The 72,089-nt window shown below is 38.9% G+C and overlaps 3 non-coding genes across 3 annotated transcripts; all 3 read right to left on the bottom strand.

Moving 5' to 3' along the window:
* Window positions 1–45,452: 45,452 nt before the first annotated feature.
* On the bottom strand, window positions 45,453–45,559 carry LOC145056098 (small nucleolar RNA R71). The gene has a single exon (XR_013685634.1). It is a non-coding gene; the product is annotated as a small nucleolar RNA R71 (small nucleolar RNA).
* Window positions 45,560–52,996: 7,437 nt separating this feature from the next.
* On the bottom strand, window positions 52,997–53,103 carry LOC145056087 (small nucleolar RNA R71). The gene has a single exon (XR_013685623.1). It is a non-coding gene; the product is annotated as a small nucleolar RNA R71 (small nucleolar RNA).
* A 10,663-nt stretch (window positions 53,104–63,766) lies between these two features.
* LOC145056071 (small nucleolar RNA R71) lies at window positions 63,767–63,873 on the bottom strand. Its single transcript, XR_013685609.1, has one exon. It is a non-coding gene; the product is annotated as a small nucleolar RNA R71 (small nucleolar RNA).
* Window positions 63,874–72,089: the final 8,216 nt, after the last annotated feature.

The raw sequence follows: 72,089 nt of genomic DNA, 5'->3' as shown, positions 1-72,089 counted from the left end.
GATCATTGTTACATACTTGACAAAGCGGTATATGGCCTAAAATAGGCTCCCGGAGCATGGTATGAAACTCTAACTCGATTCTTAAAAATGTCTAAATTCAAACAAGGTTCGGTTGACCCAACCTTCTTTCGCAAAAGAGAAGGTAACCACCTTATGATAGTCCAAATTTATGTTGAAGACATCATCTTTGGCTCCACGAATCCCAACTTAACAACTGAATTCAGGAAGTTGATGGAAACTAAATTTGAGATGAGCTCAATGGGTCCAATTAACTTTTTCCTTGGCTTAAACATTAGACAGGGACCCGAAGGCATTTTTATTAATCAGGAGGCATACACTAGGACACTGTTGGCTAAGTTTGGAATGACGGGAGACTCCAAAGTGAAAGTGTCAATGGCCTTTGGGAAAAAACTTACACCCTCATTGGAGAAACCAACTACTGATATGATGCTCTATTGTCAAATGAGTGGGTCTCTGATGTATCTCACAGCCAGTAGACCTAACATCATTGTTGAGTCTAGTGGATTGCGTCATGGGCTCGGTCCATTGCCTAGTTTAAACGCCGGTATTGGGCCTGTCCAGCCGTGCATTATTTTGTTTTAAGGTTTAGTATATAAGCTGCATGCATGCAGACTTAGAAGATATCGCTTTTACTGTTTTCGTTTTCATTGCTTGTAAACCCTAGCTCGCCTCTACAGCGGAAGTTCTTCATCGAGCTCTGCTGAGGCGTGACTCAGTTTTGAATCATAAGCTCATATTTGATTCTGTTTTGTGTTCTCTCTTATATTTGTTCTTAAACTGTTTGATTTCTTTTATCGTACTTGTGAAAGATCTAAACGATCTAAGAGTTTTGAACTCATCAATTGGTATCAGAGCAGGAGACTGTGTAATCCATACACACCTCTTCTGTCGAAGAAGTTCATAGGGTTTTAGTTCCGCATTGATTGATATTTATTGAGCCGTCACTCTTTATTGACGTATCTCATTAATTGTTAATCTAACCGTAAACGAAAAATTAGAAGTCTGATCTTTTACAGGTTTTCGATCAAAAGTATTCACAATGTCTATGGACTATTCTCAAACCAATCCGATTAATATCTCCAACAACATAGGGTCTACAACAAGAATACCGATCTTGTATACGCAAGACTATGAAGTCTGGACGCATCACTTTGAAGACTACGTGATTGGATCGGAGGACAATGGGTATCTAATCTGGGAAGCAATCACTTCAGGCCCATTCGCTCATTCTTGCACATCAAAGATTGTTAAAACGCAAAAAGAATACAATTAGCTTGTCAATGACATCAAAGACATTCCTCATGATGAAAAAGAGAAGTTTCAGTGCAACATCAAAGCTCTATGGATGATAAGGTTTGCGCTGCAATTGGATACGTTTCGTTTGGTAAGTTCCTGTGCTACAGCTAAGGAAATCTGGGATAGATTGAAGGAATTCTATTCCATAAATGAAGATCTAGAACACTCTATTCAAACGCTTCTGTTATCAGAGTTTGGTGATTTTAAACAAAAGCCTGAAGAAAAACTTATCCAAACTTTCGATCGTTTTAATCATCTTTTGAGTAAGATGATAAAGCATGGGATTGAAAGATAGGTGATTGAACAAAAGGTCACTTTCATGAATGGTCTCAGACCTGAATGGATGGCCGTTGTGTCAACTGTCAAAGCTCATGAACAGTTCAAGTCATACTCTCTGGCAAAACTTGTGGGTATTTTAAAATCTCATGAGAATGCCTTATCGAAGGAAACGAATGTGATTTCGGGTCTGGGTTCTTTAGCCGTTGTCTCCAAAGGAAAGAGTTTGGTTGAAGAAGAAGAGGAATTAGATCTTGCAGACTTTGATCTAACCGGCGAAGAATATGCAATGATGGTGTCGAATCCTAGAAAATTCATCAAGAAGAAATTCCCCGCCAACAAGAACCAAAACTGGCAGGGAAGTTATAGCGCCGAACAGATCAAGGAGGAACCGAAGATGGGGTCAAAGCCCGAAGAGTCAAAGAAGGAAGCTAAAATTGGAGGCAACTCAGGATTTGACTGTCATTACTGTGGAGGCAAAAATCATTTTGCTAAAGACTGCATGCTGAGAAAGAAAGAAGAGAAGACAAGCGAAGATGATGAGGAAGCGAGCCTCCTGAGAAGATTGGAGGAGATAAAGAAAAGAAAGTCTACTGTTAATAACTCTACTATGAATGCTTTAATTGTGCAGGGTTCAAACAACAGTGATGAGTTTGGAGGTGTGGAGGTCTGGTCCACAGATTCGGAGGATGATGAAGTTAGGAAGCCTACTCACGGAAAAGCTATGATGGCAAAAGCTGAGCAGTCAATGGGAAGATGCTTTGCAGTGACCGAGGGTGTTTCCCAAATGAGAGGATACACAACTGATGGGGGAGTTGAAGAATAAAGAGAGCGAGAGGACAAATGTTTTGCTGCCAAGCCTATCAGTGCTCAGATCAACGAATGTGATGAGTTGATAAAAAAGGTACAAGATATTCTAGCTTCTCTAAAATTAGCTGCTAATAATTATGAAAAGGAATTAAATAATTTGAAGTCAAAATTCTCTAGCATAAGTAGCAGTCTCACCCAAACCCGTGTCACGAATTCTAACCTAACTGATCAAACCAGCAGGATTTCATCAAAGAGTGAGGAACGAAGAATGTGGATCGAGCAAAAGGAAAATGAATTAATTAGATCTAAAGACGATTCTATTTATTTGTAGAGAGACAATCTTAAACTTCTCAAATAGAGAAATGTTTTTTGTTTAATTGCTAAGAGATTTTATTTTAACATCACTCAGTTGCATCTTGATTGTGAAATAGGGAAGAAAATTCATCATATGATTTTACCTTTCCTTGAATTAAAGGAGGATGAAATCGATGCAGAAGCATACAACTGTGAAAGCGTTGTATCTTCTGACGAAGTGTCTCCAGCATATAAGATAGGTCTGGACAAAACTGAATCTTACATAAAGTCCAAGGACCACAAGGACATGCTTAAAAATCTACTAGATGAAAATGATAGATTGAAACTGAGAGCCGAAACTATACAAAAATTTGACTCATTGAATGCCAAATTAAGTTCAGAAAACAAAATTGATGTTGAAAATACATCTGAACTTAATGAGGATGATGATATGAGTGAAATTTCTGTAGAAGATTTGGTGGACTGTTCTGAATTAGCCAAAAATGAACCCAAGTCCAATAAGAACCTTATTTCTGAAAACTCTGTTGAGTTTGCTTGTTCCTCTACCGACAAGTCTAAAGTTCTCAAAGCTAAAGCTATTGTGTACCAAAAGGTTCAAACTACCCCAAATCAAGTTTACATTGTGCCAGGAGTGACTCCACAACAAACTGTAGAGTTAACCGCAATGGTAGAAGAAGACAATGCTGGTGGAAGTGATGAATTCTTTTGGTCAGCCCCAATCGAAAACGCAGACGAGACGAAGGGTCTTTCTCAGAGAACCTCATGGAGAGTGAAAGGTAGATATATACCTAAACCACTAAATGAGCCTACAAAGTACGATGTGCCGAGCACAAGTGGAACTAAACCATATGTGGATGAACCGATGCAAACTACGAGTGATACTTCTTTAATAAAGAGTGAATGTTGTGCTCATGCTTCTAAAAGAAAGGCCAACATTCATAGAAATCCAAAACAGGTCGCTGATCGAAAGCATAAACGAAACATAAGATACAAGAAGAATCTCTCCGAAAGAAAATGATTTTGGAACTCTCAGAATCCTGATTTTGTAAGGATTGAAAGGAAGTCTAAATTGGAGGAAAACTCAAGGACCCAGAAGCACAATTACGATAGGAACCGAAAAGAAGGTTTCGGTCCTTCAACAGATTGGAATCAAAAGGGTAGTTTCGGTCCCTCGAATGAATACAACCGAAAGAGCGTTTTTGGTCCATCACCCATCAACAACCGAAAGGGTGGGTTCGGTTCATCTTCCAACTACAACCGAAAGGAGAGTTTCGGTCCCTCATCCTTGAACAACCGAAAGGGCAGTTTCGGTCCCTCATCCAACTCCAGCCGAAAGAGCAGTTTCGGTCCTTCATCCTACAACAACGGAAAGAAGAGTTTCGGTCCCTCATTCCATGGCAAACGAAATAGCAATTTCGGTCCTCAAGCCTACAAGTTTGATCACAAAAACCAAGAATCTAATGTCTCTCCTAATTCCAAATCTCTAAATTCCTATCCTTATGTCAAAAACCCTAGTCCTCCTAAGTCAACAAAAATTAAAGTATTCACCATTAAAAGAAAAGATGAAACCACTTTAATTAAACGCACATATGGTTGATATTTCTCTTACTAGACCATGTCCTGTAAAAGGCTCACAAGGACCCAAGAAACTTTAGGTTCCTATATCTGCTTAATCTTTTGCAGGTTATACGTGACGAGCAGTTTGACGAAGAATGGTACATTGATAGTGGCTGCTCGCGTCACATGACAGGAAGGAAGGAGGAACTAAGGGAGTTTCGCTCTCTCAAATATGGCGGTATCGTAAAGTATGGAAACAACTCTTTTGGAACTATTAAAGGCTACGGAATAATCACTAATGGCGAATTCTCCATAAGAAAGGTTGCATACGTTGAATGGCTCCAACACAATCTCATTAGTGTATCACAGCTGGTGGTTGGTACTAGTTTAAAAGTATCATTCGACGATGAAGGCTCAGAAATTGTCGAGAAGAAGTCAAGCAATGTTCTGTTAAAATCCAAGCAAAAAGGAGAAATGTATCCACTGAACCTCAATCTGATAAGAGTAAAACCAGCAGTCTGTTTACTCACAAAGGCTCACTCCGATGAAAGCTGGTTATGGCACATGAGACTCTCTCATCTGAACTTCAAGGACATCAACAAATTAGTCTTAGGTGATCATGTTCGAGGGCTGCCAGTTCTAAAATTCGATAAAGAACATCTCTGTGCAGCGTGTGAAATGGGCAAGCAGAGTCGGCAGAGTCATCCTTCAATTATGAACACTAAGGTAATTGAACCGTTGGAGTTGCTGCATATTGATCTGTGTGGTCCATCATCCATCGAAAGCATTGGAGGAAACAAATATATTCTAGTTATAGTAGACGATTTCTCAAGGTTCACATGGACCTTCTTTCTCAAGCAAAAGTCTGAAGCTACACCAAATCTCAAGCTCTTCATTAAACAGATAGAAACGCAACTCAGAAAGGTTGTTCGTAATATAAGGAGAGATAATGGCCTTGATATCAGAAACAAAGATTTTGAATGTTTTCTTGCTAAAAAGGGGACGACTCACAATTTCTCAGCCCCCTATACTCCACAATAAAACGACATTGTTGAAAGGAGAAATCGATCCCTGTGTGAAGCTGCTCGCACCATGTTATGCTTCGCATCCTTGCCATTATACTTCTAGGCTGGTGTAATTACGACTGCATGTTATACTCAGAATCGATCTTACTTGAATAAACAGTTCTCCATTACTCCTTACGAGATCCTGAACAATCGAAAACAAAACGTGAAATTCTTTCATGTGTTCGGTTCTAGATGTTTTATTTTCATCTCCACAGAGAATCGAAACAAGTTCGATGCTAAGGCGGACACAAAAATTTTCTTAGGCTACTCCCTGAACTCCACGGCATATAGAGTCCTCAATAAACGCTCGAAGAAAATTAAAGAAACATACTATGTCACTTTTGACGATAGTTATGTTAAGAAGTTAAGAGCAACCGAAGATGCATCACAAGACATATTTCCAAAGAATGGTCAGGTTACTATCTCCATCTCGAATCTTTTCGACCAATTCATGCTCTTGTTTGATGAGCCTTAGAAAGCAATTGACTCAGAATCAACTGCAAAAGACAACAAAGTTGACAATATGAAACAAGTTATAGATGATGCTGCTAGAAAAATGGCTGATGATCAATCTAAAGGAACCGAAAGTGCAGACGGAAGTGAACCTTCTGGTGACCATCCTACTGTCGAGGGGGAGGGTTCTTCTCCTCATCATGATCAATGTTCTTCTTTCCAGGGGGAGAACTCATTGCCAAATACAACAAACTCCATTGAAATTCCAACCAATGAAGGAGGTACAAATGGTGGTCTTGAACAGGAATCATTCTTCGAGGGGAGAAAACAGTTAGTGAAGATGACAATTTGTCTGAACTCGAAGAAGAAATCAATGTTGAATTGGATCCTATCTATGATCCAAAGTTTCCTCCACTTGTGAAATGGACCAAAGATCATCCGCAGACTCAAATCATTGGGGAATCCTCTGAAAAGGTGTTGATTCGCTCTCAAATCAAAGCGAAACAGGCTGCTCTATTTTCAAAAGTCGAGTTTTGTATGTTCAATTCATTCGTGTCCAAAATTGAGCCAAAGACTGTTAATTCAGCTCTTGATCATTTAGACTGGGTTCAAGCCATGCAGGATGAGCTAAATGAGTTTGAAAGAAACAAGGTATGACGTCTTATTCCAACACCAAAGGATGCTTCGGTTGTCGGTCTCAAATGGGTATTCAGAAACAAGATGGACAAAGAAGGAAATGTCATTCGTAATAAAGCTAGGCTGGTGGTCAAAGGATATTGTCAGTAAGAGGGAATTGATTATGAAGAAACCTTTGCTCCAGTGGCTAGATTAGAATATGTTCATATCTTTCTAGCGTACGCTGCTCAGAAGAACTTTGAAGTGTATCAGATGGACGTCAAATGTGCCTTCCTCAACGGTGAACTTGAAGAAATCGTATATGTTGAGCAACCGCCATGATTTGTGAACGAGAAGTATCCTGATCATTGCTATATCCTCGACAAAGCTGTCTATGGCCTGAAACAAGCTCCCAGAGCATGGTATGAAACTCTCACTCGTTTCTTAAAAATGTCTAAATTCAAACAAGGTTCGGTTGACCCAACCTTCTTTCGTAAGCGAGAAGGTAACCACCTTATGATAGTCCAAATTTACGTTGATAACATCATCTTTGGCTCCACGAATCCTAGCTTAACAGCTGAATTCTGAAAGTTGATGGAAACTAAGTTTGAGATGAGCTCAATGGGTCCAATTAATTTCTTTCTTGGATTGAACATTAGACAGGGACCCGAAGGCATTTTTATTAATCAGGAAGCATATACCAAGACTTTGCTCACCAAGTTTGTAATGACGGGAGACTCCAAAGTAAAAGTGCCGATGGCTTTTGGAATGAAACTCACACCATCATTGGAGAAAACAGCTGCTGATACAACGCTTTATCGACAGATGATCGGTTCTCTGATGTATCTTACAACCAGTAGACCTGATATCATGTTCTCTGTCTGTTATTGTGCTAGATTTCAAGCCAACCCACGAGAACCTCATCTTCAAGCAGTGAAGAACATCTTTCGCTATGTGAAGCGAACTTCCTCTCTCGGTCTATGGTATCCAGCCAACTTCGGATTCTTCGTGCAAGCATTTTCAGATGCCGATCTGGGTGGCTGTGGATTGGATCGTAAAAGCACCACAGGAGGATGTCAATTTCTGGATGGAAAATTAGTTAGTTGGCAATCAAAGAAACAAACTTGTGTTTCGTTATCCACTGCAGAAGCCGAATACATTGCTGCAGCATCCTGTACATCTCAAGTCGTTTGGATACAAAGTCAACTCCAGGATTATGGCTTAAACATGAAGAAAATCCCATTATACTGTGACTCTGAAAGCGCAATCAGAATTTGTCACAACCCAGTGCAACACTCAAAGACTAAGCATATCGCACTGAGGTACCATTTCATCAAGGATCACGTCGAAGATGGCAACGTCGAAATTCACTTCTTCAGAACGACTGATCAACTGGCAGACATATTCACAAAGGCCTTACCTGAAGCAAGCTTCAATAAGATTTTACAAGGCCTAGGAATGATGCAAGCCGAGTCAGTACCGAAATTGCCTTCGCTCCCATAAAGGTAACAAGTGAAATAGAGCGAACCTATATGAACCGAAATGAACCGACCGTTCGGTCTATTTCGGGTTCGGTCCTTTTCGGGTTCGGTCTTTTTCGGGTGAAGTTGGTATATGAACCGAACGTTCGGTCTATTTCAGGTTCGGTCTTTCTGAACTTGCTTATTTTTTTTAAGGCGTTTCAAATGTATTCTTTTGTATATTTTTTTCATTACTTCTTTTCTACTAATAAAATCCCAAAAATATTTTTTTTCTTTTTTTGTTCAATTGGTCAATTCTCACAAACATCCAAAAATATTTTCTTAATTTTTTTTAAAATATTTCCATATTTCTAACGTTTTTATGTTTGTCTGAGTGTGATTCTCGATGGCACATCTACGGCAGGTAAAAGTTTTTTTTCGTTAGTTAGGCGTCCCTAGAAGCATGTTGCTGTATGTAGACTGAAGCCTCAACTGATTCTGAGTGAAGCCTTAATAACATGATCAACACCAATCATGTTTTCCCAATCCAGGCTATCAAGTTCACTCTAATCATGAGCTACCTTACTCTACTCAAACTGAGTTTAAAGTTGTCTGCTTGGACCCTTTTTGCTTTAATAAGCATAGGTACATTCGCTTCTTATACCATCTCCATCATCTTTCTCCATTATATTTCGTTTCATCAATATAACCCCTAAGACTCTTAGTTTTAACCATTGAGGTTTATGGTTATACAAAATCTGCGTTCATGATCTTAGTTTCATGTCACTATGTACTAAGTGAAACCCAAAATTCAACACCACTAATGAATTGACGGTGAATTCAAAAATTCAAGATATTACTTGTTACCCAATGAAATCTCTTTTTCTTTTTGAGTGATCTTTATGAGATTGCCTTTCACCAAGGTTTCTCTAACCCTAAAAGATTCAGTTTATTTTTTTTTGAGATTTCTGAAATTCTCTCGTCACTATAAAGCATTTCTCACCTACCTGTTCAACAGATCACAATGATCTCACAAGTACTTCATTCACTTTTGGTCTTATGTTAAGTATCGAAATTATGAATTGAAGCGAAAGCCATCCACTTTAACCTTTAAAAGAAGCCTTTCAAAACTTGTCAACAAGTTATTGATCGTTATTTCATGGGAAACCAAGCAAGCACTTAAATGTCTCTCTTGACTTTGAAGGAAGTGATTTTTGCCCAGAATCAATTGTTTTATGTCTAAATACGACATCACAAATAATCCCAAAAATACTCGTTTTATTTCTTTATCTTTTACACCATTTGCACGAAAATTTTAATATTTTCCAAATTCTAAGTTTCTCACAGATTAATGATTCAAATGCTCAAGGCACAAACTCTCAAGCGTCATAAGGGGAAACGATTGGGATAAAAAGGTTGCTGACTCAGCAGAAATTCAAACGATTTGGCGATTTGAAAAGGGTGATTTTTATGAAAAGGCGTAAAAAAGGGGAAACGTTTTTCTCTCTCCTGCGTCATCTTCGGCACACCAACTATTCACACATCAACTCAGGCACTATTTTTGAGATAATCCAAGATTTCAGCCGGATTCTTCTCTCTCTTCCTTGTACGTATAAAAGGAATTGGAACGGTACTCTCTCAACCTTTATCACTTCCACAAACCTCTCAAAGAAACCCGACTATTTTCTGCAACTGTTCATCGTCATTCTCAAGATCCTACAATGGTAGAATCTTCATCTGTTCATGATACCTCAGTTCGTCAACCTCTACCACCAATACAAAACCTACGTTTGCTATTCCCAAACCACCTGTAACTGAACCTACTTTTACAACCGAACCTCCTCTAACAACCGAACCTCCAGTAACAACCGAACCTCCAATTTCTTCAAAACACTAATCTACTTCACCTTCTACAAAAACAACCCCGATTTTGGGCGGTGAGGACTTGGAATTCGACTCCACCTATTTCAGTCCTTATCGAGTACAAAGTGAGGATGATGACGACGAGCCTATCACCAAACGTCATCTCAAAGCGGTAAACGACAAGATTGATCAATTGCTTTCCTCATCTTCCTCAGGAGCTTATTCAGACGCAACATTAAAGGCCATGTTCTCTTCAGTTGTTGCTAAACATTCAGCCTCATTATCTGCTGCAGCCAAGGCTATTGAAGCCTCCACTTCCCAATGTCAACAGGCCTCTCGTGCTGTTGATGTCTCTACTAAGGAGTGCAAGGAAGCGACCACAAAAGTCGATAAACTAGTTTCCCAGGATCACCTATTTCTAGATTCTTTGCAGGCTGCTGTTGCCAAGAATGCTGACACTGTCAACACTTCCATAGAGACTCTTCATCAGACTCTTCATTCTGAGTGCTCGAAGGTTAAAGCGGCTCGCCTTACTATTGAAGAGGCCAATGCAACGTTTCATGCTAATGTCAACGAACGCTTGACTCAACTGCAATAGGACTTAGCTATGGAAAATGGAATTATGGATGAGCTTGCTAGACGCACAAATCAGCTCAAATTGCAATCACACAAGCTGCGAACTGCTCATACTGAGATTGATGACCTCAAGTCAGAAAGGGAGGACATACGGAGTTCTGCTGCCGATGTTCACTGCATCCTCCTTCACCTTATTGAGGCGAGTGATCCTCTTATCACTATAACTGTCAGACGACATTTGGCAGACAAGCTCAGACCGGAACTGGACATTCTCAGTCATATCAAGGGTGTTCCGGTGACTGGGGTCCAACCGCAACAAGGGGGAGAGAAAGATTTAAAGCAAGAGACGAAGCAACCTCCTCCATCTAGCTCCAAGCTAGCTGCTGAACCGAAGGGTAATGCAGCTTCGAGCAGTAACAAGGATAAGAAAAAGAAGAAGATTGGTGAAGACGATACAAACAACAAAGATGATGTATATGTTGAAATTCCCAGGAAGCCTGTTCCAAAGGTTAACTCTTCTGAAAAACAAACTGAAGAAATTTCCATGAAGCAGCGAGCTGAGCTAGAACAGAAATGAAAGGAGGCGGGGCTCCTAGAGAAGAAAAAGGCCATGTTCCCTGTATGGACAAAGGATTCGCTTCAGAGGTGTGCAATTGACGAGCCATCTGTTCTCTGGCTTGAGCCAATTATGTCCTTTGGCCTTGATAACTCCAAAGATGCACAGTTCGACATGCCAATCACTCGGAAGGCATTCATCTTCCACTATTTCAACTCGACTGTTGCTATTCCATCTCCAGGCCCGAAGGTAGATAGGGATCTGTTAGATTTTTACTTGGAGTTTGCTCAACCCCAATACATGACCTGGAGCTCAAAGAAGATAACCACCATCAAGGTGATGAAGCCCTATTTAGCAGGGAAATTTATTAATGTCAAATTCAGGGTCACTAGAGGAACCGAAGGCTCAGTTCACCATTTTTCCCTTGCTGATCTACCAAACCTCAACCCCCATGACTGGATACTCCTCAACAACATTCTTTTGTCAAATCCTCAGGAGTATCAGCCAATAATCGATCATGTCAAGCGTATGCTTGTTTGCTACATACATGAGGTAGCGAAGATGGACTAGGAAATTTCCTCTGCCATACACAAACGATCAACGATCAAACCCATGGGCAGAGCTGGCAATGTTAATTCCATGATCAAGGGGAAGATAGATTCGAAGTATCACACGGTCATGTTTCTCAAGGGTGAAGGTTAAAAATGTATGTTCGCTCTTGTTGACAAACACCTTTCTCGACGACTTGTCTCGAGCATATCTTGGAGATCATACAGAGGTGCGACCAGAATAGTGCTGCTGATAAAAAGCTGTTCGTCGACATGCTGAGGTGGTACATTCTGTTCCGACATACTCTTCTTGCCATTATTCCTAAACTGTTTAAAGTTATAAAGACGGTGAGACCTGCTCAGAAGAAATAATCTCTCGCCTCATTTGACGCAAAGGGGGAGATTGTTGAGTCTAGTGGATTGAGTCATGGGCTCGGTCCATTGCCTAGTTTAAACACCGGTACTGGGCCTGTCCAGCCGTGCATTATTTTGGTTTAGGGTTTAGTATATAAGCTGCATGCATGCAGACTTAGAAGATATCACTTTTACTGTTTTCGTTTTCATTGCTTGTAAACCCTAGCTCACCTCTACAGCGGAAGTTCTTCATCAAGCTCTGCTGAGGCGTGACTCAGTTTTGAATCATAAGCTCATATTTGATTCTGTTCTGTGTTCTCTCTTATATTTGTTCTTAAACTGTTTGATTTCTTTTATCGTACTTGTGAAAGATCTAAATGATCTAAGAGTTTTGAACTCATCAATCATGTTTTTAGTCTGTTACTGTGCAAGATTCCAAGATAACCCCCGCGAACCTCATCTGCAAGCCATGAAAAACATCTTTCGCTATCTGAAGCGAACCTCCTCTCTCGGTTTGTGGTATCCAGCCAACTCAGGATTCTTTGTTCAAGCATTCTCAAATGCTGACTCAGGTGTCTGTGGATTACATCGTAAAAGCACCACTGGAGGATGCCAATTTCTAGACGGTAAATTGGTTAGTTGGCAATCGAAGAAATAAACTTGTGTCTCTATCTCCATTACAGAAGCCGAATACATTGCTGCAGCATCTTGCACATCTCAAGTGGTATGGATACAAACTTAGCTTAGGGATTACGGGCTAAACATGAAGAACATCCCACTATATTGCGACTCTGAAAGCGCAATTAGGATTTGTCACAACCCAGTGCAACACTCAAAGACTAAACATATAGTACTAAGGTATCACTTTATCAAAGATCGCGTCGAAGATGGAAACGTGGAAATCCATTTCGCCAGGACAACTGATCACGAGCTTCAATAAGAGTTTACAAGGCCTAGGAATGATGGAAGCAGAAGCAGAATCAGTACCAAAATTGCCTTCGCTTCAATAAAGGTAACAAGAAAAATAGAGCGAACCAAAATGAACCGAACGTTCGGTCTATTTTGGGTTTGGTCTATTTTGGGTGAAGTTCGACCAAGAACCGAAATGAACCGAACGTTCGGTCTATTTCAGGTTCGGTCCTTCTGAACTCGTTTGCTTCTTTTTCTTCTCAAGGCATTTTGAGGGTGTTACTATGTACATTCTTTTTAATACTTCTTTTTATATTTATAAAACTCAAAAATATTTTCCTTTTTGTTCAACTAGTTTTTTTTCACAAAATACAAAAATATTTTTCGTTTTAATTTTTTTTAAGTGTTATTCTCATTACTGAAAATCCACAAGGTATGATTTCTCTTCAACACCCTATCCACACGTCCCTAGAAGCATGCTGCTGTATGTTGACTAAAGCCTCAAAAGATTTTGAGTTGGCCTGGCAATGGAGCGGGTTTTGACCCTGATCTGACCCAAACCCTTAACAATTATATGGGTTTGGAGCATAATTTTTGATCTGTTTACCCGTTAACGACACATACCCGCTAACCCTTTTATTAAAAGGGTTGGGTATGGATCATCAATGATCCGCTCCGTTTATAACCTGTCCCATATAAATTTTAGAATCATACATTTATATTTTATACTGCCTAAAGTTTACTTTAAATTTCAATCGAAAGTCCAAAGGGAAAAGGCTAAAGACTAAAATATTTTTACATAGGACTCGATGACTTAACTTCTAGACTTTCAGTCTTCTCCTAAGAATCTGGATGTCATTTCATTTATATTTCATAAAGTAATCACCAATTTCATTTATAAATCAATAAATTCATTTATCAATCGGAAGAGAGTTAGCAATTGCTATTCTCTATCAATGCAATTGACGGTAAAAAATCAATTGAAAGTTACTACAATAATGATTTCAATTCTAATCGAAAGTCCTCGAATACATAATCTGTTTTCTAAATCAACATTTGTTTTATTTAATAAATTTTATTTTATTATTTAAGTAAAATATGTTTTATTATTGGAAAAACCTAATGGTTATGGGGCGCGTTTGGATATCAGTTGATTCGGTGGATCAGGGTATGGGTTTGATTATTCAAAACCATGCGGGTTATGGAGTGGGTTTGGATCAGACTTTGAAATTTGTTAAAAGGGTTTGGATCAAGGTCGATTCGCTCCAAACCCGCCCCATTGCTAGGTCTAATTTTGAGTGAAGCCCTAATAACATGATATATACAAGTCATGTTTTCCCAAACCAGGCTGCAATATTCACTCTAATCATGAGCTACCTTACTCTACTCACATTGAGTTTAGAGTTTTCTGCTTGGTCCTTCTATTTCATAGCAGAGGTACATTCGCTTCTTAAACCATCTCCATCATTTTTCTCCATTATACTTCGTTTCATCAATATAACCCTTGAGACTCTCAGTAATTACCACTAAGGTTTATACAAAATCTATGTTAATGATCTTAGTTTCGTGCCACTATGTACTAAGTGAAACCCACAATTCAACACCAATAATGAACTGATGATGAATTATCATATTCAAGATCTTACTTGTTACCTAATGAAATCTCTTTTTATTTTTGAGTGATCTTTTATGAATTTGTCTAAAACCAAGGCTTTTCTTCACCTAAAGATCCAATTTATTTTTGTTTTTGAGATTTCTACACTTTCTTTTGTCATTATAACATACATCCTACCTACTTGTTCAACAGATCACATTGATCTCACAAGTACTTATGTCAAGTATCGAAATTATGAATTGAAGCGAAAGCCACCCTTTATAATCTTTAAAAAGATGCCTTTCAATACTTCTTAACAAGTTATTTATCGTTATTTAATGGGAAACCAAACTAGCACTTTAATGTCTCTCTTGAATTTGAAGGAAGCGATTCCTGCCCAAAATCAGTCGTTTTATGTCTCTTTAAGACATCACAAATTATCACAAAAAGTTTGCTTTATTTCTTTATCTTTTACACCCTATGCACAAAATTTTTTAATTTTCCACTATCTGGTTCTTTTTAAGGCTGTTTAATAAAGCACAACGGGCAATGGCGATTCAAATGTATTCTGGGGTGACGATGGGCATAAAGTGAATGCTGACTCAACGGTTATCCAATTGTTTTGTTGATTTGAAAAAGCGATTTTTATGGGATGGCGTGCAAAAAGGAAACGTCCTTTCTCTTTCCTGCGTCATCATCGGTATGACAACTGTTCATCCGTCAAGTCAGGCGCTCTTTTTGAAATAATCCAAGATATTAGCCAGTTTTTTTCTCTCTCCTCCTTGTAAGTATAAAAGGTTTTCGCACACTCATCTTTTCCTCTTTATCACTTACAAAACTCTCTCAAAGAACAAAGGCGATTTCTATTACTGTTCATCAACTTCTCCAAGCATCTACAATGGTAGACTCTTCGTCAGTTCATGATACCTCTGTTCGCCAACCCCTTCTCACCATCAAACCTCAACAAAACCTGATCATCGATCTCACTCCTTTCCTCTATGAACCCTACATGCTATATGTCGTCGAGTGTCTCAAATACTCCCCTCTCGTCGACGCTCTGACCAAAGTTGAAGTTGTACCCATGTCCTGCCTCTCACTTATCTACTCCACTGCATATTATGACAAAACTATTGAAAGGATTCACTTTGAAGTCCACAACGAGAAGACTTCCATCTCCAAGCACCGCTTCTATGCCCTACTTGGTCTTTCTCAAGAACAAACCCTGGTAAACCCTGAATCCATCACCACTGGTTAAGTATTCGATATGTTTTATCAAATGGGGTATACTGAAACCCTCACCACCATTACCAAATTCAAGAAGTCCTGCCTTCCTCCTCAATGGAATGGCCTTTTCACTTTGCTATTTAAAGGACTCTCTGAGCGAAGCGCCGACTCAGATGGGGCGAACAAGTCTTTTATGACTGTGCTATATGGAATGTACCGTGTGATAGATTTGGATTATGGAACCATTATTTGGCAACAACTGGTTCAAAGCTTGGTCTCTTCATCCAGACACTCAGAGATCTCCTGTGGGCGATATTGGTCTATAATCACTAAGTCGGCAATGGATCGTCTTCACGTTCCAATTATGGTGGATTGTCTTCTTCCCTCCATTGCCACTTTTAACACAACCAAGATAATCGTCACAGATCCCGCCAAGTACTCCTTCATTGGATCCGTTCTTGAAACCATGCTTGCTTGTGTCTTTACAGCGAGTAATGTTCTGCAACAATATAAAAAGATAATTTCCACACAAGTTTGTTTGATTGTAGTGACAAAGAACATGGTTTGGCATGCGGAATTAAAGCTTGCACAATTGAACATGGTGATTTGGGTGTTTAAGAGATATATTGAATGTATATGGTGTTACAAAAAAGATCTAGATCTAGACTACATAATTAACACACACTTACACACTCACTTCTACATCTCTCAAGCACACCTCTGCAAGTGGTATGAACCCACTATTTATAGAGGTGTTTACATGTCTCTCTCTCACTCTCTATCTATCATGAGTCAAAAGGCAAATACTCCACATGCAAGTGGGTCTACACAAGTCAAACATTTACAAAGTCATGAATGAATAACTTTACACCCCAACATTCTCCCCCTCAAAGTTAGGAATGAATGACCCACTTCAAATCTTCCAAAATCAAGCACTACGCGGTTCGAGCCTCAAAGGTGACACATGTCGAAACGAACTTCAATCTTCAATTCTTCCATGATTCTTCAATTTGGGCTCTAGGATGTGAGACCATACAATCCGAGCAGCAACGAATGATCAAGAGTATTCCAAACTCCAAATAATCACCCTAAAGTTGCGCATAAAAACACACCCCAAAAATCTTCAATAATTCCAAACCCATTTTGAATACATCACTTCTGAACTTCCAACTGCATCATGTCGTAATCTTCAAAACTTCAAGATCACTTCGGTCTTCAAATCCGCGTAATATGAAAAATTCAAGTTCGAATTTCCATATAAAACTTCTCCCCCTTTTTATAATCGAAATTTGATTATAAAACTCCAAGGAAAAAGAACGTGCTCTATTTGGAATTTTTCATGTCAAAACTCCCCCTTAACATGTGGCATAAACTTTGTGCTTCAATCCGAAAAATCCAAAAAATATTGAATTTTTAGCTTCGTTCACGGATCACCTTTGACAAAATTTCTCAAAAATGGGTAGAAATTGTCAATTTCAAAATTTTGCAGTGACCCGTTGCTCCAAAAACAGTCAAATATGCGAAACACACCCCCATTTGCGAAACTGGGTAGAATGTGTAAATTCGCACAAACTGCAGGGACTAAATTTGAAAATTCTGCAATTTCATCATTTTATGATCCCATTTGCGAAGTTGGACCATTTGTATTATTTTGTGAAAAGATCAGGGGCCAAATGCGAAACTCTTAGCTTTCTTCCCCAATTCGCATTCTACTGTAAAAATTTCGCATTTTCATTCACACCTCTTTCTTCGCATGTTCCACCCAGTTAATCAAATGAACCAAATGCGAATGAACAACTTCCAGATATGCGAACCATGGATAAGAAAATACTTCGCATCTTAACTCCAAAATTGAACAAAATGCGAACTCACGTGATTGGTTAACCAAATGCGAACTCAAAATTACCAAATTCAAACTCCATTCACACAAATGCGAATTGAACAAACATTTCAGATGCGAACTTGATACAGATGTTGGACTCCAAACGTGCGAAACCAAACCATCAACATCATTCAATTTGTTTGAGAAACTCAGATGCGAACCCAGATGCGAAACCCACTGATTTCAAATGCGAACCAACCAAAAATCATCAACCACATACTTGTCTCACCAAATGCGAACTGAATATCACCATTAAATTCTCTTCGCATTCTATAGATGCGAACACAATCCAGATCTCCGACTCCAAGCTTGCGAAATCAAAATCAATTAACCTCATATGCGAACTCAATGAAGATCCAGATGCGAACTCAACTGATTTCAACCTCCAATTCACCGAATCAACCCCAAAAAAAAAATCAAGTTTTACTTTTCTTTTTTGAGTTTAACTTTTTGAAATCGGAAGTCACAAACACGATATTGCTAAATGCAACCCAGAATTTCAGATCAAAACACGAATATTTCACTGTTCTTCATAATCTTCAAGTGTTCTTGATCAACAATTTCATCAAAGTTAAAAGACCAGTTCCCGATTTCTAAGATATGACTCGAATAAAATCGATTTCATTATATAGTGAATCATATGAAATCAATTTCCAGTTTCAAATTAGAAATCAATAAGAATCGATTCAAAAGTCTAACAATTAAAACACATCGATTGTCCAGGATGACGAGAAGAAAACAAATACGTATGAACACAAGTCAAGAACAATGGAACGTACAACCACTTTATGCGTATGATTATGAACGAATGAAGTGAACACATCTTATACCTGATTAAATGATTCTTTGGGCTCATTGTGTTAAGAAATCGACTCATGGGCTCATAATTGGAGATGAACATTGTCGAATAACAAAAATTGGGCTTTTGAAACATATTTTGATTAAATTTGGGCTCGATCTAAACAAATGAAAATTCTGTGCTCTAGATCATCATGAACAATAGATTTCGAGATTTGGAAAGAAAATGTGTTTTAGTCTAAATCAATTTCGGCTTGATCTAAAAAAAATTAATTGGTTCAAACAAAGAGAATTGAAACAAATTAGATCCAATGAATCAAAACGATCAAAAATTCAAAAACATTACGCACGATTTAAACGAGATTAAGAGAGATCATAGAGAGAGACTCACCAAAATTGCTCAAATTGCGACAAAAGTTGCCAAACCGAGAATCGTTCTTCAAAAGTCACGTTGATCGTGAAAACCAAGCTCTGATACCAATTGTAGTGACAAAGAACATGGTTTGGCATGCGGAATTAAAGCTTGCACAATTGAACATGGTGATTTGGGTGTTTAAGAGATATATTGAATGTATATGGTGTTACAAAAAAGATCTAGATCTAGACTACATAATTAACACACACTTACACACACACTTCTACAACTCTCAAGCACACCTCTACAAGTGGTATGAACCCATTATTTATAGAGGTGTTTACATGTCTCTCTCTCACTCTCTATCTCTCATGAGTCAAAAGGCAAATACTCCACATGCAAGTGGGTCTACACAAGTCAAACATTTACAAAGTCATGAATGAATAACTTTGCACCCCAACATCTCTGTTCTAGCTAAGGCTAATTAAGCCTCCACTTCTCAATGTCAACAAGCCTCCCTCATTGTTGAGGCTTCCACCAAGGAGTGCAAGGTAGCGACTGCAAAAGTCGATAAACTAATGTCTGAGGCTCACTTATTTCTAGATTCTTTGCAGGCGGCTGCTAAGAAGAATGCTCAAACTATCAATGCTTCGGTGGATAACCTTCAACGTTCTATTCAATCTGAAAGGTCCAACCTTTAAGCTGCACGCCAAGCAATCGAAGCTGCCAACGAAACTTTGCATGCTAATGTTAATGATCGCCTGACTCAACTTGAGGAAAAATTAGCTGTAGAGAATCGTATCATGGATGAGCTTGACAGAAGAACCTTTTAGCTGAAGATGCAGAATCTCAAGCTTCGTACTGCCACTGCTGAGCTCAATGACCTGAAGTCCAAAAGGGAGGTTATTCGAAGCTCTACTACTGATGTTCACTCCATCCTCCTTCATCTCCTTGAAGCCCATGATGCCATCATCTCCATTACTATCAGACGACACTTGGCTGACAAGCTCAGGCCAGCATTGGACATCCTTAGTCGTATTGAGGGTGTTCTGGTGACTGGTGTCCAGCCGAAACAAGGGCGAGAGAAGGCAACTCAACCTCCTCCTGCACCGAAACCATCCACTGAACTGAAGGGTAATGAAGCTTCGGTCAGTAATAAATACAAGAAGAAGAAGAAGATTGGGGATGATGACACTGATAATGAAGATGATGTCTATGCTGAGAATCCAGAAAAGCCTTTTCAGAAGGCAAAATCCTCTGATAAAGAGCTAGCAGAAAAGTACAAGAAACAACAGGCTGAGCTTGAGCAAAAGCGAAAGGAGACGGGGCTCCTAGAAAAGAAGAAGTCCATTTTTCCTGACAGGACTCTAGATTCGCTTCAAAGGTGTGTCGTTGATGAGCCTAACACACTTTGGCTTGAGCCTATGATGTCATTTGGGCTTGATAACTCCAACGATACACAGTTTGACATGCCGATCACGCGAAAGGCATTCATTTTTCACTGCTTTAATTCAGCTGTTGCCATTCCTTCTCCAGACCCGAAGGTGGATAGGGATCTGTTGGAGTTCTACTTAGAGTTCGCTCAACCCCAGTACTTGACCTGAAGTTCAAAGAAAATTAAAACTGTCAAGGTTTTGAAGCCCTACTCAGCGGGGAAGTTTATTAATGTTAAATTCAAAGTGACTCGAGGCACCGAAGGCTCAGTTCATAACTTCACCCTTGCTGATCTACCGAACCTTAATCCCCACGACTGGATACTCCTCAACAATATTTTATTGTCAAATCCACGGGAGTATCAGCCAATTATTGACCATGTCAAGCGAATGCTTGTGTGCTACATTCACGAGGTAGCGAAGATGGACCAAGAGATTCCTTCTGCCATTCACAAGCGAACCACGATGAAAACTATGGGCAAAGCAGGCAATGTTAATACAATGGTCAAGGGGAAGATTGATTCGAAGTACCACACTGTAATGTTCGTCAAGGGCGAAGGTCAGAAATGCTTGTTCGCTCTTGCTGACAAACACCTCTTCTCAACTATTTGCTTGGAGCATATTTTGGAGATTATTCAGAGGTGTGATCAGAACACTGCAGCTGAAGAAGTTGTTCACTGATATGTTGAGGTGGTATATCTAGTTTCGGCAGACACTTCTGGCAATAATTCCTCGGCTGTTTAAGGTGATAAAGACAGTGAAGCCAACACAGAAGAAATAATCTCTCGCCTCATTAGATGCAAAGGGGGAGATTGTTGGGATTATTATGTTGCATCATGGGCTCGGTCCTTAGCCCAATTTTGATTGCCGGTATTGGGCCTGTCCAACTGTGCATGTTTTGTTCTAGGGTTTAGTATATAAGCTGCATGCATGCAATCTTTGCAGTTAACGCTTTAATTATTTTCTCATTGAGTTTTTGTAAACCCTAGCTCGCCTCTATAGTGGAAGTTCTTTATCAAGCTCTGCTGAGGCGTGACTTTATTTGAATCATAAGCACATCTTTGATTCCATTCTGTGTTCATATCATTATTGTGTTTGTCTTGTGTGATTTTCATATTCTTACCTGTAAAAGATCTAAACGATCTAGAGATTAATTCTCATCAAGAATAAAATCATAGACCCAAGTTGTATGTATATAAATAATATCTTATTTTTAAATCAGGTCAATTATCAAATATAACTGCACTGGAAATGTATTCTGCAACAATAAAATTGAAAATATATTTACTAGTTTATGGTTGACATTCTATCATTCTGACAGAATAAAATCGGATTTTTAAATTGAATTAATTTAAAATATTCAGATTTTTAAAAATTAGGGAATCAATTATCCCCTAAAATCTGAAAATTTCCTTTTTTAATATACATAAATTGACCAAAATACCCTTATGCTGAAAATTGTGTGATTATGTGGTTCATGTTACCCTATTGTAATATCATAGACTCTCAGATCATAACCTTTGATTCTATTCCATCTGGTAGTCCAGATCTGTGCATTTTGGCACACAATAGTTAATAAAAATCAAATAACCTAAGCCTATATATATATATATATATATATATATATATATATATATATATATATATATATATATATATGTGTGTGTGTGTGTGTGTGTGTGTGTGTAAAATATTAAAACAATTTCATAGCCTACCTTGAGTTAAAAAGATTGCACATTATGTTATTGATTTAAATTATAAAAGTTATATAAAAATAATAATTATAGTTTCGATAAATTAATGGTATTTTAATTTTCAATAAAATTATAGTTATTTTATGAAATAACAATTAATGTTTATTGACATTACTAAGTCTTATAATCGTTTTAATTCTACATAGGACATCCAACTAATTTTCATAGGTTATTCTGTTGAAAACATTACTTTAATTTAAATAACAAAATAAGTAGTGATTTGTACACAACAATTTATTCATCACATGATTGTATTCTATAATTGTAAAAACATGTTATGTACGACTAAAAATTGCTGTATACGGATCATCACCCTAAAAAAATAATATAATGTTTTTATAATAAACCAAAAAATAATATAATTACTTTTAAACAAAAAGGATTACATTTAAGGGATTTTTTCCTAGTAGATTATGCTAACAATATTTGGAATTTATGAATATAAAATGCCACCGAAAGTAATTGTATATTAATAAGACAAAATTTCACCAATGGTGTCTAGGGTTATAAAAAGTCATATGGTGAGAACAATTACAAAAAATTATTATTACCTTGTGGTTTTAATTTCTTATGTGGTTGGTTCTTAATTCGTCTAAAATGATTATTTTATATATATTTAATTTAATTTTTATATTTTTCTTATTTATAACTTATATTAGTATTATATTAAAAGGCCCAACATACCCATCCATACCATTTTCCGCTTTTTTCTTCCATAAACTTCGTAGACCACAATTGTCTACCATCATCATCATCATCTAGCACCGCCCTCCACCATATGTATGCAATTGTAATATTAAAGCCTAAGTTAAACACTCAATGAACTCAATTGCAGTATTAAAATTCAATATTAGATGGACATAATTGATATATTAAGAACCAGATCATCCCAAAACTCAAGAAAACCATCAAGACATAGAACCCAAATGAAAAACTCAATCACACCATCATGAACATCTGCTTCGAAAAACTACAAATTTTTTAGAAATGGGTGATTGGGAAACTTTACCACCTTATGTGTCGGGCTCATCCAAACAACTTGCTTATCACCAAACATCTCACCCCAAACAACCCACCATAATCTCTTACAACCTTAATCACCATTCTATCATACTTCTATTTTTGTGTCATAACCTCCTTACTCAGTTTATGCAAAATTAGTTACAAGCCACAAAAATATTATTTTTCAATGTAATCCATAAACTCATATGGAAAAGAAGGTGCATCAGGAGAGTTGACTTAAGGATCAATATGGATGGCTTTAAATTGCTGATGGTGTTTAGTGAGGAAGTGCCGAAAATACATAAAGAGATGATGAATAGGCACCAAAGGGCATTTGGCCAAGCAATATCATACATTGACAGACTGTCAACCCTGAGCCAAATGTTGAGGGTTCAAGTCTTACTGTTGATGAAATGTGTAGATTTAGGAGTAGAGCAGTTGATGCTTGTATAAACTGTTCTAAAAAAAGATCAATAGTCTCAAATTTCAACGAATAACAAGGTGGTATGGGAGTGTATAGGGGACCGTAAACTAGGATCATAATTATGTTCAAGGTGGCTTGGGTGTGTATTGGGGGTGATGGGTTGTGTTTATTTATTTATTGTTAAATAAAGTTAGTTCAAATAGAAATATAATAAATTAAAAAAAAACATGAAATAGATACAAAAAATCGAAATTATATGAACTAAATACGTAACTGTTTTGATAGTTGTTATCAGAGAAATATTTTGTAACCCAAACTCCCGAAGAGACCGATCATGATATTTTGTATATTAGAACATCTATAATGCGTAGTTCAATGAGAGAGTTGAATGAGGTGACATGCCTAATTGACATTCAATATATTAAATTCTACAATTTTGGGATGTCATGTTGGCATTCAATAGATATGTAGTTCAATGGCCATTGAACTTTTCAATGGGAAAAAAGAAACCTTTTAGCTATTATCTATTGAGTTCAATGCATTGTAGGAAAATTAATATAAAATTGTATAGTAAGTAATATGATCATGTGTCAATCCATTAAACTCTAATAAATTTAATATATTGTCGATGCCCTAAAGTATATTTGCAGTTTATAAACAGTGCTCACCAAAATGATAGGTTCTTATACATTGTATTAACACCATTGAAGTTGGTCCTATAAAAAGAAAATAATACCTAAACGTGATGATAGTTTAGTTGTATAAACATGTAACTACAAATTTTATAATATAAAAGAAATAATAAAACCTCCACTTTATTAGCCATTCCCTCCCTCCCATCCCACAATTCCCCAATTCAAGCAATTTGTTTCGTAAAAACAACATTTCAGGAACTTCACTATGTCAAACAATTCAAAGTTAATGGTTTTCCGAATCTTTCTAAAAAAAGTCGTTCACTACACAAATCCACCTCACAAAGTGCTTAGCTTCTTAGACTCTTCCGCTTCAATCATGTAATGATTTTGATTAATGTTTTCGAGCAATGGTAAGAAATATACCAACAAGCAAAACTCCTACAAACAATCCACTACTATCACGATCATTCATCTTTGCTTTTATCCTATCAACTGTCACAATTATATCACTTCTTTGTGCGAAAAAGAAAAAAAAACGAGCTCCGCCATCAAATAATCCCGCAAGAAAAATCACCGAGGATACTAAACCACTTGTCTCGACAACAAACAAACACACAAGCGAGGTGGCACACGTCAAAACTGAAAATAAAACCGGCGATCCTCCGCCACTTGAACCACCAACACCTCAACAAAAAGAGCTTCCACCGCCACCACGACTGGCCAACATACGGGCGTCATCTTACCATGTGGGGTCGAGCTCAAATACATCTAATGGTGCTAAATTGACACCGAGTATGAGCATGAGACTATCGGGTAGATTAAAAGGGCTCAAGAAAGGTTCAAAGAAAGAAAATGATAATGGTAAAGATAAAGAATATGATACGGATAAAATGCAACGTGAGGATTCGGTTTGGAAAAAGAGGATAATTCTTGGAGAAAAATGTCGGGTACCTGATGAGGATGAAGACGATATTATTTATGATGAACATGGGATGAGGATCACTACGTTTCACCGGAAACAATCGGGCTTGTCGATTTCTCGACAGAGTTCAGATGCCAGTCAAAATGCCATACATATTCAAAACCGGAATCGGTAGAATATGAATAAGACCATACGTATTTTGAATCTTTTTTACATTTATTGTATTTTATGTTTTTAAATATTTATCGAGAACTGATGAGAGTTCTAGCATGATCATTAATATTTGGATGAATTATGCCAATTTATAAAGTTTGCATTGGCCTGTAGTTTTTGTTTGCAGTTTATTTTTATTTTTTATTTTTTTTTATACATCTACACTACTAGATTTAACGGCAATAGCAGAGACCCATATCGCCCCTAATACTACCTTTTGTTGCCGTTAGTGACTTTAGCAGCAGCATGTCACCGCCGATATGTAGCCTAGGGGTGTTTACGATTCGGTTTAAATCCGTGAAACCGGCCAAAACGAGCATCGGTTTGGTTTCACGGTTTGTATTATCTTTACGGTTTGACTTTCGGTTTCAAACTTTCGAAACTGTAATGAACGTTTGGGTTACGGTTTCAAAATTTTGAAACCAAATAAAACTGGACCGGACCATATGGTTTATATATATGGATTTTTGGAATTGTATATATGTTCTTAAGTTTTGGTTGATATATATATTATATAGATTTTTGTAATTGTATATATGTTCTTTAAGTTTTGGTTGATTTATGTTTGTGTTTCTTTCCATATCTTTGAACATTTCTATTTGTCTATAATGCAAATATTTGTGTTTGAGTTTCGTAGAAATCTGTGTTCTTTTTATTTGTAGATTCATAAATATCGATGGATTTCTTATATCAATGTGACTAATGAGAGTGTGTTTGAACTAAAAATCATAACCGATTACTCTACGTTTGGCGATCATGGTTTTTTTGTCACATTATGTTTGTGTAGATCAATAAATGTCTATGTTGAAAAGATTTATAAAGGGTAATTGTCACTATAGCACAACTATCTTTCATATATTAGTTTAAATGATCCATCGTGACTATTTTTTTTTGCATTTAAAGGGCTTGTACTTGTAATTTTATGGTTTAAAAGGTCATATTTTAACATTTGAAGGGTGCAGCCGGTCACACCAATCCTACTAGGATCTTTGTTTATGCCACGTCATTGCCAAATAGATTAAAGATGCCATGTAATTGCCATGTGTGTTTGAGTAAATGAAACCTAATATCCGTTTAAACCCCCCTGAACTGTCCTTTTCAGCTATTTTATTCTACTACCTTTTCATTTGTATCCTTTTCTCAAACCGTTCTTTGCATGAGTCTGTTTCTTAAACTCCCCCTCGCTCAAATCGACTAACATAATCATTGCTATGGATGTTTACATTAAGATAGATCTCCATTTTGTCGGAAGTTTTACGAGGTACCCCACTATTTGTTACTCAAATGGAGCAGAGCAAAGGTTTCATGATGTCGATTTTGCTGGAATGGATAATAACTAGTTTGTGGTGTTCCTTCAAAGATTCGCATAATAAGTTATGTGTGAATGTTTACTTTTGCAAGCCCGATATTGCGTTCCCTAATGGATTAATGATAATAGCTAATGATTTAGAGTACAATGAGTTCATCGAAGCAGGGTATGCTTCTGATTGTGTAATTCATGTCTACATAACCATCTTGTTGTTAATGTACATCAATAGATACTTGACGAGCTAGCCGAAGTATGTAGTTCATTAGACGAATTGTCTTCTGAAAATGAAGGTCATGAAGAAGTGCAAGGTGGTATGGATGGGAATGATAGAAATGACATCGAGGATTTGCTAGGTCATAATTTGCAAGGTGATACGGAGGATTTGCAAGGTGCTAGGGAGGATTTTTGAAGGTGAGGAAGATGATGGCATTGACATGGAAGTTAAAATGAACCTGATGAGTGTATTCCTATGAACAAGACAAAAGATGATTGGTTTTTGAGCAAGATGTGCCCAAAGTGTTGGATAAGGTATCTATGTCCATAACTATATTTAATATGTACTTGACCCGATTTAGCATGGTCCATTTGGGTTGCATGGCATCGGAACATTTGGATAGACTTTTGTAAGAAGAGGATGTTTATGGTTTATTAATATACTATAAGTTCTAATATATTAATTAGAATTATTTAATTAGTATTGATCAAGAATTAGTTTGAAATTAATTTTATGATAAAAAAGACTAATTCAATAAATGGGGATTAATTTGGTAAATCATTTATTTCTATATCGTGGGCTTATGATCCATAGTTCTTCATGTTGGGCTAAACCCATGTGGATACCCATTGATACTCCATGGAGGTTAAAACCCATGTATCATGAGGAATATATAAAGGCATGAGTTATATGGTGTGACCCTAATATGTACACTATATAAAGAAGCCTCATCCTTGTAAAATTGGCACTTAAGAGATACTAGCGAGGGCTTGCAGATTTTGGTGCATAGTAATCTTCTCTCAAGTTATTCCAATTGTTGGTGGTGTTGTGTGAAGCATTTGAGGCATCACATTTGGGGTGCTAGGCTCACAAAGTCTTAAGCAATCCAAGCTACAAGAAAGGTATCTCATTCTACTAGTTTTATATTACATATACCCCAATCACATGCTAGTTAGGATGAAACCTTGGAAAAAAGAAAGTTTGCATGTATAATAGAGAAAACATAGATCCAAGGTTTCTAGGGTTGCATGCACACAATAGGAGTGTTAGAATGCTCAGAACCCATTAGTGGTATAAAATCCTAGGCTTGTTTTCAATTATACTTGATGCAAATTACTAAAAAAATCGATTTTTCTGCTCACTATTCAGTGAACTCGCGAAGTCCATGGGGGGACTCGACGAGTCAATGTGAAAACTCATCATGCTTGTCGAGTAGGTTCATGCTGTAACGCCCCAAAATTCAAGACTAAAAATTTCTTTTAATAAAACATTACTTTAAGCAAATTCATCATTTCAAAACATAAACAGAGTATTAGTTTCCAAAATACATGTTCGTTATCAGAGTAAACATTCCCAGACTGTCTAGGCTATGGTGTGTGCCATGCGATCACCCCGAGCTCTTCCCTCCGCTACCGGAAGTACCTGAAACCAACACTGAAAACTGTAATCATGAAGCTTAGTAAGTTCCCCACCCTACCACATACCACGCATAACCACATACTGCACATACTGGGCCACGCCCACTATCCTGGGCCTCGCCCGCTACAACGGCCCCGCCTGGCTTCGAGCCCCGCTCGGCTACAGATCTGTTTCACTTAGGCCTCGCCTGTCACAGGGCCTCGCCCACTAACATATAATAGCACGTAAACATATCACATCACATCACATAATCTAAACACATACTAACGGATCTTGTCCTAAGGCCTCGCCTATCTCTGGGCCCCGCCCTTGTCCTGCTAGTGATGAGTCATGGAACCCCGTCCATACTCCTGCTGATAGTGAGGTACGGGCCCAGCCCACCCTCACTCCTTCCCTAACTTGGGCCTCGCCCCTGCTCTGCTGCTACTGAGATGTGGAACACCATCCACACTCTGCTATTGGTGAGATACGGGACCTCGCCCACACCTCCCTACCAGGCGCATACAAGTATCACATAAACCATTCCTTGGGCACCCGCCCTTTACCATTGGACCTCGTCCCGAATATCATACTAGCATACTGTGCCTAGGGCTAACCCCCGGGTCTTCTACTCATAACTACATGGGCCGGCATTGTGGCCGTAGACCCATTCATACAAAGGGAAACTCACCTGCACTGGCTGAACTTGCTGATGATCCCACTAGCTGCTGCCCGACCACTCACTGAACTCCGGCTCTACTAGCTTCCCAAGCTATCAATATCAATGCAACACTTAGTATAACTGACCCTCGACAGTTAACCAAGTCAATTCTGGTCTAAGTCAAAGTCCTGGTCAAAGTCAACCTTTCCAGGTCAACCTTACTCGCCGAGTCCACTTACTGACTCGCCGAGTTAACATACTCAGGGTCCTTCCATTCGCGACATGACTCGCCGAGTCAGTCCATGACTCGCCAAGTCCAACGATTTCCGAGTCCTGACTTGCCCAACTCGTTGAGTCTCCACCCGACTCAGTAATTCGAGTCTCAACTCGAAGGGTTTGGGGCTTCGCGACTTGACTCGCCGAGTCCAAGAACAGACTCGCCGAGTGCCATGCAATCTTCATCCAACTCGCCGAGTTGTTCATCCAACTCGTCGAGTTCATGCCCATCTTCATCCGACTCGACGAGCTGTTCATCCCACTCGTTGAGTTCCTCCTCTTCTTCGAGCTACTCGCCGAGTCCACTCAAAGGACTCGCCGAGTCCATTCAGATCTACATACATGCAGAGGACTTTCGAGTCATGCATGGACTCCAAACTGTAGATCTACCCTTCCCAAGCCTATCTCCCACGTAAAGTTGCAAACTTTACGTGTAGAGAGGGAGATCTAGGCAAAAAGCACCATAAACTAGGGTTTAAGGCTAAGGGGCTTCAAAATCGACTCAAGGGCTGATACTTTATGCTTCTCCAGTCCATAACACACTTGGATCTGAAGTAGCAACTCCAGATCCGGCTCCTAACTTAAAATAATATCATTATGGCTAAAGAGCCCCAACAACCACACATAAATCTAGATGCAAAAAGGGTCCAGGAACTAGTTTATACCTCCAAAAGCCCAGAAATGTCTTCCCAATCTCGGATCTACAGCCCCCTTCTTGCACTCTCAAGATTCTTCTTATTTCTCCAAGCTTAATGCACTCTCCAAGGCAACAAATGGCTCAAATAGAGGATATGACGGCTAGGGTTTGGTATCCAGGGATAAAGAGGCAGTAAGGAACCCTAGGAAGAGGATTAAGACGTCTATATAGGCTCCAAGTCCCGAATTTAGGGTTTTCCTCACATAGACCAGACTCGTCGAGTCCACTTAGCCGACTCGCTGAGTTGGTCACTTACTCCTCGACCCAGATCCCGCTCGGACTCGCCGAGTCGCCCCTTAAATTCAGGTTTTCTTTCCTTTCTTGGCCTTCCAGACTTTGGGTGTTACAACTCTCCCCCACTTAAACTAAACTTCATCCTCGAAGTTTGCTATGGCCCACCGCCTGATCTGCCTCCAATACTCCACCAATTATTCCAACACCAGCCGCCTACCTTCACTGGTCTTCCGCTCGATCATTCTGACTAGCATCAAACCTTGCGGATAATCATCTCGGGTCAACCCTGGCCCTGAACATTCTGGAAACACAACTTACTCAATCGACAATCCTTCTGGTACTCAATGAGTACTGCACTGAACCCATAGGGGTTCTCTATTTTCTTCCTTGCGCGATTTCCTCGCTCCCCCCCAAGGCAAGGCTCCGTAACCAACTACTTCCTCTGCCACTGTGAAGACCCTATCTTCACCAATTCTATTACTCCCGCTACTTCCAGAACGGGTCATCACCGTCAGTAACCACTGACACTATTCTCTGTCAAAATTTGGTGCCGAGCACCCCTCAATTCAACTAACTGAATTCCACCATACACTGCTTACCCGCAGTACCACTGACTTAAAATTCTGCTAGTCCTTGTCTGCCTTCCGGATGAACTGAGACCACCCTGGTCCCTACCAACCTATCAATGTCTGGATTACCGGCTCCCACTGGTAGCTAGTCCCATCACCACCACTAGTCGCTCCCAGCGACTTCCGAAGAAACTTCGACCACCTAAAACTGCTCAATCCCTTCTGCTATTCAGGCACTACAAACCTGGGATCCCCGATCCCCTAACTTGACACTAAGGTCCCTACCAGGTCCCACCTGTGCTGCTAAAACTCACGGGCCTCGCCCACGGGTCTCACCTAACCATACTACTGAGCAACCCTGCTCCCACGTCTCATCTACACTGCTAATCTCATACGGGCCTCACCCACGGGTCATACCCAACTATATCTTGGAGCGGCCTCTCCCAAGGTCTCACCTCTCCAGGGCTATACAGGCAACTCCCTATCATTCTCATCCACTACCCATTCCTGATCCCTACCTGATCACTAGGAGATAAGGGCCTCGCCCCAACTCCGCTAACAAAACTACTAAGGAATGCTACGGTGTACCCATAGTCTTACATCACCACCCATTGCTAACTGCTAGTGAATGCTACGGCTGCCCCGTAGTCTTACATCACCTCCTACCACTGACTGCTAAAACAGAGGCACCCCATGTGCCATCAGCTCTCAAGATCCTCACTCTGACTCCCTCGAGTCCTTCGGGCGATCCACAACCTGAATTCCCAACCACGCATTAACCATTACCAACACACGCACTAACTGATGGGGAGTTTCTCAAACTCCCTACCCTGAAATCCTCAGTCCATCAAACGCTGAACTACTTCTCTTCCTTCTCGGAGGTCACACACTCATTCTGGGTCTGCGTGCTCCTCTCTGGGCACACTCGGAGGATTCTCCCCCACTTCGATCCTGCTTACCCCTTGCTGCTCAATACTCAAAGAGATCCCGATCTTTGCTACTATTCCATAATCCATCTACGGAGGAACCCAAGCCCACCATAGCTAGGGATTTAACCAATCCATCTCTATCACTGTACCACTCCGAACTAGCGAGACGTACCAAATCCCTCCCAAGCATGCTATAGTTACTGCATCCTTCGAAACCTTCTTCAATAGAGCACATCCCCTAACTACCATACAATATGCAAGGTATGCAGATGGCATATAACTTGATCACAATCAACCACTCATAATAAAATACTCATACCGATAATGATGCAGAACCATAACAACATAATCATGCACAAATAAAAGAACTGAAAATGGAAATTGCATACCTGCAACGTCCGGTGTTGCTCGCGTCTCCAAGGTCGTCATCTGAAAAGCCCTGCTCCCTGCTGCAGGTGCCTCTACCCGGCCCTGACGGCCATCCGTGATCCTCAAGGTTACAGGGGCGGGTGCCATCACCCGTCCTGCCGAAAACAAACTAGGACACTGGGCCTTCTTGTGGCCCCGCTGATGGCAATGAAAACATAACAAATCGGATCCATGTGCGGTGGTAGTAGTACAATCCCGGCTGAAATGACCAGTCCGACCGCACTTGAAACAGCCAGACTCACCACCGCTACCACTCCTGCACGCGCCCCCGTGCGCCCTGCCACACTTCCCGCACCGACTGCGGTCCTGATAATCCCTCGATCTCGAATCCGATCCCTTGGGCCTTTTGCCCAAACCTTCAGCTACCTGAACCTCATCCGGCTTCCTCTTCCGGATCTGCTCCAAATCAATTTCCCTCTCTCTAACCCGAGAAATCATATCTTCCAGCGTTTTACAGCCAGACCTGCTCACGAACTCCCTGATGTCAGCCCTCAACATCTCATGGTATCGGGCCTTCTTCATCTCCTCATCCGTGACATACTGCGGTACAAGAAGAGCCCTCTCCCTGAACTTGGCGGTGATCTCCGCCACAGTCTCAGTAGTCTGCGTCAAATCCTGAAACTCTCGTGCCAGCTGCTGCACCTCAATAATTGGCGAAAACTCCGCCCTGAACCTGGCTGAGAAATCGCTCCAAGTCATCGCGTCCAACACGACATCATCTCCCACGCATTACCAATCTCTTCCTACCAATCCCTCGCTCTGTCCTTCAGAAGACCGGAGGCGAGTCTAACCTTGTCCCCCTCGGGACACTTGCTTGTACGAAAAGCGTTGGCAACATCAGCCAACCATCTGCTGCTAGCAATGGGGTCCCTAGCCCCATGATAATCTGGTGCCCCGCAAGCCCTGAACTCTCGAAAGGTCAAGGTACGCGCCCCCAACAAAGCCATCATCTCGGTATGGAAGGCTCCCAGCCTCTCATCCAAGATCTCCAGTATACCCTCCTTGACCGTGCCAAAGATCACAGGAGTCTGAGCTAGAATACTGTGCGTAACCTCAGCTGATATCAACTCTCTCATCCGCTCCTTGAGCTGCTCGGCCCCTGAACCCGAGCCCGATCCCTCTCCGATGCCTGATCCGCCCGCTGGTCTCTCTCGCAACGTCACCATGCTGAAAGTATATCACAACCACTATCAGAATACTCATCACTGATGCGAGACCAAACACACCCTACCAGGTCCCCGGTCTTGTCTCGACCTTTCCTGAATCGAGTACGAATCCTCTGCTTTCAGTAGTACGGGCCCATACTACCTTCCACATCTATCCGTACTTTCCTCAGGAATTGCTTTGACTCCACCAGGTCCCTTAACCACTACTACTGCTCCCAGCACTATCTCATCCTAGGCTTACTCTAGGGAAACCTTTGACTCAACTCAAACCAGTCCTCAGCTGCTGAAGGCCCCCTTGTGATGCCAATTAGCCATCATGTGGATACCATCACATGTGACGAGGCTCAGATAATCCTTCAAGTAAAAGACTTGTTCCTACAACGGTTGGACTCAAACAAGAGCTGTGCAATAGGACCAAGTCCAACACTCTGTGATTATTCAACCCTAATCACATGTGGCGTGTCGTATCCACCTAATGGCTAACTCCCATCACTCAGAATCCTACGATGCACAAAGCAAGCAGCATTCGGACAAGGGAAAATCTAACCATAACATACTCAAGCAATCGCATCCACATAACAAGAATCTGAACTAGCATACAACACAACTCATAAACTCAGGCATAACCTAAACAGGCTATCCTACTACTGTCTAATCAGCACTATCATGCAGCTCAAAAGCACAAATAACAGGCACATAGGGCATCATCCTTAGATCCTTAGTCCTATTCTAGCATACTGTTCTACTAACTGATAATCAAAACATAGACTTGTATGGGTATTTTGGGGTACTTACTTGAGCTCGGCTGATTGCATGCACCACACCCCCTTTTCTCTTTTCAAAGTTCTTCTCTTTCTGAATCATTTTTGCTTTTCTAAAATTGTTTTTCATTCTCAAAATTCTTTTTACAAAACCGTCTTTTCATTTTTGAAAACTTTTTATCCGACCCCTCAGTTTGAGTTTAGGCACACCCGAGAGTATGCTCGAATCCCTCAAACCAAGGCTCTGATACCAACTTGTAACGCCCCAAAATTCAAGACTAAAAATTTCTTTTAATAAAACATTACTTTAAGCAAATTCATCATTTCAAAACATAAACAGAGTATTAGTTTCCAAAATACATGTTCGTTATCAGAGTAAACATTCCCAGGCTGTCTAGGCTATGGTGTGTGCCATGCGATCACCCCGAGCTCTTCCCCCCGCTACCGGAAGTACCTGAAACCAACACTGAAAACCGTAAGCACGAAGCTTAGTGAGTTCCCCACCCTACCACATACCATGCATAACCACATACTGCACATACTGGGCCACGCTCGCTATCCTGGGCCTCGCCCACTACCTTGGGCCTCGCCCGCTACAACGGCCCCGCCGCTCTAGGCCCCGCCTGGCTTCGAGCCCCGCTCGGCTACAGATCTGTTTCACTTAGGCCTCACCTATCACAGGGCCTTGCCCACTAACATATAATAGCACGTAAACATATCACATCACATCACATAATCTAAACACATACAAACGGATCTTGTCCTAAGGCCTCGCCTATCTCTGGGCCCCGCCCTTGTCCTACTAGTGATGAGTCATGGAACCCCGTCCATACTCCTGCTCATAGTGAGGTACGGGCCCAGCCCACCCTCAGTCCTTCCCTAACTTGGGCCTCGCCCCTGCTCTGTTGCTACTGAGATGTGGAACACCATCCACACTCTGCTATTGGTGAGATACGGGACCTCGCCCACACTCACCTCCCTACCAGGCACATACAAGTATCACACAGACAACAAGTATAAACTATCACATAAACCATTCCTTGGGCACCCGCCCTTTACCATTGGACCTCGTCCCGAATATCATACTAGCATACTGTGCCTAGGGCTAACCCCCGGGTCTTCTACTCATAACTACATGGGCCGGCATTGTGGCCGTAGACCCATTCATACAAAGGGAAAATCACCTGCACTGGATGAACTTGCTGATGATCCCACTAGCTGCTGCCCGACCACTCACTGAACTCCGGCTCTACTAGCTTCCCGAGCTATCAATATCAATGCAACACTTAGTATAATTGAACCTCGACAGTTAACCAAGTCAATTCTGGTCTAAGTTAAAGTCCTGGTCAAAGTCAACCTTTCCAGGTCAACCCTACTCGCCGAGTCCACTTACTGACTCGCCGAGTTAACATACTCAGGGTCCTTCCATTCGCGACATGACTCGCTGAGTCAGTCCATGACTCGCCGAGTCCAACGATTTCCGAGTCCTGACCTGCCCAACTCGCTGAGTCTCCACTCGACTCAGTAATTCGAGTCTCAACTCGAAGGGTTTGGGGCTTCGTGACTTGACTCGCCGAGTCCAAGAACAGACTCGCCAAGTGCCATGCAATCTTCATCCAACTCGCCGAGTTGTTCATCCAACTCGTCGAGTTCATGCCCATCTTCATCCGACTCGACGAGCTGTTCATCCCACTCGTCAAATGGCATGGTCGACTCGGTGAGTCCGATGAAGATGGTCGTGGGCTCGACGAGTCGGATGAGTGACTCGGCGATTCCGATGAAAATTGCCTTGGACTCGACAAGTCATTTGGGGGACTCGGTGAGTTGGCAATTTAAGCAAGAAATCGGCGAGTAGTTGAGGGTACTCGACGAGTTGAGGTCAACATGGACTGTTGACCTTGACAGTTGACTTTGACTTTGACCAAGGGTTGACCCGTTGACTTCTGGGGGTATCTTGGGAATTTATGAACTTTGTGATGTGTTGGATATAGGTGGTGGAGTTTGTGGTGGTGATCCGGGAGTTGAGCTTTCTAGTTTCAGACGACAGTTGCAAGGTGAGTTCTCCTCACTATATCAGCAGGGTCTAAGGCACCAAGGCTGACCTTTTATGGATTTGTATCCAGATTATTGCATGATATATTTATTGACTTACATCCTGGTAGTTAGGATGGTGATATGCTTATGCTTAGTAACCTGGTTAGGTCGGTATCCTGGTATATAAGTTGATGCTATGTTAGTGACCTGTTAGGCCGGTATCCTGGTTATAGGATTGTTGCTATGCTTTGTGATCTGTTGATCAGTTTAACTGCTATGTGTGCTAGCGTAAGATATTTATGTGCACATGATTATTTGTTTAGGGGTTGGGTTGAGGCGGTCCTGCATTGTGCTGAAGTCCAACATACCCAGGGCGGTCCGGATAGACTATAGGCCCATGAGGGATGTTAGTCAGACTGAAGACCCGACGAGCGGTCAGGATAGGTTGAAGGCCCTATGAGGCGGTCTGGATGTGCCGAACGCTTGGAGAGCGGTCCAGATAGACTGAAGGTCTGCGAGGTGGTCTAGTCAGGCTGAAGTCTCATTATGCATGCTGTTCTTTATTTGTTGATATGATATGATTATGATTTTATGAGGATGATATTTTGGGTGTAGCTCACTAAGCTTTCCGGCTTACAGTTTCAGTTTAATGTTTCAGGTACTTCTGGTGATCGTGGCAAGGCGAAGGCATGATCATACCGCTCGTCCTGCTGTTATGATTTTTATGAATTGATACTGGGATACTCTGATATTTATTATTTTGAAAACAATCTATGTAATGTTAAATGGTTTCAAGTGTTTTGAAAATTTTTAAATTTAGCATGATTTTTATGGGTGTTACATAAATGTTGTTACTCGTTTGAAATGGTGAGAAATATTATTTCCTTTTATGGTTTGTACAAACAAGGATTTACTTTTTCATTTGATAATGAATGTGGTGGTGTTAATGCTTTTTATAATGGTGTTTTTTATTTTAAAGCATTACCTTGTGATGGTGTATATGAAACTGTGTCGGTTGTAGACAACTTAGGAAATAATGTATTGCATATTGATTCTTCCGCTAGTTTGGATAACGCATCCTTATGGCATTGTCGTCTTGGACATGTCAACAAGAAGCGCATATGCCAACTCCAAAAGGCTTGAGTCTTGGAGTCATTTGACTTAAAGTCAGATGATAGTTGCGGATCTTGTGTACTTGGAAAAATAACTAAGTCACCCTTCACTGGTACTTGTGCTAAGGGTGACGGTTTGTTGGAGCTCATACATACCGATGTGTGTGGGTCCTTCAGAACTGCCACAAGGGATGCTAACCGCTTCTTTATGACTTTTACCGATGATTATAGTAGATATGGCTATGTCTACTTAATGAAGCATAATTCAGAAAATTTTGAGAAATTCAAAGAGTGTAAACAAGAAGTGGAGAATTAGATGGGCAGGAAGATAAAGATGCTCCGATCCAATCGAGATGGTGAGTATCTTAGTATCGAGTTCCTCGACTATCTTAAGGAATATGGAATTGTTTCACAATTGACACCTCTAGGACACCACAACTGAATAGTGTGACTAAGAGGTGCAATCGAACTTGGTTAGACATGGTTCGTTCCATGATGAGTGGAGCTTCGTTACCAATCTCATTCTGGGGGTATGCCTTAGAGACTGCCACCCATATCCTTAATCTAGTCCCTACCAAAAAGGTTGCCAAAACACCTCACGAGATGTGGACTGGGAAAGTTCCCACTTTAGACCACATCAAAGTTTGGGGTTGTGAGGCTTTCGTGAGGCGTGAAACTCACAACAAGCTCGAAGCTCGAAGTGGGCGATGTATTTTCATCGGCTACCCATATAAATCTTTTGGTTATCTCTTCTATAAACCAAGCGACAATGTCGTCTTCGTTGCAATGAGAGGAGTGTTCCACGAGAGAGAATTCGTAAGCCAAGAAAACAGTGGGAGGCAAATTGACCTTGAAGAGCTTCAAGAGTCAAACGGTGAAGGAACCTCAAACACTAGCAATCAACCTGAGGAGGAAACTCCTGTTGAGCCGATAGATGAGGTTGTACCTCTGAGGCGTTCCATAGGAGTTAGGAGCACGCCTGAGTTTTATTATGGTTTCCATATTACTACAGAAGGTGATGCATTTATCAGTGATAGTACACTGGTAAATTTGGATGAACCTAACAACTTCAAGGAAGCCATGGCAAGCCCTGAGTCAGCCAAATAGAAAGATGCTATGAACAACAAGATTCATTCCATGTATGATAATCAAGTTTGGAACTTGGTTGACAATGTACTGGTTCGTAAGACAGTCGGGTGCAAATGGATCTTCAAGAAGAAGGCCGACATGGATGGGAAGGTACACACTTACAAGGCATGATTGGTTGCGAAGGGCTTTAGTCAAACTCCGGCAGTTGACTATTATGGGACCTTCTCACCAGTAGCAAAGATTAAGTCTATTAGAGTTATGCTAGCCATAGTTGCATTTGATGATTATGAAATATGGCAAATGGATGTCAAAACCGCTTTCCTTAATGGAAAGTTGGCTGAGGATGTTTACATGATTCAGCCAGAGGGTTTTGTTGATGCAAAGTACCCTAAAAGAGTGTGTAGACTTGAGAAATCCATCTATAGATTAAATCAAGCATCTTGCAGATGGAATCTTTTTTTCGATGAGAAAGTCAGAGAGTTTTGCTTTTCCAAGAGCGAGGATGAGTCCTGTGTATATCTCAAGGCTAGTGGGAGTATAGTTAGCTTTTTGGTATTGTATCTAGATGACATACTACTCATAGGAAATGATATCCTAACCTTGCAGGAGGTTAAATCATGGCTTAGGAAGTGTTTCGCTGTGAAGGACCTTCGAGAAGCTGCCTATATCTTAGGGATAAGGATATTGAGAGACAGGAGTAAGAGACTAATTGGACTTAGTCAAAGTACCTACTTGGATAAGTTGTTGAATAGGTTCAGCATGCAGGATTCCAAGAAAGGTGACTTACCGATCCAAAGTAACGCCAAACTGAGTAAGACTCAAAGCCCGAGTACAGAGGACGGGATAACTGAGATGAGTTGAGTACCATATGCTTCCGCTGTAGGCTCGATCATGTATGTTATGACTTGTATTCACCCTGATGTGGCTTTTGCTTTGAGCATGGTTAGCAGATATCTAGGGAACCCTAACAAAACTCACTGGACTGCAGTGAAGAACATTCTCAAGTACCTGCAGAGGACTAAGGATTAGGTCCTTACCGTTAGTGGGAGTGATGACTTGAGAGTAGTGGGGTATAGTGACGCTAGCTTTTAGACTGATAGGGTTAATTTCTGCTCTCAGTCGGGCTAGGTCTTTATCCTAAATGGAGGAGCAATTACTTGGAAAAGTTCCAAGCAACAGACAGTAGCTGATTCAACGTGCGAATCAGAGTACATAGCATCAAGCGAGGCAGCGAAGGAGGCATTATGGCTGAAGAACTTCAACGGAGACCTTGGAGTTGTACCGGCTATAAAGGAGCCTATGGAGATTTTATGTGATAACGAGAGTGCAGTTGCCTTACCCAAGGAACCAAGGGATCACGGCAGATCCAGGCGCATCGACAGAAAATATCACTTCATTAGACATCGAATAGAAGAAGGACTCCTCGTGGAAAAGAGGGTATCATCGGATAAGAACCCAACAGATCACCTCACGAAGGGACTGTGTACGGTTAAGCTTTTACAGCATGCGAGGTGCATTGGGCTGAAGGATGATATTAGTTTTAGTAATTAGATATCTTTCGAAACTTGTAATAGTTGAAATGTAATTGACATTTGATGCTTAAATAAAAGGTGTTATTTATTTACTAGTATGGTACTGTCTTGTTTCAATCATTTACTATTGTTTCATGTTGCATGTTTTGACTTCCAGACTAATTATGTTATGGTATATCATATTATTCAAACCATCCACAGTTGATCATACTTTGGAAGTAGTTATTGAAAAAAGACTATCATGAGTTGGGTTTGTAGATTTGTCTGAATTATATTAGACATAGCAATTGTTGCTGCAACATTCATGAGTGCTCATAAGTTCTGAGTATTAGATTCAACCCATGCTCACTTGTATCACTTCATGGAATTTATCTCGAGTGATCATGAGATGATAATATCATATAAGTCGTCAAACCAAGAGATATGAGTTGTTGACAATGAGTTAGTTATACATTGATAGTACGAAAACGCATTAGTAACTTGATGTTATAAAAGGTGTTATTGTGTACAATTTGATGATTAGTTAGTACAAGCATATGAGTCGAACTTTATCTGTTCCTTTTAGTCCTTGGAGGATTAAAACCGATATCTTGGGCCCCTCGATGATTTTGTTTTGACTTATGTGTCGGGCCCGGTTAGAACTGAATTGATGTGTTCGATTAAGTTCTATATCAAACAAATCAGAAATCAGGAAACAAAATGCTAGACAATAAGTACGACGTTGTTCCATGTATTTGTCCGGCTGATATCTTGAACAGAGGATTATATGATCACTTATCTAAAATGGCACAACTCAGTTCCGCGAGACTTTGAAAGAGCTACGATTGCGGGTCGGATCCTGACATCATACTTGCAGCTATAGTTATGAGACTTATCCAAGTGGGAGACTCTTGGATAAGGTGTCTAACTCCATAACTAAATTTGGTATGTACTTGACCTGATTTAGCATGGTCCATTTGGGTTGCATGACATCGAAACATTTGGATAGACTTTTGTGAGAAGAGGATGTTTAAGGTTTATTAATATATTATAAGTTATAATATATTAATATGAATTATTTAATTATTATTGATCAATAATTAGTTTGGGAATTATTTTGTGATCAAAAGAGACTAATTAAATAAATGGGTATTGATTTGGTAAATCATTCATTCTTATATAGTGGGCTTATGATCCATAGTTCTTCATGTTGGGCTAAACCCATGTGGTTACCCATGGATACTCCATGGAGGTTAAAACCCATGGATCATGAGGAATATGGAAATGCATTATTTACATGGTGTAACCCTAAGATGCACACTACATAAAGAAGCCTCATCCTTGTAAAATCGGCACTTAAGAGATAATAGTGAGGGCTAGCCTATCTTGGTGCATAATAATCTTCTCTCAAGTTATTCCAATTGTTGGTGGTGTTGTGTAAAGCATTTGAGGCATCATATTTGGGGTGCTAGGCTCACAAAGTCTTAAGCAATCCAAGTTACAAGAAAGGTATGTCATTCTACTAGTTTTATATTATATATACCCCAATCACATGCTAATTAGGATGAAACCTTGGAAAAAAGAAAGTTTGCATGTATAATAGAGAAAACATAGATCCAAGGTTTCTAGGGATGCATGCACACCATAAGAGTATTAGAATGCTCAAAACTCATCACAAAGGACCAAGTTACCCCTAAAAATACACCTCGTGAAGAGCCATATGATAAGCTACATGAGATGAGGAAATATCTAATGACCAAGCTATTAACAATGTGAATGTTTATTGGAAAAAAAATAGAAACTGCCTGTATTAGGTATGAGATTTGTGATCCTAAACAACTGAAACACATGATGTGTAACTATGTTGTTGCAAATGGTTATCAGTTATGCTACAAGAAAAATGATAGCAGGAGACTTTTAGTGAAATGTTGTTCTGGTGCTTACAAGTTTAGAATGTAGGCTTCTTGGATGAGTGAGGAAAAATATTTCCAAATTAAGTGTCTCATAAATGAGCATAACTGTGCAAGAAACATCAAATTAGGTTCAATTGTGAAGTATGCTTGGATATGTAGCCATTACACCACCCAATTCGTACTGAAACAAAAAGTTAGTGTGAGGCTCCTTAGCGATGAGGTTAAAGAGAAATTTAGGATGGATGTAAGTATGGGACAGTGTAGAAGAGAAAAGAAGTATGCAGTTGAATTGATTGAGGGAACACTAGTGGAGCACTATGCAAATCTATGTTAATATGGGGAGGAGATAAGAAGATCAAATCCTAGACCAATAGTCAAAATCGATGTCAATGTTATTCCAGATGGTGAGACTTATTTTAGCAAGTTTTACATTTGTTTTGATGGCCTAAAGAAAGGGTGGAGAGGGAGCTGCAGAAGAGTAGTAAATTTGGATGGTTGCTTCTTAAAGGGTTTATGTTCAGGAGAGCTAATATGTGTTGTAGGAAGGGATGCTAATAGTCACATATTACGAATTGCATGGGCAGTTGTATGTGTAGAAAACAAAGCAAATTGGAAATGGTTCTTGGAAAATCTAAAAGATGACCTTCATCTAGATAATGGTTTTGGTATAACATTGATGTCAGATCAGTATAAGGTATGTCCTATACTTTCAACTTTTATATATTTTACATTTAGGTTAATTATGTCTAACATATCACCATTTTTTGATAGGGGTTGTTAGAATTTGTCAAAGAAGTGCTTCCTACTACTGAACATAGGCTGTGTGCAAGGCATATTCTTGCCAACATTAGGAAAAGATTCGGTGGTGTACACTATGAGACCATGTTTTGGAAGGCAAGCAAAGCATCCACTGAGCCTTTATTGAATGCTGCCATGAAGGAGATTTAGGTGGTTAACTGTCACACCCCCGAACCATGAAAACAAACGGCGGAAACGTTCGGGGGTGGATAACGTCATGCGTAGTATCACAACAATTGCATCATAGTAATCAAAGTAAACACAACCATTAAATTATAATATGAATAATTTCATCTGTTTGAAACATAGTGTGTATACATCATAATTAGAAAAAAGAAAAAGACAAGACTCCAAAATGCTTCGTCTTCACCAAAAGCTGGCAAGGTACCTGTCTATTGCTGTCCTGAGAATACAAGTTGTTTTGAAAACGTATAAGCATAAAGCTGGAGAGTTCATAAGCATGTTTTTGTAATGAAAACTAGTCACTGAATTTGTAAAAATGATTAATTTTCATTATATGTAAAGTATCATTTGTATCAAAACCCTGGCTACCGCCAGTATGAAAAATGTATTTCATTTGAAAACCCTGGCAACCACCAGTATGTAAAATGTATTCCGTTTGAAAACCCTGGCTACCAACAGTATGTAAAGTATGTTCTGTTTTTCTAAGAAAATCCCTTATTTTCCCTGGTATACGTGTGTTCGTTGCTTTAATAGTTCCGAAAATGTAAGGCATAAGTGTCACACTTATGTTATTAAAGCCACTGTTTATGAGAGGTATATTTTTACGTAAACGAGTCGTATGATTGGCGAGTTTTATGACCATACTTAAACTTGATACGACAAGAAATGGACGTTGATATCCATTATGACATATGAAAATCTGACGTATGTTTTTTAGAGTAAAAAAAAATAATTATACTTAAATAATTATTAACTGTTGTAACCTTGTAGTAATATGGGTTATAAACTAAATATGTCATAGTTTATGTATTCAACTGTGTATGTAGTTCATATCTGAGAAATCGGTAATGAAATTCCCCAAATGATATGTGCATATTTAGCCTTATATTTAATAAAGATTTTTCTTATTTATTAACTGATTACTTGCACATTGTGGACAAAAGGTACTTAATAGCGTTCGAATTATATTTTCAGTCCAAAAGATATGCGCTGAAGCAAAATGGAGCAGTAGAAGCAATTGGAAGTTCGAGAGTTGAAACAAAGAAGAAAAATGCCAAAAAACAAGAAGGACTCGGCGAGTCAACTCCTGACTCGACGAGTAGGATCGAAGATTCACGAAGCTCTAGAAGTCCTTGTCGAACATGGATTTTTAATGAGGACTCGACGAGTTGGGATCTTGACTCGACGAGTCACCTCTGTTTCCAGAAAAATATAAATAGGGACTTTGGTATCGAGAGGAGGACTTCTCTGGAACCCTAGGAGGCTAAAACTACGATTCAAGGTGTTGCTAGATTCGGAGAAGTTGAGGAATCAACCCTAAGTCCAATCTCGAGGAGAATTAAGGCAAATTTAGTTTATTCTTATTAAACCTTTTGCTGGAATCATGTTGGAACTATCCAAATTCGTTTTTGCATATGTTTTTACTGTAATCATGAGCTAAAAACTCATAACTTCTGTTTAGGATAGATGAATTTGTAAACATGGTTTGATTTTATGGTTAGGGTTAATTTTAATTGGTGATATAGTTTTGTGAAGCTTGTTAAAGAACCTCTTATGTTAATAACAACTATTCTCTGTTAATAAACTAGAAATTAAGTTGTATGAACATCTCTTAGTTATTAATTTGATATGATTTATGTGAGCACATGTTGTATGTCTAGGAATAACGAATGTGAAACTAGAATTAACTAGAAGATAGGTAAGTTAATGTGTGACCTTGTATGATACATCATTAACAAGAAGTTAATTGAGTCACCAATTTGATTAGCTAATTGCAAGTCTTACTTAAACCATACCAATAAACTACGAAATTCATTAATTTAGACAACTGGCCATTGCTTTAATTAATCTGTTTTCTAAGGGTTAGTTATAGCGAATGTGAAGCTAATCACTTTAATCGGTAACCAATGGAGAATTAATCCGATACATTTACCATAAAATCATCCATGGGAACAAATGATTTGAACCTAAACATAAGTTCTTTTAACTATTGAACTTAGTGGTATTTACTTGTTTTAGCTGTTAGTTAGTTAAATTGCGTGTTAGTTAGTTTATTTAAGTTTCTAGTCTTGTAAAACTAGAGAAAACCCCTTCTTTTTATTATTTGCTTTTTAGATAATTCTAGTAATTAATTTAATTTTCCATTCCCTGAGTTTGGTACCCTACTTATTTAGCTACACCACAATCGATAGGTTCACTGCCTTTGTGTGTCAATTTTATATTTAAAAAGTAGGATTAAAACTAGTTGGTTTTACACACATCAAGATTTTGGCACCGTTGCCGGGGAACGGTTCAAAATTTAACACTAATTTCTAGTTTTATCGATCCTTTGTGTGAGAATTATCTTGCACAAAGTTATTTTTTAGTAAACTAGTCATTAGTTTAAGTTTTAATAGTTTTCTGTTTTTAGGATTTTTATAAAATGTTTTTTCTGTTTGAGCCGTGAACTCGCCGAGTGCATTCGACCCTACTCGACGAGTCCATAGCTGATTTTCAGTTTCGTTTTTTATTATTATTTTATTTTAGTTCTTTTTACGCGTTTTTCTTGTTTTGGTTGTAGGTGTTAAATGACCAGAGGATCCAACACACTCTTGGTTCCTCCATTTGAAGACCCGAAATCCGTATTAAGGAAAAACAAGGATAAAGTACTTGAAGACAATAACCCACCAATGAAATCACCGTTTAGGGATCTAAAATCAGTCTTTGGGAAGAAAAACAACAAGAAAGCAGGCGAGTCCAGCAGCCAAAAGAGCGAAGGAAGCAAATTTGGAAATCTTGGAGACAATACATTCCATATAGAAACCGAATTAGAGAAGGAGCACGAATCCGAATACGAAGAAGGAAGCAATCTAGAAGGAGAATTCGACAACACCATGGGGAACATCGAAGAAGTTCCCATGGGAGAATGGAAGAAGAGGATACATGACAATACCGTACCGGGACTAGTAAAACCCATCATTCCCGCGATTGCCACTTTCGAACTAAAGGGCCACATACTTGCTCAATTTAAGGAAATCCGCTTCTACGGGAAAGATCACGAAGACGCTTACAAACATTTGGAAGGAGTCAACGATGTAGCCGATTAATTCAATACACCAAATGTGCCTCGCAAAACCGTGTTGCTTTGTATGCTACCAGTCACGTTTAAGGGAGTTGCAAAAGATTGGCTCAAATCACCGCCTCCCGGGTCCATCACTACATGGGCTAAGATGAAAGAAGAATTTATTGATCAATTTTTCCCCCCTTCGAAAATAGCCAAATTGAAGAAAGCCATAGTCAACTTTGAACAACAAGTTGGAGAGTCACTATACGATGCTTGGGAGAGATACAAAGGTTTACTAAGGAACTGCCCACATCATGATCTTAATAGCCAACAAGAAGTCTCCATTTTCTATGATGGAGTGAACGTGACAACAAGGCAACTCCTTGATTCGCAAGGACCTCTCACAAAGAAACCACCCCCGGTGATCAAAGAACTAGTTGTAGAATTCTCTAAACATTCTAGAGAATATCATAACCCAATAAATGAATTAAGTAAAGAGGTGGTGAACTTAGTCAATGACAACGTGGCGGCAATGATGGCTAAACTAGAGAATTTAGATCGAAGAATGACTAAGGTGGATCAATCCATCCATGTCATTAGGGTCGGTTATGAGAATTGTAAAGGGCCTCATCTCACTAAAGATTGTGATCTTGACGAGAACAGGAACCGGAAAGCACAAGTGTGCTATTCAAGTGGTGATAGGTACTATGATAATTGGAGAAAACCCAAGAAGGATTGGCTCCCATATGATAAGTACAAAAAGGAAAAGGAGGAAAAATATAAGCAAAAAGATAGGGGCTTCTATCAAAAATAGGAACCGTTGTTGGAGAAGAAAGCTGACTTGGAAGATATGCTTAAAAGATTTGTGGTCGCGTCAGAGAAAAGGCATAATGATACAAATGCTGAAATGAAAGAGCAACGGAATATGCTTAGAGAACATCAAGCTATGATGATGGATCAGCAAAATATGCTTAGGAATATACAAGCATCTATTCATAACATTGAAAAACAGCTAGGTCAGCTTGCGCAAAGAATCAACCAAAGAGCACCCGGTGAACTTCCTAGCAATTCCGAGCAAAATCCAAAAATGGCGAATGTGAATGTAATTGCAACAGATTCTGAGCCAATTTTCACCCCTCTGACTTTTATCCAAAAGAATCCCAACTAGGTGCGAACAGAAGAAGTGATTTAGAAGGAATTTGAGTAAACCATACTCGACTCAACGAGTCGCCCACACGGACTCGACGAGTCGAAGACCTGATAACGAAAATTGCTCTTTTCTAAAGCCTTACCAGCCCTCTTTTCCATTTCCAATCCGAGCCATACCTGATGAGCAGATTCAAGAATATATGTGGTTTATTGAGCACATAAAGGCACTCCAAGTAAATATTCCGTTTGTTTAAACAATATTACAAACACTAAAATATGCTCATTTACTAAAAAACCTATTTACCACTAGAAGAAATATAGAAGAAGTTGCTGAATTAGTGCTGAATGAACTGCCAGAAAAGAGGGGTGATCCGAGAAGCATTATCGTACCTTGTTAATTCGGGAACATAATGACCACACGAGCATTAATGGATTCGGGGGCAAGTATTAATATTATGCCATATTCCTTCTTCCAAAATCTAAATCTTCCGATCCCAAAGCCTATTCAAATGAACATTCATCTAGCTGAAAAAACGATAATACATCCAATTGGAGTATGTGAAGATCTCCTTATCAAAATTGATAAGTTAGTATTTCCGGTTGACTTCATAATATTAGATATGGAGGAGGACTTTAAAGTACCAATCATTCTTGGGCGACCATTCTTGAATACCGATTGTGCCTTGGTAGATATGCGCAACTCTGCACTAACATTAAGGGTGAGAGATGATTTGGTAATTTTTGAAGCTAAGAAAAAGGAGAAGCACAAGGAGGCAAAAGAAGATAAGGTCCTTCAATAATTTTGGATGATGAATTGTTGGAGAGAGAGCTTGCTTACTTACAAGAGATCAATCCAAACCAATTCTTATCGTCCTTGGATGAGAATTTTGATGCCAACGGAGATCTGGAGAAAATAGAAAAGCTGATCAAGGAAGCTGACCACAAACAAAGCTTCAAAAGTGTTGAAAATCCTCTGACTCGCTGAGTAGTACCTGTTGACTCGACGAGTCCTTACGAAGAATCTCAATCAGATGGAAATTTTAATCTAGAAGCCATTAATAATCTTTGTGAACCAGATGTGCAAGTTTTGCATGATTACTTGAAGAATCCTCTTAAGGAAAACGAGGCTGTTAAAGATCACGTAAACTTTGAGGATGCACATTTGGCTTTTCTTGAAATAATTGTGGAGAATGATATGGCTGTCCAAGAGGAGGATAGAGGAAGTCTAGGAGATAAAGGGGATCCTAAAACTTTGAATGGTGAAGATCATAACCCTCCTATTAGAACACATATGCTAGATCTAGAAGGGATGTCAATAAAAAACAAAAGAACCAAGCCTCGTGTTGGTGTCTCTACTACGTTTGAAGTTTTCACCTTCAAAACACCGTATTCAATAACGAAAGATGAAGAAGGAAGGGAACCGAGGGAGAATGAAAAGGATGTAGTGGAAAAAAATAATCATGATAAACGGAAAAAGCGTAAGGCTGAAGAAATCACTACACGGAGGAGAATGGAAGAATTAAAGAGAGCATATAAGAAAAATATTAATTTGTACTAGACAAAATATAAAGTCCAAAAATTAAAGAAGGAGATTCCAATGGAGGAAGCAGCCGAGACATAAGGCGGGGTGGAGTCTAGCTAATGACCCCTTAAAAAGAAGCGCTTAACGGGAGGCAACCCATCAACAGAGTTTGCTTTTCTTTTCTTTTTCGTTTCTAGTTTTCGTTTTGTGTGGACTACTTAGGATTTTATTTATATTTCAATCTTCATTTTCATCCATAAATGATTGTTTGAGGGTCATTAAAGGCCTAAGTGTGGGGTGTGGTGTTATTTTTAAAGAACGATTTTTTTTTTGAAAAAATGTTTTCAACATATTAATAGACTCGGCGAATCTATACACTGACTCGGCGAGTCCTTACGCTGATATAAATTAAATTCGCGACCTAACTCGGCGAGTCCATATACGGACTCGACGAGTCGGTTTAATTTACTGAAAAAAAATATTTTTTACATCTCTGTAAAATTAGGGTTTTTAACCTAATTGAAAACCATTTTCACTTCATACGGCCGACATTCCTATACTCGACGTGTCAAGATTCTCTCAAGCAACCCATTCCATTTTCTTTGATTTCTTCCACTTCCTTCTGAAAAGGTAACAATTTTTGGTTATTATCTTCTTAAAGCTTTGATTTTTGTAGATTAATTGTTCCATTTTATTGCAACCCATTTTCTTTGACTTGATTAGGGTTTTAGGGTTTTTATATTCCTGTTATAAATGCAAATGAGAGCGAATTTATACTTAGTATGCATTCCAAATCAAACCCCTGGGACCAATTTTGGGTTTTGTTGGATGAATTGCTGAATCTCAAACTTACAACTCGAACAGTTCTTGCGACTCGCTGAGTCTGTTTGTGGACTCGACGAGGCGGTCCTTGAAGGCATTTCCAGTTTTTGAGTTTTAATGTTTCTGTGTTTTCTGGTTTGTATGCCTTTGTAATTTTGTAGAAAATGTTTTTCAGAACTGGGCAAAGCTCTAGGGGTAACAAAGGAGACCATCCTTGGTTAAGTTTCCCAAGAATTGATTCAGATTCTACGATGAGAAGATGGAAGAAGAAGCTAGTTGACATGAAAAAGAAGCAAATTTATGTGCCAAATGCTATAGACTGGGATTGGTTAGGAAGAGTGCGTTATGAAGAAGAGTTGGCCCCATATCTTGTTTAAGTTTTTATGAATGATGGGGTATCCATCACGTGTGATGGATAGAGCCAGATATTCCGCATTCAAGAATCGGTGTTTAAGGAGCTGTGTTGGGAGTTTTTCTCGACCATCAACGTCCGTGAAGGGAGTGATTATTACAACCCGGGAATTGTTAGTTTTTACCTTGGTGGTGAATTCCGCCAATACAGTATGGTGGAACTAGCTTGTCGTTTAGGTATTTATGACAAAGAATTGGTCACCACTGAGGGTTTCGACACCTTTCTTGAACATTGTCACAAGGAGTTCCCGGAGGGTGTTGTGGGTTCCACTTGGTGGAACACCATTGCTAACAAGGTGTATATCCCCAAATCTGCTCAAGAGGGGAGTATTCGATCACCAAACCATAGGTTGATTCATCGCCTCATTACGAATACAATCAACATGCAGAAAGATGACGACAAGGTTCCAAACCTTGATGTTTTCTATTTATGGAGTATTATTACTACGAACTCTTTCTATAATCTTCCATATTTCATGGCGTCTTATTTAGCTGGAGGGGCGGTAAAGGATCGCAAAACATCAAAAATTAATGGTGGGATGTTTGTAACCCGCCTAGCCAAATATTTTGGGTTAATGGAAAGAGGAGCATGGAACTTAATGACAATGGTCCCGACCCCTCCTTTTAATCCAATTCTTTTTAGAGGAGCTAGAATTATTGAAGATTATGGAGAGGGCCACTATGCTATTCCTCATGATGAAACAGTGATAGGACCCGAGGAGCCGGGAAAGAGGGTAAGGTCGAGATACGAGCAAGCACATCACGATCCACCGGTGATCCCGATTTAAGATGATATACCCCCGGAGTGGTTAAAAGAGGAAGGGAGAAGATGTCAAGATGATTTGGGAAAGGGCTTGAATTTTGCTAACCGGTCCTTTATATAAATGTTTGACCACTTCAACATTCAACATGTGGACGGGGGACAATTTCCTTATGTGCCTACATGGGAGAAGAGGACAAACACAAGAAGAAGTGGCGCAAGTGGGAGCGGAGCGCATAATGATGATGAAGATGATGAAGATTGAAGTTTTATGCTTTTTATTTTGGTTGAAACAATTTTTATTATTTGATTTTGGTTGTGTTTGTTTGATTTTGTTTGATTTGGACAATTAGTTTAGGATTTGCTTATGGTGTGTTTTTTCCTTTTTATTACATGTTTGTTTTAGTCTTTTCAGAATTTGGACAAAAGGATTGCATGCAAGGGATCTCGAGAGTGTTAGAAATGTCAATTCTAGGCAAGAGAGAGAATGGGGTCCGATTTTAGAGTCCGGTCAAGAGAAGAGTTGGAAGCTGTCTAATTACTGAAAAGGGAAAAATAGGCGAGTTTCAAATGATTAGTTTCCAAACACATCAGAATTAACTTTGGATCAGAATATATTTTTATCACCCAACGATGGACTCGCCGAGTGCACTTACTGACTCGACGAGTCCCAGTGTAATTTTGCAATTTCTGACTTTTCACGCTACAATTCGGAGAGTCATCTACCACACTACAACTCAGAGAGAGAGAATTACAAGAAAAGTTTTAAGAATTTTAGAGCAGTCAAAGTGAAGATTAAAATATCAAAATTCTGAAGATTCAAAAAGTTGAAGATATCAAAGACTGCAAAAAGATTGGTGAATTCAAAGAAATCAAAGTCAAATATCAAAGAAGTGAAGAATTCCAAATAGCTCTATAGTGGTATCAAAAAGTTATAATTTTCTAGATTATGTATGCTTGGGATGTTGACCAAAAGTACTGTGAGGTTAAAAAAGTTTTATGGGGATGGATTCGGAGGGATGCATAAAATGAGCATTGTTCAAAAGAAGTGGGTGATTGTTTATGAGGATTGTAAGTATTTAGAATTGAGGGGGGTCCTTAGGAAAAAAATTTAGACAAAAACACATGCATTGGGGTCTTGGCATAATGGTTGGGTTTGATTGGGATTGTCTTTCGTAATATTAGTGTGCTAAAATTCAGTTTTGCTTGGGGGCAAGAAAAAGTCAAGTGTGGGGTATTTTGATATGTGCATATTTAGCCCTATATTTAATATTAATTTTTCTTATTTATTAACTAATTACTTGCACATTATGGACAAAAGGTACTTAATAGTGTTCGAATTATATTTTCAGTCCAAAAGATATGCTCGGAAGCAAAAGGGAGCAGGAGAAGCAGTTGGAAGTTCGGGAGTTGAAAGAAATAAGAAAAATGACAAAAAACAAGAAGGACCCGGCGAGTTAACTCCTAGCTCGACGAGTGGGATCGAAGATCACGAAGCTCTACAAGTCCTTGCCGAACACGAATTTTTAACTAGAAGATAAGTAAGTTAATGTGTGATCTTGTATGATAAACCATCAACAAGAAGTTATATGAATCACCAATTTGATTAGCTAATTAGAAGTCTTACTTAACCAGAACCAATAAACTAGGAAATTCATTAATTTAGACAACTGACTATTGATTGAATTAATCTGTTTTCTAAGGGTTAGCTATAGCGAATGTGAATCTAATCACTTTAATCGGTAACCAATGAAGAATTAATCCGATACATTTACCATAAAATCATCCATGGGAACAAATGATTCGAACCTAAACATAAGTCCTTTTAACTATTGAATTTAGTGGTGTTTACTTGTTTTAGCTGTTAGTTAGTTAAATTGCATGTTAGTTAGTTTATTTAAGTTTCTAGTCTTGTAAAACTAGAGAAAACCCCTTTTTTTATTATTTTCTTTTTACATAATTCTAGTAATTAATTTAATTTGCTGTTCCCTGAGTTCGATACCCTACTTATTTAGCTACACCACAATCGATAGGTTTACTGCCTTTGAGTGTCAATTTTATATTTAAAAAGTGGGATTAAAACTAGTTGGTTTTACGCACATCAAGTTTTTGGCGCCGTTGCCGGGGAACGGTTCAAAAATTAACACTAATTCCTAGTTTTATCGATCTTTTGTGTGAGAATTATCTTGCACAAAGTTATTTTTTTAGTAAATTAGTCATTACCTTAAGTTTTAATAGTTTTCTGTTTTTAGGACTTTTATAAAAAAAATTTATGTTTAAGCCGTGAACTCGCCAAGTGCATTCGACCCTACTCGGCGAGTCCATAGCTGATTTCCAGTTTTGTTTTATTTATTTTATTTTTGTTCTTTTTATGTGTTTTTCTTGTTTTGGTTGTAGGTGTTACATGACCAGAGGATCCAACACACCCTTGGTTCCTCCATTTGAAGACCCGGAATCCGCATTAAGGAAAAACAAGGACAAAGTACTTTAAGACAATAACTCGCCAACAAAATCACCGATTAGGGATCTAAAATCAGTCTTTTGGAGGAAAAAGAACAAGAAAGAAGGTGAGTCGAGCAGCCAAAAGAGCGAAGGAAGCAACTTTGGAAATCTTGGAGACGATACATTCCATATAGAAACCGAATTAGAGAACGAGCATGAATCCGAATACGAAGAAGGAAGTGATCTAGAAGGAGAATTCGACAACACCATGGCGAACATCGATGAAGTTCCCATGGGAAAATGGAAGAAGAGGATACGTGACGAAACTGGACCGGGACTAGTACAACCCATCATTCACGCAACTGCCACTTTCGAACAAAAGGGCCACATACTTGCTCAACTTAAGGAAATACCCTTCTACAGGAAAGATCACGAAGACTCTTACAAACATTTGAAAGAAGTCAACGATGTAGCCGATTACTTCAATACTCCAAATGTCCCTCTAGAAACCGTCTTGCTTCGTATGCTACTAGTCACGTTTAAGGGAGCTGCGACAGATTGGCTCAAATCACTCCCTCCCGGGTCCAACATCACATGGGCTAAGATGAAAGAAGAATTTATTGATCAATTTTACCCCCCTTTGAAAATATCCAAATTGAAGAAAGCCATAGCCAACTTTGAACAACAAGTTGAAGAGACACTATATGAGGCATGGGAGAAATACAAAGGCTTACTAAGGAATTGCGCACATCATGATCTTAATAGCCAACAAGAAGTCTCCATTGTCTATAATGGATTGAATGTAACAACAAGGCAACTCCTTGATTCTCAAGGACCTATCACCAAAAAAACCACCCCCGGTGATCAAATAACTAATTGAAGAAATCTCTAAACTTTCTAGAGAATATCATAACCCAATAAATGAATTAAGTAAAGGGGTGGTGAACTCAGTCAATGACAACATGGCGACAATGATGGATAAACTAGAGAATTTAGATCGAAGAATGACTAAGATGGATCAATCCATCCATGGCATTATGGTCGGTTGTGAGAATTGTAAAGGGCCTCATCTTACTAAAGATTATGATCTTGACGAGAACGGGAACCGGAAATCACAAGTGTGCTATTCAAGTGGTGATAGGTACGATGATAATTGGAGAAAACCCAAGAAGGATTGGCTCCCGTATGATGAGTACAAAAAGGCAAAGGAGGAAAAATATAAGCAAAAATATAGGGGCTTCTATCAAAAAGAGGAACCATTGCTGGAGAAGAAAGGTGACTTGGAAGATATGGTTACAAGATTTGTAGCCGCGTCCGAGAAAAGGCATAAGGTACAGATGCTGAAATGAAAGAGCAACGGAATATGCTTAGAGAACATCAAGCTATGATGAAGGATCAACAAAAAATGCTTAGGAATAAACAAGCATCTATTCATAACATTAAAAATAGGTAGGTCAGCTTGCGCAAAGAATCAACCAAAGAGCACCCGGTGAACTTCCTAGCAATACCGAGCAAAATCCAAAAATGGCGCATGTGAATGTAATTACAACATATTCTGAGCCAATTTTCACCCCTCTGACTTCTATCCAGAAGAATCCCAACAAGGTGCGAACAGAAGAAGTGATTAGAAGGAATTCGAGTAAACCCGAGCCGACTCGACGAGTCGCCCACACGGACTCGACGAGTCGAAGACCTGATAACAAAAATTGATCTTTTCTGAAGCCTTAGCAGCCCTTTTTCCATTTCCAATCCGAGTCATACCTGATGAGCTGATTCAAGAATATAGGTGGTTTATTGAGCACATAAAGGCACTCCAAGTAAATATTCCGTTTGTTGGCACGACCATTCTTGAATACCGCTTGTGCCTTGGTAGATATGCGCAACTCTGCACTAACATTAAGGGTGAGAGATGATTTGGTAATTTTTGAAGCTAAGAAAAAGGAGAAGCACAAGGAGGCAAAAGAAGATAAGGTCCTTCAATAATTTTGGATGATGAATTGTTGGAGAGAGAGCTTGCTTACTTACAAGAGATCAATCCAAACCAATTCTTATCATCCTTGGATAAGAATTCTAATGCCAAGGGAGATCTGGAGTTGATAGAAAGGCTGATCAAGGAAGCTGACCTCAAAGAAAGCTTCAGAAGTGTTGAAAATCCTATGACTTGCTGTGTCATACCTCTTAACTCGACGAGTCCTTATGAAGAATCTCAATCAGATGGAAATTTTAATCTAGAAGCCATTAATACTCTTTGTGAACCAGATGTACAAGTTTTGCATGATTACTTGAAGAATCCTCTTAAGGAAAACGAGGCTATTAAAGATCACATCAACTTTGAGGATGCACATTTGGTTTTTCTTGAAACAATTGTGGAGAATGATGTGGCTGTCCAAGAGGAGGATAGAGGAAGTCTAGGAGATAAAGGGGATCCTAAAACTTTGAATGGTGAAGATCATAAGCCTCCTATTAGGACACATATGCTAGATCAAGAAGAGATGTCAATCAAAAACAAAAGAACCAAGCCTCGTGCTAGTGTCTCTACTACGTTTGATGTTTTAACCTTAAAAACACCGTATTCAATCAAGAAAGATGAAGAAGGAAGGGAACCGAGGGAACATGAAAAGGATGTAATGGAAAAAAATAAGCATGATAAACGGAAAAAGTGTAAGGCTGAAGAAATAACTGCAAGGAGGAGAATGGAAGAATTAAAGAGAGCATTCAAGAGAAAAATCCATTTGTACAAGACGAAATATAAAGTCCAAAAATTAAAGAAGGAGATTCCGATGGAGGAAGCAGCCAAGACGTAAGGCGGGGTGGAGTCCAGCTAATGACCCCTTAAAAAGAAGTGCTTAATGAGATGAAACATGGATTCATCACTAGATAAGGGATTGAAACACAATCAAAGTGAATAATTACTTACAATTTTGAGGATTCTTGAACTAAAATCAATGGATGTAGAGAGAGTAGAGAGAGAAATCTTATGAAGTGTGTAAAGTAGTAAATGAAGGCCAAGTACCCTATATATAGGGTTTCGTCGGATAAACACTTCTTAAGATTCGAGACATGAAAGACAGGATGGATGTTGCTAAGCTCTTGAGGTAAACAAAGTTTGTAGGCTACGGGACCGATCCTTGCAAGGAGCTCGAATGGTCCTATGTATCTTGACTTTAGCTTTCTGTGCTTTCCAAAACATATCATGCCTTTCCAGGGTGAGACCTTTAGCAGAACACGGTATCCAACCTGGAACTCCAAGGGTTTTCGTCGTTTATCGGTGTAACTCTTTTTTCTGTCTCGTGATGCTTTCAATCATTCTCGGATTTGTACGATCTTTTTGGTGGTTTCACGGATGATCTCTGGGCTGGTGAGAGGGCTATCAGGGACTTGCCCCTTGGCTAGCCGCGTGTCACCCACCTCAGCCCAACACAGAGGGGATCTGCACTTACGACCATATAGCACTTCGAACGACGCAGCCTGGATACTGGTATGATAACTGTTGTTGTAAGAGAACTCAACCAAGGGAAAATGGACATGCCACGACTTTCCAAAATCGATGACACATGCCCTCAACATGTCTTCTAAAGCTTGAATGGTCCTCTCACTCTACACATCTGTCTGCGGATGGTAAGTTGTGCTCGTATCCAACTTAGTTCCAAGAGTTTTCTGTAGGGACTGCCAAAATCTCAAGGTGAATCTACTATCTCGATCAGAGATAATGGACACAGGCACACCATGCAGTCCGACTATTTCTTGGATGTAGATTTGTGTGAGCTTTTTCGTCTTGAATGTTTCTTTGATTGGTAGGAAGTGAGCGGATTTTGTCAATCGGTCGACAATTACCCATATGGTATCGTACCCACTCGGAGATTTGGGTAATTTAGTGATAAAATCCATAGTAATCTTCTCCCACTTCCATTCAGATATCTGTGGCTGTTGAAGCAAACCTGAAGGCTTCTAATATTCGACCTTCACCTTGGCGCAAGTCAGACACTTGCCTATGAAGGTAGCAATCTCCACTTTCATGTTTGGCCACCAGTATAGTTTATTGAGATCAAGGTACATCTTGTCCGAACCTGGGTAAACAGAGTATCCAGTCATGTGAGCTTCATTCTTGACAACCTCTCTGTACCCTCCAAGATTTAGGGTCCATATTCGATCCATGAAATAATAGACTCCATGTCCCTTGATCTCTAAGTTCTTTTCCATTCCTCTCAAGGCTTCATCCGCCACGTTCTCTGGTTTTAAGGATTCCAGCTGAGCCTCTCTGATTTGCATGGATAAGTGGAATGGATACTCATTGTCAGTGCCTTCACTCTACGACCTGATCATTCCTTCCGGCTAAGGGCATCTGCCACCACATTGGCCTTTCCGGGATGGTAGTGTATTTCACACTCATAATCGTTGAGTAGCTCTACCTATCGTCGTTGTCTCATGTTCAACTCCTTTTGGTCGAAGATATGTTGCAGGCTTTTATGGTCAGTGAAGATAGTGCACTTGGTTCCGTAGAGATAATGTCTCCATATTTTCAATGTGAAGACCACCGCTCCCAATTCCATATCGTGAGTTGTATAGTTGACTTCGTGTACTTTTAGCTTTCTTAAGGCATAAGCAATAACTTTTCCTCGCTGCATAAGCACACAGCCTAGGCCCTGAATGGATGCATCACAGTAGACAACGAAGTCCTCCGTCCCTTTGGGCGGAGATAGGATAGGTGCGTTGCATAGTGCCTGCTTCGATGTTCGTAACACAGTGTCTTGCTTTTCAGCCCAACAAAAGGGTACACCTTTCTGAGTCAGAGTGGCTAAGGGTTTGGCAATTTTGGTGAAATTTTGGATAAACCTACGATAATAGCCAGCGGGACCCAAGAATTGACGGATTTCTGTGGGCGTCTTCGGTGCTGACCAGCTCTCTATCGCTTTGATTTTGGAAGGGTCAACGTGTATGCCTTCCTCGCTTACCACGTGACCTAGGAAAGTTAGTTTTTGAATCCAAAATTCGCATTTGGAGAATTTCGCCTATAACTTCTCCGTCCTTAGCGTTTCCATCACCAATCTCAAATGCTGTCTGTGATCTTCTTCACTTATGGAATAGACAAGTATATCGCCGATGAACACGATTACAAACTTGTCCAGGAAAGAACGGCACACCCGATTTATCAGGTCCATGAATACCGCCGGTGCGTTGGTTAGACCGAAGGGCATTACTACGAACTCATAGTGACCATATCGAGTCTGAAATGCTGTCTTAGGAACATCACTCTCGTCGAGTCGCAATTGATGATACCCTAATCGTAGGTTATTTTGGAGAAGTAGCTGGCTCCTTGAAGTTGGTCGAAGAGGTCATCGATTCGGGGAAAAGGGTAACGATTTTTGATGGTGAGCTTGTTCAGTTTACGGTAATCAATACACATCCGAAAAGATCCATCCTTCTTTTTCACAAATAAAACAGGGGCTCCCCAGGGTGAGGAACTTGGTTTGATGAATCCTTTTTTGAGGAGCTCATTGAGTTGGCTAGATAAATCTTGCATTTCTGCTGGCGCTAAGCGGTATGGGGATTTAGCTACAGGGGTAGCTCCGGGGATTAAGTTGATTCGGAACTCGACTTGGTGTTCTGGAGGAATTCCCAGAAGCTCTTCAGGAAAGACATCAGTAGAATTGCAGACTTTGGGGATGCTCTCGAGGTCCTTAACTTCCTGTTTCTCATTAATCACATGGGCTAGGAATGCATGACACTCCTTTCGCATAAATGTTTGGGCTTTGATGCACGAAATGATGCAGAGGTTTGAGTTGAGTTTATCTCCATAGATCTTGGGGGTTTCTCCAGAGGGAAGATTAAGACGGATCACTTTTTCATAACAAAGGATATCAACATGATTGGGGCTCAACCAATCCATGCCGATGATGACATCGAAAGTCTTTATTGAAATAGGCATGAGATCGATCGGAAAGGAATGATCATTTAGGGTAAGGGTACAGCCAATGAATATGTTGTTAGTGCTCTCTTTCTCACCGTTACCCATCTCAATGGTAAATGCTTCGGTTAAAGGTTGAGGTTTATGTTTGAGAAGATGTTTGAATGCATGACTAACAATAATTCTCTTCGCAGAAGAATCGAAAAGAATGCATGCATAAGAGTTGTCGAGGAGGAACGTACCCATAACAAGGGTGGGATCTGCAACTGCTTCCTCCTGACCCATGGCTAGCAGTTTCCCCATGCTGCCAACTATTGTTGCCTTGGGGAAATATCTCTTGTAGTGCCCGACTTCTCCACAACCATAACAAGCTTGCCCAACGCCTACTCCAGAGGCCTGGTTAGTGGGTTGGACTTGTGTCTAGCAACCTCGAGATGTGTGACCCTTCTTGCCACAGTTGTTGTAGAGCATTTCGCGGCATGGGTTGGGTTTATGATGGTAATTGCACTTGTCGCCCCGAGGAAGGGTACCAACATATCCACTGGTAGGTGCTTGAGTGGCAGGAGCAGCGGTAAGAGTAGTTGCAGCGTGAATTTCCACCTTTTTCTGTTTCTTGGAGGGCTCCTGCGAAGGCTGGCCTTTACGCTGCTTCCAGAAATTTTGTTTCCCACCACTCACCTTTGCTGGTTCAGGAGTGGCTATTGCTGGATTGAGATCAACTCCATGATCTATGAGAGTCTGCGCCAGGCACTTGGCACTGTCAAAAGTTGTTGGCTTAGCAGCCAAGACATTCCCTTGCGTTAGGGGCGTCAATCCCTATATGTACCTCTCTATTTTATTTCTTTCCGGGGTGACCATTCCCGGACAGAGGAGATCTAGATCATAGAATCTAGTTGTATAGTAGGAAATGTCGGAACCCTTCATCTTCAAGTTCCATAGTTCGTGCCCCAATTTCTACATCTCGCCCTATGGGCAGTATTCAGCAAGCATCAGCTCTTTCAAGCTCTCCCAACCCATGGCATTTGCTACAGGAAAGGTTAGGGATTTGACTCAACCATTCCACCAGGTCAAAGCTCTGTCGGTGAAAGTGCAAGCGCCGAATTTCACATTGTTGGCTTCGGAATAGGAACAAATTTCATAGATGGATTCGATCTTCTCGAACCATCGAGTCAGGCAATAACACCTCCATTGCCGTCGAAATATGTGGGTTTTGCGTTCATGAAGTCTTTATAGGAACACTCCTTCTAATGTCCTTGGTTTCCATCAAGATTGAGGGAATGGGTACCAACTTCTAACCCGCCAGAGCCGCCGGAGTTAATATGTGACATCGCGGCAGCCACAATGGCAGTAACAGCTGCCTGGAATATAGTGGGATCGAATTGAGGAGGTGGCGGCGTCGGATCTGTTGGGGGGTTGTTGTTCTTTTTGTTGGGTCTTTTCTTTGGAGGCATCTTTTTCTAAAAATAATCAGGAAGAAGAGGATGGTAAGTCCCCTGGATTTGAATCAAGAGATAAGAAGCAAGATATATCTCAGTTTTATAGATAGAGTGTTCTACTAAGCGATAAACAAGGAAAAGCTACTAAATGCAAGTAAATTATCGTTAAAAGGAATGAGTAGCAACACTTGGATGTGAATTTATGTAATGAATTCGACTATAGTTAAAATACTCCTATAGTATTTTAAGTTGCATGTTTTGTTCTATCGATATCTTGTGGTAATAATACTTGGTAAGTTTTAGGTCTGCTGCAACACGACAGTCACTCCCAAGCACATGTTGGTCATGCCTCGAACAAATATTGTTGATCATGCTATATTGACCGTAGACATGATTACATAACTGCCCATGTTTGACCAGAGTGTCCAACATCCAAATACTTTAGTTTTGTTCTACTCGTGATTACTGTTTATGGTATGTAGGTACACTTGTATACTTCTTGAAAAATACTTATACTTTTAAAGTATACTTTTAGTTCAGAGCACTTCGGCCCCTTAGTGTTTATAGTTGTATACCATGTATGGTTCAATATACTCAGTTCACTATAAACAATAGCTCTGATACCAATCTGTCACACATTCGAACCGTGAAAACAAACGACGGAAACATCCGGGGGTGGATGACGTCATGCGTAGTATCACAAGAATTGCATCATAGTAATCAAAGTAAACACAACCTTTACATTATAATATAAATATTTACATCTGTTTGAAACATACTGTGTATACATCATAATGAGACAAAAGTAAAAGACAAGACTCCAAAATGCTCCGTCTTCTCCAAAAGTTGGCAAGGTCTATTGCTGTCCTGAGAATACAAGCTATTTTGAAAACATATCAGCATAAAGCTGGTGAGTTCATAAGCATGTTTTTGTAATGAAAACTAGTCACTGAATTTGTAAAAATGATTAATTTTCATTATATGTAAAGTATCGTTCGTATCGAAACCCTGGCTACCGCCAGTATGAATAATGTATTTCGTTTGAAAACCCTAGCTACCACTAGTATGTAAAATGTATTCCGTTTGAAAACCCTGGCTAACACCAGTATGTAAACTATGTTCTGTTTTTCTGGGAAAATCCCTTATTTTCCCTGGTATACGTGTGTTCGTTGATTTAATAGTTCCGAAACTGTAAGGCATAAGTGTCACACTTATGTTATTAAGGCAATTGTTTATGAGAGGTATATCATTACGTAAAAGAGTCGTACAATTGGCGAGTTTTACAACCATACTTAAACTTGATACGACAGGAAATGGACGTCAATATCCTTTGTGACACTTTTCACCCATAGACATGCCGGTCCGACTATAGCTAGCAACCAGGTGCGGGATAGTCAGTCCCGTATAGATCTATACATAAAAGCCATGCATTCCCTACAGGAAATTCTAGTTCATAAGGGTAGTCTGCCACTTAGGTTATGTTGTAAGCGCCCAAGGACGTATCTCCCAATTAAGTCAACGACTTTACGCGTAATAATATATAAGTGTTATGTCCTTTCGTATGAAAATCTGATGTATGTTTTTTAGAGTAAAAAAAAATAATTATACTTAAATAATTATTAACTGTTGTAACCTTGTAGTAATATGGGTTATAAACTAAATCTTTCATGGTTTATGTATTCAACCGTGTATGTAGTTCATATCTGAGAAATCGGTAATGAAATTCCCCAAATGATATGTGCATATTTAGCCTGATATTTAATAAAGATTTTTCTTATTTATTAACTAATTACTTGCACATTGTGGACAAAAGGTGCTTAATAGCGTTCAAATTATATTTTCAATCCAAAAGATATGCTCTGAAGCAAAAGGGAGTAGGAGAAGCAGTTGGAAGTTCGAGAGTTGAAACAAAGAAGAAAAATGCCAAAAAAACAAGAAGGACTCGGCGAGTCTACTCCTGACTCGACGAGTAGGATCGAAGATTCACGAAGCTCTAGAAGTCCTTTTCAAACACGGATTTTTAATGAGGGACTCGATGAGTCGGGATCTTGACTCGGTGAGTCACCTCTGTTTCCAGAAAATTAAAAATAGGGACTTTGGTATTGAGAGGAGGACTTCTATGGAACCCTAGGAGGTTGAAGCTGTGATTCAAGGTGTTGCTAGATCGGGAGAAGCTGAGGAATAAACCCTAAGTCCAATCTCGAAGAGAATTAAGGAAAATTTAGTTTATTCTTATTAAACCTTTTGCTTGAATCATGTTGGAACTATCTCAATTGGTTTTTGCATCTGTTTTTACTGTAATCATGAGGTAAAAACTCATAACTTCTGTTTAGGGTAGATGAATTTGTAAACATGGTTTTATTTTATGGTTAGGGTTAATTTTAATTGGTGATATTGTTTTGTTAAGCTTGTTAAAGAACCTCATATGTTAATAATAACTATTCTCTGTTAATAAACCAGTAATTAAGTTGTATGAACATCTCTTAGTTATTAATTTCATATGATTTATTTGAGAACGTAGTTGTATGTCTAGGAATAACGAATGTGAAACTAGAATTAACTAGAAGATAGGTAAGTTAATGTGTGAGCTTGTATGATACACCAATAACAAGAAGTTAACCGAATCACCAATTTGATTAGCTAATTACAAGTCTTACTTAACCCGAACCAATAAACTAGGAAATTCATTAATTTAGACAATTGGCCGTTGCTTGAATTAATCTGTTTTCTAAGGGTTAGCTATAGCGAATGTGAATCTAATCACTTTAAGTGGTAACCAATGAAGAATTAATCCGATACATTTACCATAAAATCATCCATGGGAACAAATGATTCGAACCTAAACATAAGTCCTTTTAACTATTGAATTTAGTGGTATTTACTTGTTTTAACTGTTAGTTAGTTAAATTGTGTGTTAGTTAGTTTATTTAAGTTTCTAGTTTTCTACAACTAGAGAAAACCCCTTCTTTTTATGATTTGCTTTTTAGATAATTCTAGTAATTAATTTAATTTGCCGTTCCCTGAGTTCCATACCCTACATATTTAGCTACATCACAATCGATAGGTTCACTGCTTTTGTGTGTCAATTTTATATTTAAAAAGTGGGATTAAAACTAGCTGGTTTTACACACATCAAGTTTTTAGCGCCGTTGTCGGGGAACGGTTCAAAAATTAACACTAATTTCTAGTTTTATCCATCCTGTGTGTGAGAATTATCTTGCACAAAGTTATTTTTTTAGTAAATTGGTCAGTAGTTTAAGTTTTAATGAACTCGCTGAGTGCATTCAACCCTACTTGGCGAGTCCATAGCTAATTTTCAGTTTCCTTTTTTTATTATTTTATTTTTGATCTTTTCACGCGTTTTTCTTGTTTTGGTTGCAGGTGTTACATGACCAAAGGATCCAACACACCCTTGGTTCCTCCATTTGAAGACCCAGAATCCGTATTAAGGAAAAACAAGGATAATGTACTTAAAGACAATAACCCACCAAAGAAATCACCGTTTAGGGATCTAAAATCAGTCTTTGGGAAGAAAAAGAACAAGAAAGCAGGTGAATCCAGCAGCCAAAAGAGCGAAGGAAGCAACTTTGGAAATCTTGGAGACGATACATTCCATATAGAAACCGAATTAGAGAATGAGCACGAATCCGAATACGAAGAAGGAAGCAATCTAGAAGGAGAATTCGACAACACCATGGCGAACATAGATGAAGTTCCCATGGGAGAATGGAAGAAGAGGATACGTGACGATACCGGACCGGGACTAGTACAACCCATCATTCTCGTGACTGCAACTTTCGAACTAAAGGGCCACATACTTGCTCAACTTAAGGAAATCCCCTTATACGGGAAAGATCACGAAGACGCTTACAAATATTTGGAAGAAGTTAACGATGTAGCCGATTACTTCAATACTCCAAATGTGCCTCGCGAAACCGTCTTGCTTCGTATGCTACGAGTCACGTTTAAGGGAGCTGCGAAAGATTGGCTCAAATCACTCCCTCCCGGGTCCATCACCATATGGGCTAAGATGAAAGAAGAATTTATTGATCAATTTCCCCCCTCCGCTTCGAAAATAGCCAAATTGAAAAAATCCATAGCCAACTTTGAACAACAAGTTGGAGAGACACTATACGAGGCTTGGGAGAAATACAAAGGTTTACTAAGGAATTGCCCGCATCATGATCTTAAGCCAAGAAGATGTCTCCATTTTCTATGATGGAGTGAACGTGACAACAAGGCAACTCCTTGATTCGCAAGGACCTATCACCAAGAAAGCACCCCCGGTGATGAAATTAATGAGATGAAACATGGATTCATCAATAGATAAGGGATTGAAACACAATCAAAGTGAAGAATTACTTATAGTCTTAAGGATTCTTGAACCAAAATCAATGGATGTAGAGAGAGAGTTGAGAGAGAAAGATTATGAAGTGTGTGAAGTAGTAAATGAAGGCCAAGTACCCTATATATAGGGGGGGTTTTGGTCAAGGGGTGGGGTGGGGGTGTATGGCCGTAAACTCGAGTTTGGGGTCGTACTCTCCTCTCGAAAGGGGTGTTTGGCCCGAATGCTATGTTATGACTTAGAAAAACTCGTTCTTGGACCCAAACCTTGATTGTACTGAGCTTAAGATAATTAACTAGACCCAAAATAATGCTGACAAGAGTAGAAATAAATTCCTAATTGATTTATTTTTAATGGTTTGAACAGAAGAAACTTCAGACTATCACATTAACCCTAAGGCCTATGAATACCTTATGGAGACAAATCCCAAATCTTGCAGTAGAGCATTCTTTCAAGATGGAAGGATGTGTGATGCAATGGAGAATGGATTATCTGAGAGCTTTAATAGTGTCATCAGGGATGCAAGGAAAAATCCAATCATCACCATGTTAGAGGAGATTAGATTATATGTTATGGAGAGGCTATATAATTTGAAGATGACAGGTAGTTCATGGCCTGATTACAAACCTTGCCCATCAAATATACTCCTACTAAATCAATTAAAAAGAGCACAAAGGTACTTTTGAATCCTTACACTCTTAATCAAACTTACATATTGTAACAACCCAAAATTTTAAACCTAGCAAAGTCTAAACCCTAACCTAGTACAAGTGAAACCACATTGCAAATCCTTGTTGCATTGTACCCTATATTGCCTTAAGGGCATGTCTATAAACTAATAACTAAGTATAAATTAACATAAGTTAAAAGACTAAGGGTTTAAACCGTAAAATAAACCACCAGAATGGAGATTTCGGCCTAGGACTCTAGAAACTAAGAGTTTACGGTCAAAGATCAATGAATCATTTGTTTTCGGCCCAAAGAATTAATCCCAAAAATAGTTTTCGACTATTTAGTAATCAAATCAAAGGGGTTTTCGTTCTTACTATGACCGAAAACACAAAGCCATGGCCTAATTAGGACTAAAAACACAATGTAAAGCCCATATAGGACCAAAAACCGAAAAGCTAAGGCCCTTTAAGGGCGAAAACCCCTCTTATTTATAAGTGTTTTTCCACAAACACAATTCATTTCTCAATTTCCCAACTGTAAACACTCCCGCTTTTGATCTCAAGTATCATCCGTAAACCCCATATATTCATAAGATTGTTGCCTAGATCTTCTTATCAAGAACACCAAGAACATTCATCAATATCTTCAAATCTTCAAGCCTCCAACCGAAAACCCCTCCAAGCTCACCAAAAACTCCACATGTGCACCGAAAACGTCTAGAATTATTTCAAATAATTCCTTAGGCTTTTTGTAGGTATTTCTTACATAATTAAGTGTTGTCTAACACTTTAAATTGTTATCCACTATCTAAATTAATATCTTATTAATTTAAATACGATGTTGGGGATAATTAATTTAGGATACGACTACTTTCACGTGTTCTAACTCGGGGATCCTTCGCAATTACTTCACGTCCGAACTAGCACACACATTCGAGGTGAGTTCATACCCCTACGTTTTCACTATTTTTTAATGTTTTTAGGGGGGGGGGGACACAAGGACTCTTGTGTTATTATTCGAACGGTTTCAAACCATTTGCAATTGTTCAAACTAATTTATTATCTTCATTTTATCAAAATATGTTTATATATATTTATATATATAAATAAGGGTGAACAAACTTAGAATTGGCAATTTTGTCCTATATCTCGTTCCTTGTTTGGTTGTGGGTTTAGGATAAAATTATTTATTCGACTGCCTTTTCATTCTTAATTATATATGCTGTGAATATATATTAATATAAAATATATTTCATTATATTGTTAACCCTTTTGTAACATGTCGAGCAAATGGGTATCTTTCTCAAATATTTTGTTGTGTCATACAAACTGTTAGACTCTATGATTTTCATCGCATACAGAACATACAAGTAACTATAACATGTATAGATTAGGAAACACGTACACGATTTTCTAACACAATGATGTAATCGAGAAAATGGGTATCTTTCTCAAATATTTTGTTGTGTCAAACAAACTGCTAAACTCTAAGATTTTCATCGCATACAGAACATACAAGTAAACTATAATAGGTATAGATTAGGGAACACATACACGATTTTCTAACACATGGATGTAATCGATCTATACCCGAAGCATATGGGACACGATTCTTGCTATAAATTTATATTTGCCATGTTGTCACAATTCGAACTATGAAGAGGGATGCCGTATCATAATCGAATTTTGAGAACACCACATATATAGAATTTCCTTATGTTTGACCATTCCAACATAACATTCATATATATCCTTGACTAAACTGATTAAAATCTCAATTTAAGCTTGTAGAATTTGATTGAAGTATAAAATCCTCTCCCTTAATTATAGTAAAACAACTTTTCAAACCCTAATTGAAACTTTTATTTTCTATAATTAACATTGATAACTTGCAACACTTAACATAATAATCATGCTCCCACTAACATGATGATAATTAGCATAACACTTATGCTCCCACTAGCTCTGACATGTATCCAGAAATCAGCTGGACTTCTTGAAATCAATACTTTATTGACTTTCTTACCAAAGTTCAGATTTCTAATACGAGATGTTTTGATAAGGCTTTATCAAAATTATACACCTTTCCTTGGATAACTCACATGTGTTTCTAAAAAATTTTAGAACTATGAAAAGGGATGTCGTAATCATAGTCTCAATTGTTTTGACCTTTTCCATTTCTCACAAGTCTATGTTAGTGTGTCGGTTAACCACATGCGCCCCACTAACGACTTTAAGAATGCAAATGTCACAATTGCTATCTACTTAAAATCTACTTAGTGAAAGCGCTTCTTCACCATCATTTTCATGAATCAGAGTGAAACCTTATGTCACTTAGATTTTATGGTGTATGTGTTCCTATCCATGTGAATTTGTCAAAACCATAATCACAAGACAAGGTTTAGTGACAAATCCAAACTCATATGGATTGAACTTGTGTAGTCTTAAATTCTTGCCACCAGGCAGCACAAGGGCCTACCATTGCTTCCAAGTTGTTATGCAACCTATTGAGAACTCTCATAACTCATATGCAAAGCCAACTTTAACTGGAATGGGCATAGAAATCGCAATATGTCAACACGATAGGTTATAAACCTCAAGTCGGGTGCTAGTGATAAACTACAGGTTTTACTCTTGATTAGATGTCCTCTTGACATATAAAACATTCTTGCCAAATATTCAAGAGATAATGTGGATTCTTTATCAAGACAAACACTTCACACAATTGGCCTTAGTTGGTCTTTGTTTTATCCAAAACATCACAACTTACAAATTTCAAATGTACAAGGGTAAGAAACATTTTCCTCTTACATTTGACAAGTGTTAGAAACCTTTCTTAAGATTATGTCACTCAAGTTACAATCTTAGACTATGACTCTAAGACTTGATTTTAGAACGAAGTATGATTTATCTTTTGATTTAACCATTTCAACAACGATTCCTCTCCTTAGCCAAACAAATGCACTAAGGTGTCTTCAGAGTATCAATCGTGATATGGTTCCATAATCACTAAGATAATCATAAAACAAGATACTCAAGTACTCTCCCATCTCTTCAGATTGGAGAAAATTTTATCTTTCTGCCTAAATTGATTCTTCTTATTCATTCTGTTAATCATTGAAACCTTTCCAATGTTTCAGAATTACACTTAAACTTGTAAGCATAAACATATTTACTAAGCTTTAGTAAATCGTAATGAATAACCTTATTAGCCTTTGTGGTGGACCTGACCAACGCACAACCTAATGTACCTGATCCTTTAGTCCTTCACTCGACTCACATGTACAGGTGAACAAGGAATTAGTCTTAATTTACAAAAGATGAAAAATCTCATTGATCATACAATACAAGTTGCATGATTCCAAGTTTCTATCCAAATGAAACTTGGTTGATGAGAATCTTTCCATATTTGGTAAATTATGACACTACCACAAAAGAAAGAATCAAATCCATTTTCCAATATTGCTATCAATAAAATCATATAAACAACATTTTTTCATAAATTCCATTGTAAGGTTGCTTAAAACATTTTATTGTAAAACTTGCGGAGAAACTTACCCTTACAATGCAAATACATATGAAAAACATGTTGTTAACTATTCCTAAGCAATCTATCATAACTCTTAAGTAGTAGCTCAAAATTCTGATCTTCGAACCATGCGATTGAAATCCTCCTTCATGATCAAAATTAGCATACCCTTTTTCAGATTTCCTTTGATTCTTCTAAAACATCAAAATGTAATTACATTACATAATGTATGAAGAATCTCCAAAAGAAACTTCATAGAGTTAGATAATAGACTTTACCTGAAGTAGAGTCAAACTTTTTGACTTTACAATTCTTTTGATCTTTCAGGTAAATTGGGCAGTATCGCAACCAATGTCCCTTCTCCTAGCAATAGAAACATATGGACTCTTTGGAAATGGTGCACGATACTATCTCAGAGTTAGCCTTTCTCTTTACCATTAGGTCAAATGACTTAACTATGTCCGATGCCTTTCCATTGGGAAGAGAAAGTTTTTCTAGACTTTTAATGTTACCAATACCAATGTCCATGGAAGCATGGGAAGTAGATCTTCCAATCAAATTTGCTTTACTATTGCTCCAAATCATTGTTGATTCAGTTGCATCGAGAAAATATGTAAGATCATTAAGGGTCATGTCATGGTCTATCACATAGCAGTCCTTAAAGAACTCACTATATGACTTGTGAGGTTATTGAAGAACCCAGTCGACAGTCAACTTCCTTTAAGACTTTGATGCCCAACTCTCCCAGCTTGTCAATATGTGACTTAATCTCCAAGGTGTGAGCACATATAGGCATTGCTTTCCAAATAGGGATTGAGAGACCTTGAACTTGTGGGTCAGGGAGAATTATTGGAAGAGGTGGAGGAATTGAAGTATGATGTCTAGTCCTATTAATGCACAACAAAGCGATTGATCTTTCACCTTGACTGCCATTTGGGATATCATATTCTTTAGGAAATATCTATCCAAAAGGATGAGGAAGACCATAGTTGTCTGAACTTAGACATCTATAATGGGAGAAATTCAAGTTTAGTTGATTTAAAGTCCTTAATATAACACTCAATATGAAATATTAACGCTAGGACCCAACAAAGTATTTTATAACTTGGAAGAGGGATGCCGTAATCCAAGCTACAAAATATTTGAAGGTAGGTAAATGACGATTTACCAATTTCCACCATGAAAAACAAAATAAATTATTAAGTTTTCATTGGATTTGAAAGTCCTAGATCTTTTGAGATTCATTGAACTTTCAATGGCATGTTTAAATCTCGATTGTGCCCTCTCAAGTTTGTGACTGGGATGCCGAGGATCACAAATAAGGTGTGAATAACCATGCAAATTGACTTGGTACCCTTAATTTTATCACCCAATTAATGTGACGGTTAACCACACACGCTCCACCGATCTATGATCAAACTTAAGTCACACTTTGCCACACATTGCCATTCCCATGTTAGTGTGTCGGTTAAGCACACACGCTTCACTAACGACTTAACAAGGGTGCAAAGTGTAATTTCATGGGTTAGCACCAATATCATATTTTCCTAAGTAACTAAGATTGTGAATTTATAAGTGTTTAGTTACTTAGTATTTATCATTATTATTTTAATGAAGGGAGAATTATAGTCATTTCCTACCCGTTCGGCTAACGACCCTCCACCAGTCAAGGAAGTGGGGGTGAGAGTGGACACCCATTAAACTACCATTTCATAGGCAGTAACCGTATACCCCCCTTAGAGACCGACTTCGTGAATGAGGCCTACTAACGGTATGATTGAATTTATCTTATACATACATATAACCATTAACTTTTAATATTATAATAGTATAAGGTTGAATATTTTGAACTTTTAAAATTCTAAGGTTTAATTTGGAATTAAAGTATACATGGGGTGGTAAGTTTGCATATTCCAAAACATGAGGGCAAGTTTTGAAACTATTCAAAACCTTTCATATTCATAACATATGAGTTTAATGTAGGTTTTTAAAACTTTTAATGGAGAGACTCTTGAACATCCATAACTTGAGGACAAGTTATGGAGTTCATAAAACTATTTATGAGGAAAAGACTCTCCAAGTTTCTTAACCTATGGTTTTAATAACCATCTTTAATGTGACTTTTCATATAACTTGAGCACAAGTTACAAAAACACATATTATGAATAGCTTTTAGATTAATTTGGATTGAAAACAACTATCACTAACATGTCTAGTAATATCCATAATCTTGATTAAACTCATATGAACAAGACAATTCAAATCAAACAATTTTTCATGTAATTAGCTAATCATTAAACTATTACAAAACATGAAACTTTTGACAATTATCTTATGAATTGGATTAGAATGAACATTACCACATCAAAAACAAGTTTATAGGTTCGAAAACAGCTTAGGGTAATGATTCTAGTCCAATTCCAGCCTTAAAAGTTGAAAATATGCTGTCAGGGGATTCTACTCGTTGAGTGTATAAACCTACTCGACGAGTATGATGAGTTTCTTCATGGACTCGACGAGTGCATCAGTGTACTTGGCGAGTCCAGTGCCCAGACAGCTAGAAAATCGATTTTTTTTTTCAGCTTTTTCAGCAATTTGCATCAAGTATAATTGAAAATAATCCTAGGCTCTGATACCACAGTTGGATTTTGAGAATTCTAACACTTCTAAGCTGTTTATACAACCCTAAATACCTTGGACCTATGTTTTCACTAATTATACATGCAATGGTGTTTCCAAGGTATTAAACCTATAACTAGCATAGTATTGTGATAGAATCTAGTTAGGATAACATACCTTATGGTGGAGCTTGAAGTCTTGATGTATTTGACCTTAAGAGCTTAGCCCCAATAGTGTGGAAGCCTCAAGTGGAATCACAACACATCATAAACAAAGGATGAACTTGAGAAAGAATCTCCATGCACCCAAAACCACCATGAACTCCAATAATCCTCAAGTAGCTTTTCAAGTCTATCACAAGTGGAGATTTTGGCTATGAAAGGATGTATTTATCTGTGGGATTTCTAGGGTCATGGATATAACCCAATTCCATACACATGGGTCTTATGATCCATGGTTCATGCAGCCCAACTCTTTATGTATCCATACATAAACTTAGTCCAACATGGATCATAAGCCCAACACTTATAAGTATAACTAATTAACATAATTAGTCCCTATAGATTTAATTAGTCTCTTTTGATCACCAAATTAATCTCCATATGAATTCTTGATCAATACTAATTAACTCATATGATTTCATATTAATATATTATAACTTATAATATATTAATAAATCATATATAACATCTTCTCTCAAAAGTCCATCCTAACAAATTGTTCTGATGATATGCAACCCAAATGGACTATGCTACTCTCACGTCAAGTATATACCAATAATAGTTATGAGCATAGACATCTAATCCAACAACCCAAACATTCCAAAAGGACCGTTACAGTTAACTCTGTAAGTATATAGTGAATTCTTTAGGGTTATATAAAATGAAGATCCAACAGGAAGTGGAATGTGTGGTTTCCACCTCATTTCCTATTCCCTGTTCGGTTGTGGGCTTAGGTGCAAAACCACACAATCAATTGCCTATTTGATCCGGATTGTATACAACTTGTATACACTAAGTACTTGTAGAAGGAACTAGTTTGGGTCAGTTTTCTTACATTTCATTACATCAAAACATATAGGATTTTCTGGAGGAACACACTAAGGTTTTCAAGGAACAAAGAACTTGCTTTCTAAAAAAATGCTTATGAACTCACCAACTTTAATACTGACACTTTCAAAAACACTTGTATTTTTAGGACTCTAGTAGACAGGTACTTACACAGGTTTCGAGAAGACGAA

This window comes from Lactuca serriola, chromosome 5, assembly GCF_051521515.1.
Source record: "Lactuca serriola cultivar US96UC23 chromosome 5, Lser_US96UC23_V15, whole genome shotgun sequence".
Classification (NCBI taxonomy): domain Eukaryota; kingdom Viridiplantae; phylum Streptophyta; class Magnoliopsida; order Asterales; family Asteraceae; genus Lactuca; species Lactuca serriola.
This window is presented reverse-complemented; position numbering and strand designations above follow the sequence as displayed.